Source organism: Momordica charantia (genome assembly GCF_013281855.1).
Source record: "Momordica charantia cultivar OHB3-1 chromosome 1 unlocalized genomic scaffold, Mcharantia_2.0 BLBB01000001.1, whole genome shotgun sequence".
Classification (NCBI taxonomy): domain Eukaryota; kingdom Viridiplantae; phylum Streptophyta; class Magnoliopsida; order Cucurbitales; family Cucurbitaceae; genus Momordica; species Momordica charantia.
The window spans coordinates 107328-179416 of record NW_028275157.1 but is presented as its reverse complement, the minus strand read 5'-3'; the positions used below and the strand labels follow the sequence as shown (position 1 = coordinate 179416).

The window sequence follows — 72089 nt, the reverse complement described above, 5'->3', positions numbered from 1 at the left end:
TTGAGAACTTTTTTTTTCTAGAATGGAGTTTAGTATCCGACAAATTTATTGTGAAGCAGATTCTTGTACAAATTGGCTTGCTAATCAAACAGTATTTCTTTCCTTACGTTTACATATTTGTGAAGAGCTTCCTAATAGTCTCTTTTGCCCTATAGATTGCATACGTAATGGGGTCTACATGCTCCGTCTTGTCATTTTTTCTTAGTTTGGTGGGCTTTAGTCCCGTTCCCTTCACAAGAAATTAAAAATTTAAATCTAGAGAAATTTTGTGATTGATTTATTATGGGGTTTCCATGAAGATCTAAATTTAATTAAATATTTTTTTTTCAAGAGAAGTATATTTATTATTAATTTGTATAGAACATGTATGGTATATATTATTTTATATTTTCAAGTAAATTTATAAGTAAAAACTAATAAATAGATAATAATATTATATTATAGTATATATACTAATATATGAAAAATGTGAGGCCTTTTAAGATTTTGGGCCTGAGGCGATCGCCTTACTCGCGGGCCCTGATTGCATGTACATTTTCCTCAAAACATTACTAATCTCCCTAATCTTTTGTAATTTACTCCAAAAAAAAAAAGGATGAAAAAAATCAATTTTGCCTTTATTAAACTGTGAGTAAACAAAAGCAAAAGATCAGGAAGGATATAACGCATGTGAAGGAGAATAATTTAACATTAAAAAAAAAGAGAGAGAGATTTTAAATGGACAAAATGGGTAATAATCTAGCTAGTTTATTGTAGCACAAATATGGAAAAGAAAATCATAAATAATAAAACAAAATATAATTCTAAATAAATAATTTGAAAGATTGTGATTTATTTAAACAAATAAGGAACGAATCCAATCAAATCAAGAGAGGAAAATTTTTAAAATCAAACATTGCAAATCAAATCATACCATTACGGAAAAATATTTCTCTCTCTCTCTTTTTTTTTGTGTAGTTTTTGTTGAGTGCGTGCTTATATTTATTTTCTACACCACCACATAGTTATGGTTTTAGGTCCTCAAACACAAACTAAACAGCATTGAAGAATGTCAGAATATTATTCTAATTCAAGTGAGGACGAGAGATCATCAGACACAGAGTACAGAGTGGAGTCTGAGAGTGAATCGGATTCGGAAGACGAACAGCGTCGCCGAAGAAGAAGAAGAAGGCACACGAAACCGAAAACAAAGAAAAAGAAAGCTGCATTATCATTCAAATGGCGGGAAGAGGATGAAGTGTTTGTGTTGAAACAACTGTATGAATTCTCAGGGAAGAACGCGACGTATTCGGAGGAGTTCTATGAATTTGTGAAGAAGAAATTAGGCGGCCAAGTTTCGATGCATCAGATGAGGAACAAAATACGTGGGTTGAGAAGGAAATATTTGGAGAATGATGAGTGCAATGGCCTCAAATTCTGTGGGTCTGGGTCTCAACAGCACCAACGGAAGGTGCTTGCATGGTCGAAGAGAATATGGGGAGCAGCCGAGAACGAGAACGAGAACAAAAACAAGAACGGAGGAGGCACACGCAGCGTGGAGCAATATGAAAGAGGATTTGTGGAGTCTCTTGAGGAGATGGAGATTGAGATGGATTGTTTGAAGCCTTCATGTTTGGAATTTCTTTACAAGGACTGGGAAATTCAAACACTTATGCACGTTCAGCTTTTGTCCAACAAGTGCAAGTTGGATGCCAAGCTCACGGAATTGTGTATCCAATTTCTAAACACCCCGACCAATACTAAATAAATCTTCAAATCTATGCGTTAGTTGTTTTGGTGTTAAATCTTTATGTAATGGACCAAAGAAACAAAAAAAAAAAGCTGCATTCTTTTTTTTTTTTTTTTTGTCACCTCAATCTCTAATATTGCTTTCAAGTATCTTTCTCTTCGGCACTCTCATCTTTGGAAGGTAAGTAAATAAAAAAATGTTTCTTCAACAAAGTGATATGCGGCCCGATTGGGTCAAGTCAAAAGTTGGCCGGTTCGAAGGACTCGGTAGCGTCTCAAACGTGGGAATACATGTACAAGGATAGTAGATACTCCAAAGTTCTATAAGTTAAATGAGAGGCCAAACTAGAATAGGATACTTGTTTTTTTTTATTACCCAGGAGTCGGTGGTGACCCTTTGGCCTTTATGCCAATATTTATTACTGGGGTGTGGTCCCTAGATAGTTGGGGGCATGGGTACACCTAATCGTTGGTGGCACGCAAACATAGTCAGAGAGCTTCCGACCACATCGGTCATTCCTTTCCGACATTCTGAATCAGAGATGCGGAAGTCAGTTCACTCCCCTGCCCTGCTACAAAAATTTATTTAAGAATGATTTTTAAAAAATGTGCCAAAAATGAAAAAGAATAAAATGAAAATAAAAAAAAACAGAAAAAAAAACAATAATAAAGAGGCACTTAGAAAGAAAAAAAAAAAAACAAAGTGGAAGCGCAACTCTAATTCCAACGTGAGACCTGTGACTCAAGGTTGGAACTCAGATTTAGGTGGAAGGCAAAACCACTCAGAAAAACAACATTTTGTTTATTACATGACATACTATACTATATTTAACTAAAATCTAAGGGGCACGTGTCCCACCTGGTACCAACGTGGATCCACTCCTAGTCCACTTGTCACTACTACGTGTCCCACCTGGTACCAACGTGGATCCACTCCTAGTCCACTTGTCACTACTTGAGGTTGGAAAGAATCATGGAGCCACTACTCCACTAAATCTCCACTAAATCTTCTAAGGTTCGTCTCACTTGCAAAGGATGCAAATGTTTTGAAGTTTTAACTACGACCTTCCAACTCTTAGGCGATACAAAGAAAGAAAAGGAGAGCATCACGAAGAGGAAAAGTAAAACACAACGAAGTAAATAAAGCAAGATTTTATTTATTTGGAATGTGGGTTACAAATGATTAAGTAGGAAATCTGATGAATCTCCTTCAGCAGAGGGATTCTGGAAAATGGCAGTCTTCGCCCGAAGCGCCTCAGTCTCACTCTCCAGTCCACGACCTCCCCAGCGAGACCGATACCCTTCCACGTGGTCGGGAAAAACTTGTCTAAGTAGCGGTACGCCTTCCAGACCAATGTGGCGCATCACCTTTCGCGTGGGCAAAGGGGGAACGAATAGCCCCATCTTCGAAGAGTCTGGCCCTGAAGGTTTAGGGTATGGTGGAAGTTCGATTTACTCGACGAACCCTGGGTCGAAGCCTGTCGGTTCGAATGCTGGAGCTAGCGTAGAGTCGACCTCCCCTTCAAGGTCAGCGAGTGATATACTGCATAGGCTGGACCATCACCTTCCACAGACATCCTTGTTAAGTGAGGAGGAGGAAAGAATAACGCCACCCTTAAAAAGGCTAATGTAGGAAGATGAAGCGTCAACTTACTACAAGAATCAAACCGACAATATGCGAGGAACAGATGCATGGCCCTTAAAGCCGAACAACCATTAAACCGACCGGCTGCATATCGACGCCATATTTAATGAGATATTTCTCTAATGACGACCACTGTCGATTCGGTCAAGCAATTGGTCACAGAAGATCTCAATTGGCGCACACATTGAATAGGGTGTAAGTTGGAACAAAATATCTCTAAGCATGACAGCCAACTGATTTGGAGTCAGAAAAAGAGATTGATTTGGGCAACGAGTTTTGAACTACGATAGCTGTTAAGCGCGACAAGTCGAAAGAAGAAACCCCTCCCCCCTTGTGGTAAAAATCACAAGAGGCCGATTTTCAAATAGTGTGTCTGAATAATGGGCACCGATCTAAAGTGGTCACACGATAACAACTGCCCTCTAAGTAAACTTAAGATCAAGGCCCAACTGCACCAAAAAAAAAAACTTCAAAAAAACGCTGAAACGGAAGGAGAAGTGTAAAATAAGTGTTGGAAAAGAGAGATTTTTATTATATTCAAGGTGACCCTTTGGTATATATGCCTCAAGTCGATACAGAACTCTAAAAATGCTTAAGGGCTAAAGTGTGAATGGTGCCTACGTTGACACTACGGAGTGTTCGCACGCCTCAGGGCCATCTCTAGACCTGTGTCCGTCACCCTCAACATCTCACGCAGCCTCAGATTCTCACTAGTTAGCACCCCTATTTACTCAGCAAAATCCTTGTTTTGAGCGATTAGCTCGGTGTTACTTACGGTGAGGCCAACTATATGTTCCTTGAGCTTGGCCTTCTGAGTCTCGAGCCTCCCAGCACGAAGGTCTGCCTCAACGTATTGGACGATGGTGTCTAAGAGTCTCTTCTTGACGTGGTGCGCCTTGCAAAGCAACCACCGTATGAAATGACGCATAAGAGGAGATCTTGGAGGACCGTTCACTTCTCTGTCAGAACCCTTAGAATCAGCTGAACAAGGAGGCATGTTGAAGTGGAATTCGAAGCTGCCGGCTTAGCAGTAGCTGCACCAGATGAACTAATGAGATCGACGGGGGCGGAGCCACAACAGGAGGAGCGACCCCCTCCTCGTCCGAAGACGTGAGGATGGAGGCAAGGTGACTGCCTTCCTGTGACATACTGACTAGTGTTTCAATAAAAAAGTGCAGTCTACATTGAATATCTCTTTCCTTAAATAGGTCGAAAAGAAATCGTTCAAGGGAAGATTCCCAAATATTAACAAGGGGCGCAACCCAAACAGCCCATGTGTCCTCTTTAAATCAGCCTTCCTAGATTTGAGGTAAAAATTAACCACTGCCAATTGGAAGAATCAAATCACAAATCATGAGTCAAATATTGCGCAAAAGAAAATCATGAATGCCTTAATCATTGCTAGATAGTCGAGTACAAGCAAGAACAGCATTGAAGCCGATCAATTACACAAGATTAGTAACATGAAAAGAAAAATGGCGAAAGCAAAAGCGAAATGAAAGCGTGGTCATATCCACTAGGATGATCTTGAGGCAGGACAACGTTAGGATAGAAGAGAGCAGCGTTATCCAGCCTCGCGGCGGGAGTAGAGCGGATGTCTCACTTCAAAACATATGCATGGATAAAGGTCGAAACGTCAGCCTGCACGAAAACTCTCTCCCTCAGCCAATTTACCGTGACATCGAAGCCCTCAGCTGACATCTAACGAGCGAAATGGTTGGATTCACGATATCGACAGAACGCATTCAGGAGATGCTGGGGTCAGATAAAATGGAAGCTTTCTCCTTAAAAGCTGTCTTGACCACCCTCTGAAGTATTCTTCGCCAGAGCCTCCCGACCACCTGGAGTTCCGAGGTCAGACATTCGACCTCCATTTTAGCGGCGAGTAGGTCAAATATTCGGCGTCATGGGCTGCCACCTGAAATCTCTCGATCCGCTCCCCGGACTCTCGATCCATAATTCGCAGTTGTTCAACTTCCCTCAGATTCTGAGTACTGAAATAAAGTTGTTCAATCTCCATTCGCAAGCTGGTGACCAATTCCTCCGAGATCTTGAGCTTAGCCTCAAGCTACCTAACTTACTTCAAGGCTTCCTCCACTTTGGCCGTGAGATCCTCGCCTTCACCAGCACGACCAGCCTCCCGCTAACGACGTCTATCTAGCCTTCCCACCTCAGAACTGGCGGCTCCCACGCTACAGAAGTTGAAACAAGCAACTACAAAAGCAAGATAAGGAATTAAATATGGAGAACGCAAACAACGTCGGATGGGAACAGATCTTACCTTAGCCATCAAATCCAAATACGGGTGAAGACATCTGCTATGAGAAGCCACGATCTAGGACGAGACTCGTTTTTGCACATCGCCAATGACAGTGTTCAAGATGCAATGAGCTGCAAAAAACACCTCATCCGCACGAACAGGGAGTGAGAATGGCAGATGCACTTTAACCTCCTCCGATTGGGGATCCAACTTGCCTCAGCATTCAGCAGGCGATTCCGTCTGAGGAATAGATAACTAATGCAAGAGAGACACGTCATGGTCTTCAGGATGAGCGGAGGAGGAAATGATCTACACTACCTCGGGTAGACCAAGGCAGGTCACTCAAGAGATGGATTGTGTAGAATAGCGGCATGCAAAGTCGTAACCCTCGATGAAGAGGTAGGAACCTCCGCGTAGACTCGTGACCGTGAACCAATATGAGTAATCGCGTGCTCGTGCCATGAGTCCAAGTAACCTTCTTTGGAGGCAAACTAGGACCTGCCTCGAGCTATGAACTACCTAGGGGGTTTTATAGAGCTTCATTTCTCCATACTGCTTCATGAAATTAGGTCGTGGAGACATCCCTATGAAAGAAAGATATACGCGTTGGCGACAACAACGTGGCGAGGAAAAGTGTGTAAGTGACCTCTACCTTTGTCAACGGCTGGAAAAGCGAGACCGCAGTCCTTAAAATTCAGAGGAGTTAGGAGCAAGTATATTTGTCGATCAATCCTAACGATGCGCGACACACCAGCAAAGATAAACGGAGTCTCTTGGTTGATCGGGGGAACCTCACCCGATTGATCTACTAGAGGAAAGAACAGCAGTTCAGCCAAAGGGTACAATGAGGATGGAAAGATGAGGATACTACCCATGACGCTAAAGCTTGTACAGATATCATAAATTGGGCCACCTTCCCCGTTCAGGGATAACCACTTGCTTGAGACGAAAATCCATTTGTCTCGCCAATCCTTTGCAGGGATAGAATCCCACAGTTGAATCGAATGAATGCTTGGTTCGATTTTCTTTTAATATTGAAAAATATAGAAAAATAGTAAAGTATAGAGAATGAGTTTTTGTTACCTTTGAAGAACTTCTTCCCTGTAAAACCAAATGACACCACCACGAGAGTCTTTCTTGCTACAACTCCGTGAGGATCTTTGGTGGGAACCGAAACTTCTTCACAATGCAGAAAAAAATGGAAGTTTTTTAGAAAGAGAGTTTTCTGTAAAAACCAGCAGAGGGGGACTAAAGTGCAGAACAATTTCTGCCTTCTTAACGATATCTCACGTCACAACAACCCCTACCCCTAGAGTTATGCGGGAGTTTAATTTAATTAATAATTAAAAAACTAATTAATTTATTAATTTATTAATTAATTAATTAAATCTCAATATTAATTAAATTAAATTAATAATTAACAATTAATTATTTAATTTTTAATGAAATATCACATATTTAATTAAAATAATATTAAAATGTATTTATCTTGTATAACCTATCGTTTTAATATGAATTCAATTCATATTAATTATTTAAATCTTATTCAAATATTTTTCTCATAACATATAGTTTAATTTTGAATCTTTATTCAAACTAAACTTTATATAATGTATCATATATACCTTATATACACTCTCTTATAATTTGAACATTTCAAATTTTTTCTAATTCTTGATCCTTGTTTTATCTGTTGTGAACTAGCAAGGAGAGAAGCTTCAACGATATGAAATTAATTGATTAAACTCATTAATCAACATTTGTTAATTGTTGGTCACTCCACTAAAGACCCACAGTTACACTCTTCTCACTGTCAAATATTTTATGTCCACGAAAATTGACCATTGACGGCAAGTCAATCCTTCATGAGTGTTTGTAACTTCAGCTGAGTCAAATGACCATTTTGCCCCTAAGTTAAATCTTGTAACTCAAGTACCGCTGCTTCTCTAGTGAACAACCGATTTATGGTCCGACCATTAAACAAAGGTCCATCTTGGGCCAGTGAGAGGGTAGAGCCCCTTGTTCAAGTCCTAGAGTCAGCATTTAAGGGAACCATCTACTTACCCTAAAGTCGGAAGGAGTGAATTTTCATCTTGCGTAGTTATGTTCCGAGTTCTCATCCCAAAATGGTCCACTCTCACCCATACAAATCAAATGACGATTCCTTATAGGCAGGAGTCTATAACTTACTCAAGATTAAGATCGAGTTACCTGGTCATGCTATGAAATATCAATCTATTGGCTAATGGTGTTAGAGCTGATAATTATTAATAATTTTGCGGTTCGGTCTTATATAAACTCATTGTATAGGAAACCCCCATTCGCATTTCTCCACATGAATGACCTGGATAAAGTTGTTTCTAACTATTACAAAGCGGGTCATATCCATAGTGTTACCAGGATAATGTATCCAACCTTATCCATGTATTATAAACCATTTAGGTTATTACTGAAACATTATCCACTTGTATATCGAATATATACTGACATTTATTATATACTAGATATCAAATATATACATTGTATATTAAATATATACCGTATATCAGTTATATACTATTACAGTTACATTAAATAAACTTGGATCTTAGTTTATTGGAATATGAGTAATGCAAATAAATAACTTTTTGTTGAATAAATAATTTGTTCATTAAATACAAACACACGAGCTTAGGACATAAAACCCAACATCCTTGATGGACAAGGGCCCATTCACAACAATGTTGTAGCCCCACTTTTTCGGGGCCATTAACCAAAGTACCAACTCTTGGGCGGGAGGGCAAATAAAAGAAATCCTCATATTTCGACATCTTCTTCACTTGATGAGTAGCGAGCATCTATTCGATAGTAATAGTGTCAGACTCCTTGCTTCGACTGAAATGCCACTAGAGGTATAAGAAACTTAGCAAGGTGCCCCATCCATTCGGTCCCAATTGTGCAAGAGCAAGATTGCACTCACTCAAGAACTACTAGACAAAAGGGTGGAGGGGCAGCCTGACACCAAAATCAAGCATCTTGGCATAAAACCCTACATGCTCTAGAGAGGGATTGTTAATCGTCTCTTCTCACGAGGTAACACTACAAGAATTTTTTTGTTTTCCCAACGAAATTATTCCCAACATTAAAATGTCGTCGGGAGAAGTCAATTTTTCTCGACGAAAATAAAATCGTGGGGACAATTATAAGTTCAACCGACATTTCTACAAATGTTAGGAAAAAGTCTATATTTGCCGACATTTTCTACAGAATGTCGGGAAATATTCTATTTCTTCCGACGTTTTACAAAAAACGTTGGGAATATGGGCGGATAAATTCAAACGCACCAAAGTTACGTACTAAATATTCCTATGTTTTAATAAAAACGTGGGGGCAAAGATCCATTCTCCCGAAATTTAAAAAAAAATTGGGAGAAGATCACCCATCCCCACGTTTTTTGAAAAACGTTGGCAGATGGAAACTTCTACCAACGTTTTCATAACTTTGACAACTCTACCAACGTTTCTCTAAAACGTTGGCAGAAGTTTCCATATGCCAACGTTTCTTTAAAACGTTGGTAGATCTGCCGACGTTTAGGAAACGTTGGTAGAAAGTCAGCTCTATCAACGTTTTTTAAAGGTTGACAAAAGTATTGTTCTTCCAATGTTTTTTAAAAAAACGTTGGCAATGTGCTTTCCCAACGCACTTCTGCCAACTTTTTTGCCGACAAATATTTATCGTTGGGAGAAACTACTCCCAACGTTTTTTTGGTCTTTTCCCAATGTTTTATAGGTTGGGAAAATTTAAAATTCTTTTAGTGTAAACGCATACTGACATTCTTTGGAATGTCGTACTTGTATCTAAGTTGGGTGAGGTGCAACTCTATAGAGGTGGAGTCAACTTCTGACGAACCTTTTGCAGAAGACGAAGTGGCCCCACCCGATGGATCGTCACCAAGAGAAGAAATGTCGGTGACTCTAATCCTTGCCATCTTATAGGGCGGAGAAAGCTAAAAGAGTTAAAGAGGTGCTGTAAATGAAGATGCGACTAACCTGGTAAGGAAAGAGCACCCATAGTGATAGTTAAGGCAGAGGTCTTCTCCAGAATAAGACGGGAAGGGATCTAACTCTCAAGCGAGAACAAGGAAGCAGGTGGTGTTGTCCACATAAAAAGGTGATGAATGGCGGCCGAGATCAAGACATTCGGATCCTACACGACGCCTATCTGACGGCTCGACAGACAACCTAGATTCTAGGAAAGCAACTGTCACGCCTTCCTAACTGCCATGTGGTAGATAGGCAAGAGTCCTTTTGTAGAGCTGAGAGGAGCATTCCCAAGCTCACAAAGTGGCTAATGTTACGAGGGAGAAAGCTAGCCTACCACATGTCGAACAACCAAGGAACGTGCAGAAGTGGATTGATTGAGCACAGTCAGCTCCACAGCAAGACTAGCCCTTTCCATGATTCAAGGTTAGGATCTCGGATTTCGACCTTCTTACCAAACTGATTCGCCTCTGATCACCTATATAGCAAGGTAGCCCATCTAACGGCGGATTGTGGTGGTACCTACGCTAACATCAACAATTATCATGATTGTTAGATTTCTGTGTGCAAGACCACCCGGAGCTTGAAGACGAAGGTGTATGTGGCACCTACGCTAACGCTTCTCCAAAAATTAACATCAACAATTATCATTCAATTAATTATGTCAATTTTGGAGGTTTTATTTGTTCTTATACAAAATTGATAATGTTAAACATTCTGAAGATTTACAATAATAAATTATAATGTTGAAGTAAATAAGGAGGGGAGACAATTTCATTAACCAAAATGGAAGTACAGAACTCAATACAACTTCATCATAACTAAAAAGTAATTTTATTTTTTTTTCTTTTCTGAAATGTTGATGATTATATTACATGTTGTTTTGAGTGCATCTTATGTGGGAGATTTGAAGGAGTAAGTTGGCATTCTTCAATTCATATTCATCTTGTGCCATCTTCATTTGCTCCCAATCTTTCCTGATGTCTTTCAAAACGTTAGGTGGTATGCAACTGATGTCCACCTTCACATTCTCTATAACGCGTTCAAACATTTCTTCACACAACCGATTCACTGCTTCAGCCTTCCACTGATTCCCTCCACTTTGGGTATTTTGGGTATTGGAATTGGAACCCCAAATGTTGTTTGACATCTCGTACAACTTCTCCAGCTGGTTGCCCTTTGAAAATTTCATCCTTATTTTTCCCTTGCATTCATCTTTCAAGAATCTCTTCCTCAACCGATACACTTTATCTGAGAGTTGAGAATTAGAGACATCCACACTCAACTTGTTCTTCACAAAATGGTAAAAATCCTTGGAGTAACTCCCGTTTTTACCTGCAAATTCATAAAAGTTCTTCAAGATTACACATTCATCGCTCCAACTCCAATGAAAACCCATCTTCTTTGATTTCTTTGATTCTTCCTTTGAGTTTGGACTGCTGCATTTCTCCTCGTCTTTCTCTCTTCCACGTTTTAAGGATGACATTTTTCGGGAACCCTCGTCTTCGGTTTCCGACCCTGTTTTACTGTTCGTCCCCGAATCATCGCCTTCGATCTCATAACGATTTGTTGCCATCAACCAAGATGATGAACTATCCACACCTATGAAAAAGAGCGTGTATTCGGTACTGATTTTGGTCTGCAATTTCGATAGGACGATGATTTTAAAAAAATCATTTATACTTAAATTTCCTTCTCATAACCATTAATTCTGCCATCAATCTCAAACGCACAACAAAATTTGAAACAAGATGGTATAAAAATAAAATACAACGGTGATTATTAAAGCATGAGCAAAATAGACGCAAAATCCAATAAAAATACAACCCAGAGCATATAAGAAAGGCAATAAACCAGCACAAGTGATTGTTTGTACATACTCACTCACTCAGCGAGATTTGGAAAAGGAAAAAAAAAAAAAAAAGACGTTTCTTTTAGTTAATATTTAATTAATAAAACCTAACTTGGAAGAGAAAAAAGAAAAAAGAAAATAAGAAATTAGGATAATGATACCGATGTTTGAATTTGAAACTGGTTTCAGCCTCACAGCAGAGAGCAGCAATGCCAATGCCAATAGTTGCGTTTTTGTTATCTATTATTTTTGAATGAACCTTTTCCATCTAATTTCGGCCCATATATATAATAGACCATTTACCACTATTTCTACTAATTAATTCTATCCATATATATCTAATTCCCTTTTTATTTTTTTAATTCCTCCAAAATATTGAGTTGCCGAGATTATAGTCACCATTAACCTTTTAATTCTGTTTCCAAATTTATAATTTTTATTATTTCAATTTTATTTCCGGATTTAATTAAATTGCAACACTTTTACTTATTCATAATCGAAAAAAAAGGAACAAATCATGTTAAATTAAAATCAAAATCGGAACTATATTTGAAAAAAAAAATCAAATCGGAACAAAAAAGTGGTTACGTATTGTGCTTTCCTTGATTAATTTTGTAGATTTGGAATTAGGATAAAGAATTATATATTCCATATTTAAAAAGATAAGGAATGAATCAAGCTAAACAAAAATGGAAAATTTTTCAAATCAAATCTGTGACAAATACGTTCTTCATCCATGATATATTTTTTAATTAAAAATTCAAGAATATTTGGTTGTTAATTTGGGATTTGTTTATTTAGTAAAGATTCTTTTAAAACATAATATTTATTTGCTTAAAAAAAGCATTATTAAGAATAATGTTAATTAAATAAAAATATTCCTAAGTATGATATATGAAGGAACTATGATAAAGGTAGGATAATGTTTGTTGAGTCATAATTGGAAATAACATTAAAACGTTTTTCTCCCACAGATATATTATCGCAGAGAAAAAATAATAAAAAAGAAAAAGGGAAGTTTTTTTCAGTAGAACACAGGATCATTTGATCAGATATTTGTGCCTTAACAGTTGAACTATGCTCATCAATCTCAACAGTAATTGACATAGATCTCGAGATTGTAAGTTTTATCCCCTAGATGAACTATGTTTAGATTGTTAAAAGAAAAAATACAATGTAATTTTTTTTGAGAACTTTAACGTGCCATTGTATTTTTATAGATGGAAACGGTTTATAATAATAACCACACTGCAATAAGATAATAGTGATTTAAAAAATATAAATATATATGAAAAACACAAACTAAGGGCATAAAATCTTGGGAGGCTAATAATGGGGAAAAAGGATTTATATAATACATACTGACCGTGAGACTAAAAAGTAAAAATGTAAAATTTTTAGATTATGGAAAAAATTGATATTATTATTAGATGCTATTTAATACAATTTATGTTTCCATCAAATCCTGCCCCTTTAATTAATCCCATCCATATATATCCAATTCCTATCCTTAGAAATTCCTAAAATTAAATTTCTCTACTTCCTATTTCTATTTCTTTGATTTGGACAAATCACATTCATTCAATTCGATATCCTATTTGACTCTTCTCTTCTCATCACAATGGAAACTCAAAATTGATACTTATTTTATTTACAACATTTATACTAAGATAAGGAAACTAAACCTTACTAAACTAAAAAATAAAAAAGGAGAAGATTATATATTGATTCATTCCATATAATAATAATAATTAATAATTAAACACTCTATTTTCTTTAATTCTCTCCACTAATGTACCAAACCACACACACCTTCATCTCTTCTCCCCTGAAAAAACTTTCCGACACACACAATTGGGAATTGAAATCAGAATCAAAATCGGTATCATTCTAACTTTTACCTCTTTTTTTTTTTACTAGTTTCTTACCCCTTTAATCTATAAAATTTGAGTAGTACTATTAATCTTCAAGAATTTTGGATGGTTGAATTTATGATAGTGTTTTGACCTTTGTGCTCCTATGTTTGAAGTATGAGCACTGTTCCACGTACGTAAGGATATTCTTTGAAACGTATATTGTTTGAAGTTCCAAGTCATGTGAACTATCAATTAGCTAGGAGCATTATTGTTATAATGATAATATGATTACTCTTCTTTTATAAATATTGGAGTGATATATAGTTTTGAATCATACAGCTAGGTAAGGTATTTCATAACCATGGCAAGAGAAAACATTAGATCTCATCAGAAGCAAGAAGAAGAAGGCAGTAATGTAGCACCCACGTGTGGTGAATTGAGGAGGATCCGCAAGCATTGGAACCAATGGAAGTGGAGCAAACGGGATGAAATAATAGTCCTCCACAAACTGTTTCAATATTCAGGCCAAAACGCAATTTACACAAGAGAGTTCTACAACTTTGTCAAGAATATGCTAAGTGTTGAGCTCTCTGAGAATCAGCTGTCCTACCTCATATATGCTTTAAGAAAGCAATATTCAGAGCTGCGCCGCCGGGAACCGAAAGATCTGGATTCCCATTCCCTCGAGATTTTGAAGTTGTCAGAGAAAATATGGGGAGTTGGCGACGAGGGGTGGCCGAAGACAAAAGTGCTGAGGGATCAGTACTATAAGAAATCCCTTCAAGAGTATGTGGTTCAAGAGTTAGGGTTTCAGGTGGATTGCTTGACGTCTTCGGTTGTGCAAGAAATTAAGAAAGATTGGGAAGATTTTATGTTTGCTCAAAATGAGTATCGAATGATGCAACAGAGATTCCATTTGCAGCTCTGTGAATTGAGGTACGACATGCATAACACCCAATTCCACCAAGGGCAGACATTATAATTTTCATAATTCCTTCAGCAACTTTTTTTTTTTTTTTTTTTAACGAGTTGGAATTCGAATGTTTGACATTTAGAGAAGATACATATAATGTCGAACTATTATTCTTTTTCTTTGAATGTCACAATTTATCTCCGGAACTCGACTAATTTAAGTCATTCCGATCATTTTTGTTTTTAATTGTAATGTATAGCTAACTATGTGCATTCCCTTACTTATGAATAGTATATATATTTTATTGTATCTTTTTAATTTCAAAACTTTTTCATGGAAAAGGATCAAAAGAAAAAAAAAATTGAAAATATATTATTTGCATTATATAAATAATATCAAATATTTCAACAATGCTCTTAATTTATCTCAAAAATTAATAGTTATATCTATGGAACAAATCTGATTAGCTAAGTTAAAAATTACTTGTTTGCTATCTTAAATAGGATATCTCGATTTGTAAATGCTACAATATAAATGGTTATCTCGATTTGTAAATCAAATTTTTATTACGATAATTTTAAAAAATTTAATAAATTTCAAAGCTATTTTTTCTTCAATTCACATTTCACCCATCTGTAGAAACATAAGGCAGTATTTTAATTTTCCAAAAAAGTTAATAATTACTATTTTCACATTAAATTTTATTTAGTAATTTGAATCCATGTTATTGGTTTTTATCTCGACGTATATGTTGATGGCGAGTTTCAGAGAGGTTCACGTATTCTTCAGAACGGAGTGTGTCGTAGGACAAATGAGCCTACAACACTATCTCCAATACTGGTGTGGTGCCCTCGCCTAATAGACTTTGATGCTCAAGTTAGTAATCGAAGTAAGAAATAGCAAATAGTACCTTAAGAAATTAGTGACAGATTTTTTACTTACTTGGTGGTGGTGGTGGCTCTTCCCTTTTATAGGTGTTCTTGGTCGACCAGGGAAGACATTTCATACGTGGCACAGTGGGGCTCCCCGGCATACGAGATTCTCATGGGCAGACAAGGACATTCCTAGAGCGTGGTGGTCGCACCGTCATCTGATAGTTTGTCCTTCCTACAGATGACCAACCACACGTCTCTAGTAATGCATAGTCCATATGCAACCCTTGTCGTCTCGTAATCGTACGTTCCATGCCATCCGTGGTCCCCTATTCTAATTATCCCCCATCAAACCTGACACACCAGCTGCACAGATCTTACCCTCAACAGTTAGCCCTCTTTCGAGTCGGGTTGACCCGAGCCGAGTGAACTAAACCCAAAAACCTTGACACAAGTTGGAGGGGAAAGCGACGTGGAAGCCATTCGATCGTATCATCTCATTAATGGGAAGGGACACGTGCCTTCTATCGTCTCGCGGGCCGTCGCGTCCTCTTGCATGGATGGGAGCAGTGGCAAATAACGGTGGTTGTGATTCCTGCTAGTCGTAGGGATCCAAAGCATATCGTCGCCGGAGACATCTTAAATTTTGCACATCTTAAATTCCAAGTGTTTTGAAAAGATGCCAAAAAAAAATTGTCAAAGGAATTACGCAAATTAAAATGTGTGTCAGTGGAATTGGGTGTTATGCATGTTGCATCTCAATTCATTCTTTCAATAAAAAATAAAATACCCTTAAACTTTACCATTTATTTAAAAAAATACTTTCATTCTTTCAATTATCTCTTCTCCATGCTTTCAGTGAGATTATATCAAAACTATTGCTTTCTCTCTTAGTCTACAAAATTGATTTCTCTGCAATGCTTTCACTCAGCCTCCTATATATTGAATATTTTTTAGCTACTTTTTGAATGAAGGGTATGTTTCAAACACAAGGAAAAAAACATTCTTTCAAAAGTTTCAAATGACATTTCATAAACATTTAAAAAATAATACCATTTGAGCAAACGACAATTAACATCCAAATTTATTGCCCTAAAAGTTTTTTAACGTTTTTCAGAATTTTTTTTTTCTATTATGTATCCAATTTTTACCTAATCCTCCTTTTAAAAACTATACCTCTCAGCTTATTGATGTGGAAGAGAAGGTGAGGGATTATGAGTATCGTACGTGAATTATTCTTAATGAATGGAACAAAACTATTGATCTTGCATGCCTTTTTTTTAGCGAGAGTTTAATAAATAATGAACACAATGATTACACCAAGAAAATTTAGATTCAAATATCTAGACTTTAAAATGTAACAGCTGGAACATATAATACATAACCCAACTTGAAAAACAAGATTCTACAGTTAATGATCATTGTAAACATACAAAATATTAGGCACTAAGATGCAAAATTATTTGAAATTTGATTGAAGAAACTTGTCCCAAGCCTTCTTATAATGATCATACTTGAGCTTTTGCAACTTCCTGATTAGCTTTGCATCTTTGTATTCAAATCTGCTTCTACAAAGCTCCACTTCTCCAAATTTTGTCTTCAAATCTGTTATTGTTTCATCATCCAACAAATCTATATCTACTCCTTGTTGGTAAAGGAAGTCAACAAATTCTGCATCGAGAAGCTTGTTGGACAAATCAAACTTCACACCATTATTAATGGATGATGATGGAGATGGACATATATCATTGTTACAATAATCCTTACCATCAATACCAATGCCCCAAATTTTGGCTGACAAATCCAATAGCTTTTCAAGGTGAGGATCCTTATTGGTTTTGGATCCTAATTTTGATGAACGTTTTTCATATTTTCCTTTCTTTTCTCCATATTCATAGTATCCACTTACCAAACTAATCTCATCTTCTTCACTCCATGGCTTTACAGTTTTGGTACTGATCTTTGTTTCTTTAATTTCTGCCTCTTTTATCTTTGAATACTGCTGCTCATCGGGACACTCCTCCATATCTAATTGCTTCTTCTCCTATTTCTTTTTAAACAGAGCAAAGAACAAACCAATCTCACTACAACCATATTAATGAAATTTTGACAAGGAATAACAAGTGGTATGAAAAAATTACATCTTTAGATGAATAAAAATAGTGAAGCAATGCATAAAATTAAATTGTTCGAGAAAAGTTGGAGATACCTGTGTTTGTGTTGGGTGAGTTGTGTGTTTCTTCTGTCGGTAGGAAAAAGAGTGTCTCGCGAGAGGGCATAGGGAAGCAAAGGAAAATTACTTTTAATTTTTTTTTTCCTTCTTTCTCTCACTAATTAATGTATTTCCATATATTTTTAGAATGAGAATAATTAAGGAGAGAGAGAATGCTTTAATCCTTATAAATCTAAATTGAAATGGAAAGAATTTTAAATGAAATCATGCCTGATTACAGAAAAAATGTCAAAAGTAAATGAAATCATTGAAATTATAATTGTAAATATTTGATTTTTCTGCCCAATACTTGTATAAAAATTTTCTTCCGTGATATATTTTTTAAGTACTAATTCGACAACATTTGGTTGTTATGTTTGGGATTTTGAATTTAATTAAATTGTAAGCATTTTTACTTTATTCATTATTAAAAGAGAGAGCAAATCCTTGTAAAAAAAAAAAAGAAAAGAAAAAGATATTGAGCAAATTATATGCAATTAAAAATCAAATAAACTAAAAAACTTACTTATTTCTTCGTACCATGTCATTAAAGACTTCCGATCCTTTCTTATTTTTGTTGAATCTTAATCATATTAAAGAATTAGCTTGTCTTTTTAAATAGACGAGTGGTGAGATATGTGTTTGATATTGGGAAATATGGGTTTGATAATTATTTGTTTTTCTTTTCTTTTTTTTATTATTAAGAACGATTTTCACAATTTAAACAAATTTTGAAGAAGAAAAAAATCTACTTTTGGTATACTAATGAGAATGAGCCTGACAATGTAATTTGTTTCTCTTGTCCATGCCTCCGCCCTTCACAAATTTATAGATGTGGCTACGATTTCTTTTTTCTTTTATATATATATATATATATATAAGTGAATTGGTTGAGATTATATATATAGTATAAATGAAAAGAAATACAGAAAGGGAAAAGAGTTAAAAGATCAAGATGAGTGGGAATGATGGCGAGTGTGAAGTTGGTGGTATTTGAGTTGGGCAAGCTGTGCGTCCAAGTTTGCTTTGATTAAGCAGTGGTGGCTTTGAAGACGCTGCACTTCGTCCATCGCCTTCTTGCTTTGCTCCACAAAGGATGGCGTCAACACATCTAGTTGGAGGCCATGGGATTCAGCAAACTCCTCAAAAACTGAGATCACCACTGCTGCTCCTTCAGATTCAGTTTGAGTTTGAGTTTGAGTAGTCCAAAGCTGAAAAGCCTCATGATCCAAATATTGCATTTTGAGATGCTGAATCCTGTCGAATATTCGAGTCTTGGAGATGTTCGCTAGCACTGACCCGTCTCTCAGAAACGGATACAATTGGTCATCGGGAATGTTTTGTGTATGGAACTCAACCAACTTTCTCAATAGAATCATATCCACTCCCTCACTCCATTCAAACTCACTCTTCCCGCCCTTTTTCTTCCTCTTTTTTCTCTCATCTCTTCCTCCTCCTCCTCCTTTCATTGCCCTAGCCACGCCACACCCACTTTCACACCATTTATTCAAACCATATATATAAATAACAAGTAAGAACACAAAATCATGACAGATTTTATTTCCTGCATTCTCTATATTTTACATATCTCTTCAATTTGGAATTTTAATTAACTGCCATAATCAATTTTTCCTACACACAGCTTGTTAAATACTAGGATAATAGATTTTGGAAGATAGTGAATTGGGTCACACAAGGATAACAGCCAACCATGGTTAACCTTTGATTAAGGCTTCAAAAATTACATTTTTCCAATTATGTCAATTATATTTTTATATTTGGATTTAATTAAATTGTAACATTTTTACTTCTTAACTATGTTCAAGTTAACATTTTTTGAAAATGAAGGACAAATCATGTTAAATTAAAATTCAATCGGAACTATATTTTCAAAAAAATCTAATCGGAAAGGAAAAAAAACTTACTTAGTTCTTGTGTCATTGTAACCTCCCTTTCTTCTTTTCGTGCATTTTTAATTAGATTAAAGAATTGTATTTATATTTAAAAAGATGAGCGGGTGAGATCGAAATAATGTTTTCATTTTTTTTCTTATTTCAATTTTTTAAAAAATATATGTATTGATAATTGTCTTTATGTTTTCCATTTTTTATTATTAAGGAACATTTTCGCAATTGTATATAAATTAAAAATATATATATACTTTTAACATACTAATTACTACAATTTTAAAATCCTTGAATTTGAATTAAAGACCAATGATTGAGATTTATTTAACCCTAAAGTAAACCATAATTCTACATAAATAATTAAAAATCTAGATTTATTTAAAACAAATAGATTAGGCGAAATGAATCAAATCTAAATCAAAATGGAAAAAAATTTAAAACCAAACATTGCCAATCAAATCATGAGCAATTAAAAAAGGATAAACAAAAAATCGAATGGTGTAATTGTAAATAGTTGATTCTGCCAAATACTTCTATAAATATTTTATTAATCTTCCATGGTATATATTCTTAATTACTAATTAGAATATTTAGTTGTTATTTTTGGATTCTTTTTCTTAGTAATGCCTAAGTGAGGAAATTTAAGAAATAATGTATTTAAAAAAAATTCTTCAAGTAGATAGCTTCTTAAAATCAATATTAATAATAATGTTAATTAAATAAAAATATTCGTAAGTGAAGAAACTATTGATAAAAGTAAGGGTAATATTTGTAATTAGGTGAAAATTCGTATCCATATTAGGTGGATTTGTCAATGTGAAAGAATCATAACTATATCATGTACATAAAATTGACAATAATGACTTTAGTTTTAATTTCAAAATCATTGAGATTTTTTTTGCATTAAATTTCTCTAAATTATTTGTTTTTCAATTGTATATCTTCTTTCCTGATCTCACGTTATTTTGTTCCTATCTTTATTTTATTTCATCTTTTTGCTGCACTAATTCATTCTTTAAAAAAGGAATAGTAATTTAAATTATAAATGATATTTTGTTATTTTTTTCCTTATTTGCCGCTGTAGAAGCTATTCACATTGGAATCTGGATATGATTTTTTTCTTAATATTTGCTAACGCAGGGTTTTAATTTCGAAAAAAAAAAACATTTCACCTCCTTTTTCTGTTTTGTGTTTCTCTTTTTTTCTTTTTCTGTTTTAGTTCAACAAATCAATAATTATTCCTACAAATTGATATAGCTCGATAATTGACATATGTTTCTAATCAACAAATCATGTGTTTGAGTCATTGAATCCGCTATCCTTCTTTTTGTACTAAAAAAATTCTATATAAAAACAAATAATAGAGAAGCACAAGGATTAAAAGGTGAAGCATTGTTTGAGAATCTGAGCACTGCACAAAAACAGTACGGCTAGGAATTTCTCTTCTTGGTAACATGTACCAATATCAATTTCTTTTGTGTACTAGATACATCTATGCAGCTATTCCTTCCATTTACTATCACTTTAATTACTTTTTGTTAATTTTTCTGCGGTTGCTAACTTTTTTATTTTATTTATTTATTTAGGTGTTTGATATATATCCTGCAGCTATGGAGGAAGAATTATGTAATGTTAATATTGAAGACCTTGTGATTCCAGATTCGTACGACGATGGAGAAGAATTTGAAGAATGTTGTTATTCCAACTCTAAATCTCCTAAGAGAAGTCTATTGAGATCCTGCCCAAGAAACTGGAATTATAACATTATTATTAACCATGAAGAAGAAGAAACAAGATGCAATATTGAGAATAATAATACTGAGGGTGACCAAGAGAAAAAGAAAGAAGAAGAAGATCGTATTCCCATTCCTAGTTTAGAAGAAGAGAATGAAGAAGAAGCTGCTTCTGATAAGCCCAAGTTGTACAAGGCATGGTTTGATGCATTTCTGGCTGAACATGGCCTCCATGAGAACTACTTGGACAAATCTTCCATTGAAGAGCTACACAAAACTTGGGTCGAAGCACAACTTATTGGCAGCGAGTTGAGTTTGAAGGAGGCTGAATTTGATTTGAACTTCATCAAATTCAGATATGCTATTTGCAAACATTGGATTTCGTCTTTGTGACTCTTTTAAATATGTATTTTCATAAAGGTTTTAATATTTGAGACTCAATACAAGTACTAAATTAATATTAAAAAAAATTTGGCGCAAGTTGATTTTTGGATTTATCCCTATTTTGAGTTATGATACTTGAGGGGTTCCATTCGTGTTCAAGTACGACAGGTCGAGCAAAACGACCTCACTGGAACAGGTCGGTATGTGGTAGTTTATCCTCCAACAGTGGTATAAGTAAGAAATAGACCATTGTAGAAAACATTTTACATTGTTGGTATTCAAGTTAAAAAAAAAAAGAAAAAAGAAGTAAAGCATACTTTGTATCAAAGTATCTATTCAATATGAGTTTTGATGAATAATTTTAAATCGTTCTAACAAAATGTCGAGATAGAGGTTAATTTTTTTTAGTACAATAAATTAGGAGTATAGAGATTAAACTTCAAAACCGACAAGTAGATAGTAAGTAGTGCTGACCTATACTCATGCCCAATTTCGATTAGAGATTAAGTAATTGTACTTGTTTGACAACATCAAATATACTAACTTACTATTATTTATTTTACTAACTAAATTACGAAGTGTTTCTAAGAGGAAAAAAATGGGTGACATTTTCCTATTAATATTCATGAGATTTTTTCATATATAACCACGTTTATTATAAAATCATGATAAGGTCTATTATCTCTTTTGATTTATTAATCTTAACCGAATCTCATTATCAATAGTTAGTTTTAACCTTTTATAGGATTGCATCTCAAAATTAAATCAATTAATAACAAAAGGAGTAGCTCATATTTAACATCAACAATTTTCTCTCCTTTAGAACGTGGGATCGATACTTGACATTTCATCCCTCTTTCTTCCCCCTGGTCTCATTCCTCTTTCATTTTTCCCGTCCGACGAACCACGCTGCCGTCGCCTTCCGTCTCTCGCCGGTCGTCGTCGCCTCCTGTCTTCAAGAGAACGAAACCCGCTCCAAAGGTTGCTCAAAAATCTGGAATGGCTAACAGATTTGGACCTCTTGAAGCGGGCCGTTCCTCAGGTGCTTCACCCTGCTATTCTCCACATTTCTTCTTTCTCTCGATTTTAGTTCCTATTCAGCTAAATTTTTTGATCCGTTTGGCTTTCTTCTGCGATTTCTCCCCCCGAATCCTGCAATCCAAGCTCCTCTCTTGTTTTGTTTTTTGTTTATTTGTTTTTTTGTAATCTAGGACGTCTTCTACATTAAGTAATTTGCTCGATCTGGCTCGTGATTTGCCATAATTTATCCTCTTACGAACTATGTTTTTTCGGATTAAGAGTTTTTGACGTCTCTGTGCGGTGTTAGGGCTATCACAACGCTTGAAGAAGCAGGATTTTTGTACCTTTAGGTTTTTTTATTTTTTATTATTGTTTCTTTATTTCGAATCCTTGATGAAAAAGTATGAGATACGCTTGGTGCTGCTACTGGTTAAATTGCTTTTTTAATTTTTTTTTCCTGTTATTTATTTGGAAATAATCTTTTGCAGTAGCAATTTCCAATTTCCTGTGCATTAGGACAATGCACATTTTCTCGTAGGTCGCAGTTAGTCATACTCTTCTTTTGAGTAGCAGGCAATTAGAGTTGCAGATGAAAAGCCCAACTTCTGGAGAATGTGTGGAAATTTGAATTTAGACACTGGGCAAGATGGACTATGGATCATGATTCTGATGCGGGTGTACGAAATTTGAATTTAGAGATGGTAGGCGATGAATGCTTGGTTCGTTGTAGGGGAAGAGCCGAAGAGGGAAAGAGGGAGGAGATGAGAGGGAAGAAGAGGGAGGGAGAATGCCACCTCATCATCTAGTCACCAGAAAAATAATATTAAGTTAATATATTTGGCCTAGTTAGCAAGTATAATCATCAACTAAACCTCCACATCAACTTTTTGTGAATCAACTAATGGTCGGTGGACATTTGCAACCATCTCTTAAACCTCATGACCAAAAATGTCTCTTTTGAAACTTCAGGACCAAATAGACATCAACTTCAAAATCAAATGTGTATTTTGTCAAAAAAAAAAGAAAAAAGAAAAATCTATGAAAGCGACAGAGTTCCACTTCCTTATTTTTTTAGGCTTCATGTGTCTCACATTGCCCTATTTCTATAAATAGTTTGAAACGTACCTGAGTTTTCCAATTCTTTTAAAAACCATCTTACTTTACTTTTTCAAAAAGTCCCTTTTCGTCCCCTCAAATGCCAATGCCAATGCCACTCCATTATTGTTTACAACTTGAGGGGCACCTAAGTTCCATTACTCCACTCTCCCTCACGAATTCACAGTCACTTCATCCACTCCATATAGAGTTAGCATCAACACTTGTCTCTTTTAGTACCCTCAATTCTTCCATTTCCAAATGATTCCCTTTAAATTCTCAGTATCCCATTACGGATTTCATTCAACTCTTTTACAATGTGATCAAATACAATTATTTGCAGCCTAACAAAAGTAATAGGCCTAATGGCATTGCAACGAGTTAGATTTCTATCATTGTTTCTCTCGAACCAAAATTTTTGTTGCTAAAGAAATATTTGGAAACCTTGATATGCTAAAAGCCCAAAACATAGGCCTATCTTTTATTGTAGCTTCCCATTAATTGAGTCTAGCAACGAATGACGTAATCTTGCGATTTTCCATGTTCCTTGTGGCACCCGTTCACTTTACACAACTTTAGTTAACCTAAGTCTCAAAGTTGAGTTGAAATCCATTTGTGTGCCTTTTTGAGTTGATAATTGAAGTTTCTTGTACTAATATGCTGTCTTCATACCTTTCCTTCACATTCTTGCTATTGAGAGTGTATTTACCTCTCGTCTCTATTTTTGTTTCCTTTTTTTGTCAAATTCCATCAAACAATTAACACTGGTTATCAGTCATCAATTAAAGTAGTCTATGATTAGAAATTGCTCATTATTTCCAAACCTTGTTTGTTTTTTGTAAGATTATTTCCAAACCTTGTTAGGAGCTCAAAATGAGTCAAGCTAAATAAAAGCTTGATGTGAAGCACTGGGGTTAGCAAACTCAATTTGTATGTTATGTTTATGTAATTAGAAGCCATTTACTTTGCTTTGTCAGATCGAAGTTACAAGGATACCTTTTTTTTGAATGATTCCATCTTTTTTGGGAAATTCTGTTATAGGTTCGGGATTTTCTTATAGGCTCATGATTTTGTTAGCACGCCATATGTTTGTGAGATATTTTCTACTGTAGAGAAGAAAATTGAGAATTCTATTCTCACATCTAAAGTCTTTTGTTATCGTCAGATTAGGGATCTTATTAATATATTAGCTGCAAAGTAATCCTTGCCATCTTTCTCTATTCTTAACTAGGATCCAAGATCTAATATACGGCTAGCGAATGTGATTTGGAGCTCAAGATTTTTTCTTTCAGATAAGATTATTTGTTTCAAACACCTAAAAAGTCTCTTTCACAACTATAGCTTTTCCGCCCTTTTATGCAGCTGGAAAAGCTTCTTTTAATCCCTCTTATGGAATTTTTTTGTAATCCCACTTATGGGCCACTTTTGTAATTTCACTCATTAATGAAATTGTTTCTTTACCAAAAAAAAAAAAAAAAAACAAAAAAGACACCTAAAAAGTGTACAAAGTATCAATGTGAATTGGTTTATTTTATAATGCAATTAGAAAATACTGAGCTTCTGTTTCCACTGCTATCTTCAACAATGTCATGTTTTGCTAGAGTTGGACTAAGCCCCAAATAATTTATTTTCTGGTGAGGAGTGGCAACTAAGTACTAATGGAGCTAGATTTTTGCACATATATTTATTTATTTGTAAGCTTATGCTTAGTCAACTATCATGTTTTACTTGGGTTTTTGTATTATGTCTGCTTAAAGACGTTGTTGTTGATAGAATTTGATGCTTTTTTCTTAGATTGAAGGACATAACCTTGGTGAAGTACATGTTCTATAAGATGGTCCATGATGCATTGGCTGATGAACTTCACTTTGGATTGCATGAACTTTATATCAAGGAATTGACTCCCAAGAAACTGAAGGAAAATGTTCCTTCAGATTTGACTACGAGTATGCATTTTCAGTTATCCTTTGCTATCATTTGAAGGATTTAAGCATTTGGACTCCAATTTGAGTGGTCAAAATTTTTTTTAATAATTATTTTTGGGTTAAAAATAGTCTAAATAATGCATTATATTTAGGTTTTGAAGAAGCTTAGAGAAGAAAATAAAATAAATTTGGGTTTTTAATAGATTTAAGAATTTTTAATTTCAACAAAAAAAGTCAGTTTGAGCTCATGATTTTTTCTTAGTTTAAGAAGGCTTCCAATTGTTTGGTTTGAGTTTAAAGCTTTTGCTTTATTCAAATTTGATGATTGATAATTTATACTAAAGATATCAAGGAAAAAAAAGGCTGATGAGAATTATATTTTCAAAAGGAAATTGCTATATGCTATGAGTTGAACAGCTTAGGAACACTGTGAACTCTCTTTCCTAAATGATATAAATTAGCAATAGTCTTGTCTTAGTTCACACTCAACTTATGAAGGTGTGAGAAGAGATGGTGGATTTTCTAATTTTTCCTAATAGATATTATGTGAATGGTGACATGGATTGTAAGTGTTTCTTTCTTGAAGTTGCAGATTTAGAAACTATTTGAATCTGGTCAATTTGTTACACGGACTGCCCATGTAGAAAGTTCACTTTTTTCAATACTAACTTTTGCAAATTTGATTGACAGCTCGATGGAACATTGTGTTATAATCAAACCTGATTTTTGTAGTGTTGAGAACTTGAGAGTACTGGTGAAGGTACAAGTGAAGGAAGATATCAATTCTCAAAATGTACGTACAGTCATTGCTTCACTATTGCAATTTTTGCATCTCACATGGATTTATTTTTAGTTATTTGAGGTTTAGCGTTACTTGATTTTTGAGTAAGGATTATTATGATTCTTAGTTTATGGTTGCCATGAGATTTTCTTTTTCTTACTCGTTCCTATTTTTGTATTGTTTGATCTGTTTCTGTGGATGTTTTGATTTCTTATATCCCTGTCAAGGACTCTTTTGTGGGTTTTTTCCAATGAGAAAATAAATTAGAGGCATATTTATCTTGTAATACTAGTCTAATTGGTAAAGTGACATGTTGGGATTCAACTTATCTTGGGTTTGAGTTCCCTCTCTACTTGTAACTTTACAATGAAAACAATGTAGTGTTATTATGTTAATTTTGCTAAAAATATAAAAAAATGAATGTGAAAATTAAGAATTATTAGAGCATAAGTACAATGAAATTACCTTTCTATGTCAGAAAAGAAAAGTCATAGTAATATTGTAATAATAGTAAAAGCATGACAGAAATATTCTCATGACAAAGAAATTCAAGCTATAATTAGTTCCTCGATTAAAAGGTTTCGTGATTGTCACTATTAGCTGTATAAGAGAAGAGAGACACAAAGACTCAAACTTACATTAATATTCCTATGACAAAGAAATTCAAGCTATAATTAGTTCCTCAATTAAAAGGTTTCTTGATTGTCACTATTAGCTGTATAAGAGAAGAGAGACACAAAGACTCAAACTTGCAATGAAATGTATCTTCTTCTCTAGGATCTAGATCTACCAATATGTTATTTCTGAAAATAAACTTTGAATTGAGGTTATGTTTAGTTGAAGGAGAAGCATTCACCTCTGAACTTGAAGTTCTACTTGGCGAGTGATAGCTACACTCTAATGGCATTACAATCATATTTCTTGAAATTTTGCAACCACATGATGCCAAGTCATAGGATTCAAGCAATTTGTCATAGTTTTCCTCCCTTTGTTTTTCATCAAATGAGTGATTGCTGATTCCATCGACAAATAATTTTCTCACTGCTGTTAGAAGATTCACGGACAATGACATAACAGTGTCATGCAAACTTTCTGCTGACCAATAAAATCTTTTAGATGCAAATTCATGCATAAAAACCTTCTTTATCATGACGTGTAGGATATTGAGACAATCAGGGCAACAGTTAATCAAGCACATACTTGTAGGAAGACTAGAGGGACCAATTTTGGCTGAGGACAAGCTAAAATTTGGAGAATCCTGCTTTGAGCTGAAAAGAATTGGATTATTATTTAATACATATATGTCGTTAGGATGGAAATGAATTTAGTAAGTGAGAATTGAATAGTAGTAGTACCTTTGTAGTTCGTAAGCCCAGGCATAAACAGTATCTTCTAGAGATGCCACCTGAGATAAAATGGGTGCATATTGGAGTCCGTTTTTGCCAGCATTTACTTTTGCATTGATCTTTTCAACGAAGAGGCTAAGAACGACTCGAACATCAGAGCACACTTGTTGTAGTGATGTATAAACACCTCTGGTTGCCATCAAACCAATAGAAACCAAGCCTTTTACCATACCATAATTTTCTTCAGTTTCAACGGTATCCATAGAGCTAGTTTGATGGAGTACACAAGGGTTGAATTGCCAACCCTCCCAATGAGATTTACTTATGTTTGCTGATGGGCCTTCTTTCAACTTTGATGTTGCATGACAGAGCTCTGAATATGTAGAATTTTGTAGAATTTGATCTCCAAATTTAGATATTTCTTTGTCTTTTTGGTAATTAGATGAACGAGTCTTCTCTGAATGCACCTCATTCGCATTGACATGATATTTTTGATGAATCAATAAAGCAAGTAATTTCACCATGTCTTTGGATAGTGTTGCTGCAGATCGATCGATCACGAGATCATGGTTGAAAGTCTCATCTATCTGAATGGAAAATCGAGGTATTTTGTGCTTTGATGCAACTAACCTCTTACAATCTGTTAAATCATTTAGAAAGAAAAGCCTTATTTCTTGAGGGAGTAGCAAAAATGGAACTTCAGATGTAGCCTACACAAGGAAAATAATAACCAAAATGATTATAGGAAAAAAAAAATTTAACAACAAAGAGCAAACATTTATATAGGTAGTTCACTTACCCTTGAGTTGTGTTCATAACAGCTAGAAACATATATGAAAGAATGTATAAAAGTAGGTAAATTAAAAAGTGATGAGCAGAGAAGAGAGAATGACGGGTCATTAGTTAAATACCAGAAATATAAAGGGTGTACAAAGAGAGAGAGACTCCACTTGGTAAATAAATAAAGTCCAAGCACTTGAGGCTCTGTGGACTATAGCCTTTCTGATACATTGTTCATCTGTTGGATGAGTATTATCATGCTCCAAGGTTTGATCTTCATGCGTCTCAAGAGCCCATAAATCGATTCTTGGCATGAATATTAAGCATGGCCCCCTACTTAAACAATTAGCTGTCATGTAAGTAAAGGAAACTATCAACAATTTAATTATTTCAATATTAAAAAAACCAATATGATCTTTCCAATCGTCTCTCTTCATATTCCCCTAGTATAATTTGTATGAATTGAGAGGCTTTTTTATCTCCTTTGTAGCTTTGTAGTTTTGTTCTCTGTTCTACATTTTATTTATTGTTTTTCTCTTTCACTCCTTTAGGAGTTTGTATCTTTGAAGTTTGAACAATTTTGTTCCTTTTCATCTATCAAGTTCGTATCTTGTTAAAAAAAAAAAATATGATAATGATATAATAGAGATGGGGCATACCTAAGGTGTGTGATATGCCTTGCTCTAAATTGTTATATCCTTGGGAAGTTGTAGCCATATCAACTTTTCTTATTTCAACATGTCCAACAAAGCAGTTAAGTATGCATGAAGCAAGATGCCTTTGCCCCAAACTTGGATTTCCAGCAATCATAATGCGAAATCCTTGACTATTTCCCAAGTCAAATGATGTGTACTTTGCATTGTCTTCTGGGATAGATTCGTATGAATTAGCCAAGCATGAATGTTCTAGTATATTGGTTCTACAATCTTGCCATTTTCTCTCAATTTCATCCGCAATATCATCTTCTTGAATAAAATCATCAACATGGGACCACCACTTATTGCTGTTCACTGTCTTTCTTTCCAGGGCAGAAAGCATCACATTTTCAATTATGGCAGCGGCTTTGGAAAGAGTTTGAGGCAAGCATATGCATTTTTCCAAATAAAGTGAAACAAGTAGGATTGAGAGTGGTCGAATGAGACAGGGGATAAGGTGGGAAGGAAGAGGAGACGATACCACATCATTTGCCGCCATTGTTGCTTCTCTACGGGAGCATGGAGGTGGACAACTTGATAAAGCCTCTAACCAATCTCTCTCCTCTACTATAACGGGTGAACTACCTATTTCTTTTCAAAGCAATGATGGCTGTTTGAGTACATAGAGCCTGAAGATCAGCACCTGCAAAGCCTAAAGTTTTTCTTGCAATCCATTGGAGCAGAGGTCCATTGGACTCGAGTGTTTTTGGCCACTTGTGGGTGTAAAGTTTGAGAATCGAAATCCTATCCTCAAGTGATGGGAGAGGAAAATATATTTCTCGATCAAATCTTCCTGGCCTCCTTAAAGCAGGATCAATAGCATCTGGACGATTTGTTGCGCCTATCACCACCGCAGAACCACGAGATTTCAGACCGTCTAATAAAGCAAGTAATGTTGAAACAACAGAAGTATGGGTTTGGTCTTGTTTCCTTGTTCGACAAGGTGCCAGTCCATCTATCTCATCGAAGAATATGATGGAAGGCTGACAATCCTGTGCAACTTGAAATAGACGTCTTAGTAGTTGCTCTGAGTCGCCAACATACTTTCCTAAACAATCAGCTCCTTTACGTGAAAAGTATGCAATTCTCTTGTTGCCACGAGCACAAGAACCAACCAAGGCTCGCACGACATGTGTTTTACCCGTTCCAGGATATCCATGGAGGAGAACACCTCTAGGTGGCACAATACCAAGGCCTTCAAAGAACTCAGGGTACAACAAAGGTAACACTACAACTTCCTTCATGCATTCAATCACATGTTGAAGGCCAGCAACAGATTCCCAACCTGCTGACATATGTGACTCCTCTTTCTCACCTTCCCCACCAATGTATGTTGGTGTAATTTTTCGGAATTCTTGATTAGATTTTTTGCTGTTCTGCTTTGAAAACTCTTCATTTCCCCCTCCATCATCTGTCTGAGTATCCTCATGACGAGCATGGTTTGATGTTTCTAACTTTTCTTTTCTGGCTCTCAACTTGATCTTATCAGAATTCGAATCATCACGAGGGTGGTGGAAGATATGAAGATGATCCGGGCAGGCGATGAGAAATTGTTTGTGATAAAATTTGCAACCATTAGAACGTGCACAAGCCTACAGAAAAAGATCCTAATGAGATCAGATAATGGTAAGAAGTTTATTATTATTGAATATAGGTAGTTAAAAGTATACCAAATGGTATGTTTTTTGACATTCTTTAATTCGACATCCAAGCGTTGCACCACGCCTCTTACAATGGCTACATTTGAGGGATTTACCTCTGTTTAGAGCAGCCTTCACATCTCGTAGGCGTCCTGTTTCATCGACGTAAACCTGCATTGCATGTAAAAGTAAAACAGTAAAATTAAAAGTAAGAGTGAAATAAGTATTAAGTAGTGATATGGTAAGGAAAATGATTACCTCTGGACTCCAAATTATGCATTGATAATGGACCCATAGCCTTGGAATGGAATTAGAATCAGTGAAAGGGCCTAAAAGACGACCAAGCCATCCGTCTTCATCGCCAAATCCATCATTATCATTATCATCATGATCATGATTATGATTATGATGGGAATTAGCAGCTAATTTTGCTTTTCCCCCACACAAAACGCAATGTCTCCAACTGCTCTCTTCTGCTTCAACTTCTTCATTTTGTTCCTTTTCTGATCTTTTAGTTTTCATTTTGCGTTTGGAACCCAATTTCAGTGCTCCCCTGCTCTCCTCTCTATCATCACTTTTATGTTTCCGCTTCATTCTACACCAATCACTCCTTTTTTTTCCTCAAATATATTAACAGTTATCGTATATTAACTAATTGAGATATGTTGCTGCATGGATTAATTCTAGTTATCAATAATTTCCTGATCTTAACTTGGTTGGTTAAGGTATTTATTTCCAACTAAGAGGTCGTGAGTTCAAATTCTCATTCTAAATGTTGTACTAAAAGAAAAAAACCGGTAGTTTTAATAATTTCTTTTAAACTATAGTTTCATAAACTTATTGGAAATTTGGCCGCCAAAAATATGTTTTCTAATTCTGCACATATGGACCGTAATGCAACTAAAATTTTCTATGAATGAGTTTTCATGTCATTGTACAAACAACTGAATGAAAATGACTGTCTTAAAAAAAGAATGAAAATAACAAGTCTTAATTGTTTAGGAAAAGAGAACTAACCGTAACACAATTGTTATTCGTTAACACAAGTTGAAGGCAAGAATGAAACCCTAATAACAGAATGGTATGCTCTGCAATTTAAAAGTTATGTATTAATAGGTTTCATGAGGGACTCTTTCAATGAATATAAGGAAAGAAAAATTAAAGCTTAGATTTCATATACCAAAATCTGAGTACAGAACTACGAAAGGAAAAAAAAATGAGATTCTATAATGTTTACACAAATATACGTCTCCAAAACCAAAAGCTCCAAAGTAATATTTGTGGAAAGAAGGGAAGACTAGGGGAAAGTTTTGTAAAATTGGAAATAAAGCCATCCAAGTTTAATTCAATTGCATTAGAAAAAGAAAATGATTCTTGATACTATTAAGTAGAAATTTGGGGAATACTAATATTGTTACAATTGACAAATCAATTTAGTTGATTTGAATTAGTTTGGATGTTCGTTTTACAAAAAAAGGATAAAATGTGAGTAAAATTTAATCAAAATTACACCATACACAACATGAATATAATTCAACGGTAATTGACATCTATTTGTTGGAACTCCATATCCCCAATTTATAGTATTAAAAAAAAAATTATGTAATATATAACTTTGCAAACGATAAAGATTTTGTTAGACAATATCCCAATCTTAAAAAACAATAAAATTATAATAAATGCAAAACATTTGAGTCATAATGATACATATAAATTAGCAAGAAAATCTAAGTAACCATATATAACCAAATCTTTAAGATGCGTCTTTGGAGATTTAGGTATATTTTCCATTGCCGTTTTTTATTTTTTAAAATAAAAATTTAGTGAAACATGTAAGAATTTTAACATTTTTTTAGAAGTTCGTGTGTTTGTTTTTTTTTCCCTTTTCTTTTAACTGCACTCTTACCGGCCATTTTTCTAATAAATGATATTATCATTTCTTAATATTTATAAAACATTTGATTGTAATTAAAGTAACTACGGCATACATTTTTAAATCAACGATAAAAAACCAGATTTTTTTTTTTTAGAATACCTAAAACCTATATGAATGATTAAGGTCTTCCATTTTGTGTTTTGTTTTGTTTTTAAAATTAAGCCTATAAACTCGTATAGTATTTCTTTATTTTAATTATAATATTTACTTTTTAAAAATATAAGGCAAGCTTTAAAAACTAAAAAAATAATTTTTTAAAAAGAATTCATTACATAGATAATTTTTTTGACTAAGAATTCAATCGAAAGATTGAAAAAGACACAAACATAAAACTAACAAAAAAAAAAGAAAAAAAAAAGAAGAAAGGCTTATCAAAGTACGGATAGAATTAAAGAGCTGAACAAAAATGGTGGCTCCAAATAAAAAGTCATTGCAGAAATCTGCAGATGAATGGGTAAAAATCAAGAATGGCGAAAATACTCTTAAAAGATCTGCAATATATATAATAAGATAAATATGAGAAGTGGGGTGAAATAGAAAGTAGAAAACATTATGAAATAAATAAATAAATATATAAAGTAGAGTGTAGAGATGAGAAATATTTGATACCTGTTTCGACAAAACTCAGAGAAAAAGAGAAGAAGCCGACAGAGAGAGTTCTTTTTTCTTTTCTTTTTTAGTTTCAAAGAACAAAGTTTGCTAACATTTTAAGAATTTCATGAGTTCATATGGAAACTTCTTTTTTTCTTTCTTTCTTTTTTGAAACACCAAACTTTCCTTATTAGAATATCTTATTGCATTTGCATGTTAATAAATACATATTTCAACTCAATTACATCTCTAAATAGTAAATTCTAGATTTAATTGTATTATTTTGTGCATTATTATTAAAAATTACGTAATACAACTTTTTCTTAAGTTACGTACGTATATATATATATATTTTAAGTTATGTAATATAATAAATTTATTGTAACTAATATATTAATAACAATCATTAATTTTTCTACGACCTTTAATTTATTGAGAATGTGGTCAAACTTATCTCTAAAAACAAAATAAAAAAATAAAATAAAAACAAAAACAAAAAAATATAATCGACCCTTTTTTCTTCTTCAAATACGAAAACATGTTAGACTAGAGATTCGAATTTACACGCTTTTAATTAGAAATAAATGTACTATTGAATTAGGCTAGAGGTCGAGAATGTTAGTTGAATTTATGTCACTACAAAGTACACCGACTTATTACGTGTACTTTTTTAACATAAAATAATATGTAGATTTTTTGGCATAAAAATTATTATGTAGATTGCATATTTGTAAGAATACAATAAATATTTTTAGTTCTTGTGTAAACAAGTAATATATCAGTTTTAAATTATACTTTTTCTAGAACTTAATTCCAACCCTATTATAATGAGAAACACAAAATTAAAGATGTTCAAAAAATTTGATCAATCTATATTTCGATTGGGTTTGGTTTAAATTTATGAACTGAGTTGGTTCAAGAGTTTATTGGGATCACTACTAGAGTTATTGGTTTTCGTGACGCTCATGAACAATATTTTACTATTGACCATTATAAAATAACGTCACGAAAGGTAAAAAACACTTTTTTAGAGGAAAAAAATGGAGATTTCTGGATTTTTTACCTTCCGTGACGTTTTTTAACCGTCACTAAAAGATTGTCAAAAAGTTGGTTTTTTGTGACGTTTAAAAAACGTCACGAAAGGTTGAGGCGCGTTTTTGGCGGAAAACGACGGAGTGTTCCGAATTGTTGACTTTTCGTGATGTTTTTCTAACCGTCACAAAAAATGCGAAAGTAAATACGTTTTTCGTAACGTTTAATAAACGTCACGAAATGAAGAGGCACGTTTTTTGTGCGAAAAGACTTAGTTCTTCGGATTGCCGGCTTTTCGATGATGTGTAAAAAATTTTGCAAAAAGTAATTTTTGGTGATGTTTTTTACATGCCTTGAAATGACAGGACCTTTTTTTTGGTGGGAAAACCGGATCTTTGGCTTTTCGTAACGTTTAAAATACATCACGAAAATATGAAAATTTAAACTTATGGTTGAAACTTAAAACACGTCAAGAAAAATTGAGTTTTCTATAAGTGGGAAAACTATATTTTTATTGATGTTTAAAAACGTCATGAAATGGTGGAGCGATATTCTTTATAAGAAAACATGACGACTCACGAATTTGCCGCCATTTGTGATATTTTTTAAACTTCATGAGATTTTGAGCCGTGTTATTTTGCAAGAAAATGTGTCGAAAATTTGTGCTCACAATTTTTTTTGTTAATTTAGATTAACAAAAAGATCGTGAGTACAAACTTTCATGACGTGTGTTATTTAGCTATGTTATTTCTCGTGACGTATGTTATTTTAATTTTCATAACAAAAAAATTAAAATATAATCATCAATTGATGATTAAATTGACATTTTTTTAAAAATTTACGACAGCAAAACCAAAGACGAAAAAGAGAAATCACTATTAGAGGACCCTTAAATTTATAGATTTATAAAATAGATTTAAATCAAAATATTATTTAAATATTAACTCCCAAACAATTTTATATTTTATATTTTACTTTTCATTTTACTTATGTATAAAATTGTTCATAGATTTTTTTCTTCCATCCAAAAATTTAATTAATGTTACCATTTCAATACCAAGATTGCAATTTGGAGTTGCAAATCTTCGAAAAAAAAATACCATTTATTTTTTGAAATTTGTAAATTACAAAACATTGATAAAAAATAGAAAAAAAAAGAAATTAGTTAACAGTAATTTAATTGCAATTCTTTTAAACTAATTTGTTTAAATATTGAGACCCAAATAATTACAATTTAATTTTTTTTACATCTTCATCCTACCTATATATTTTAATATCAAAATTTTTCATAGATTTTTTGGATTTCCTTCCATCCAACTGAAGTTAATGAATGCTCATAGATTACAAATATTGGAAAAAAGAAAATAAAAATCTTTGTTGAAATATGTAAATTAAATTGAAATTAACTTAAAAATCTTTTAAGTGAAATTATTGGAATTTGAGCTAAGTAAATTGTGCATCATTAAAAATAAATATTATTTTATTATTCTATTCTGTATTCTCTAAAAATCTTTTACCCCTTTGAAAAAAATCTCCTTTACCCCATTAACCCTAAATCTCTAACCATCCCTTTGTCTTCTCCACACTGACCACCACGACGCCGCAATCCCTAACCATCCCTTTGTCTTCTCGCACGCTGACCACCATGACGCCGCAGACCATCGCAAATCCTTTTCGAATCGCACGTTGTCGGAGGTTGAATCGAATGCATCAGTTCAATGCAACACTAGTGAGGGTCGAATTGACGCTTCAACTGACAACGACGTCCGGACGATTTCAAAACCCCGACCACTGCTGACCCCAACGACCACTGCTTACCATCGCGAACACGGTTGAACACCTCGAACGCTGCTGATTACCGTGACCACCGCTGACCATCGCTGCTGTTCGTCAATCTTCGGGTACTACCCCTTCCTATTTTTCATTTTTCATTCTTATTCAGGTCAATCTTGTGAGGTTATACAATTTGAAGGTTGATGATTTTGTTAATCTTGCAATATTTTGGTAATTGATGTTTTCAACATTGAGATGAAATGTGTTTGGGGAAAAGAATACCCTGGACACGTGGAGGACCCCTATTGGTGCTCCAAGATGACTCATGAGTCATGCCCAGCTCGGACCGCCGAGATCACCACCACTAGCGTTGACAAATGCTAAGTATGAGGGCGAGGTGAACCTGGCCGAGGTCCGACCTACCGGGAAGCTCAGTAGGGGCCGATGTGAGCTACTGTCAACGGCGCGATTATCGGGTGCAACCGTCGATCCCGAGATTACCGGGTGTAACCGACGGTCCCGAGATTACCGGGTGTAATCGTCGCGAGATTAGCGGGACTACCACCCATAAGTAGAGGACCTCACTCCACGATCAGGTACGATGATTTCTGACCTCGAACTAAACTGGGAATCCGACCTATACTGACTTGATCGTCGGAGTGCTCACCTTTTTGTGCAGGTCCGCCCAAGTATTCAGATCGGTCCGGAGGTCGAGTTCGAGCTGCGACCTGAAATACACTGCTGTGCATATCCTTGCATAAACATTTGGCGCCGTCTGTGGGAACGACAATCTAAGTCATCCCAATCCTTTTAAACCAATACGCGAGCGAAAATGGTTCAACCAACAAACTCGACCAATACGGCAGATCGAAGGACTCTAGCTGCCAGCGATGCCCACCAGAGGGATGTCGGAGCAGCAGTGGTAGAGGGGCAAGGTCACGACGGCCTAGCAACAGAACCCCTCCGCAGGTCAGCACGAATCACCGCGCCTGTCCTACCACCTGCGCACCCAAGGACATCCAAGGCCACCCGTGGCCGAGGTGGGACCTCTAAGAAGGGCGCCCGGGGTCCAGCCCCGGCTCCACCAAGTGAGAACTTTGACGCACTCCAGAGAGAAATGGAGCCAATGCGCACACAAATGCGGTCCATGGAGGAAATGTATAACGAGATGATACTAGCTGCAGGCGCAGGGTCCCGATCTGAAAATCGAATGACGCGCATTGACATACGCGAGCAAAGGGGTTCCCACCTCGGCCCAGTCGAGGAGGAACATCCCGAAGACAACGAGAGCGAGGGACACACTCGCCAGAGAGGAGACCTCCGTGAACACCTCAACAGAAACAGAGGCTCATCTCTCCGAAAAGGACAGTCACCATCCCGCTCACACAGGAGCTCCAACCAGCAGGCTGAATCCTCTCGCAACCCAGTAACTCCTGCAGGAGTGATTATAAGGGAGGAGTTCGACCAGCTGAGGGGCCAGCTCGACGCTCAGGTGGAGGCCTTAAAGGCCAAATTTGAGTAGAAAGAAGGTCCACTGAACGATGGTGACTTGGGAGAATCGCCCTTCACCTCGGACGTTTTGGAAGCACCGATCCCTCCGAAGTTCAAAGCTCCTACCGTGAAACCTTATGATGGGTCGAAAGACCCCAAGAATTATGTTGAGGTCTTTGAAGGCCTCATGGATTTCCAAGCGGCATCAGACGCAATCAAATGCCGCGCCTTTCAGATCGCGCTTACTGGCAGGTCGATCTCGACCTACTCTCAGCTGAGAAGGGAGTTCCTTGCCCAGTTCTCTTCTCGGCATTATGACAAAAAGACAGCGACCCATCTCGCCACCATCAGACAGAAGGAGGGTGAGACATTGCGAGAATATGTCACTAGATTCCAGGAGGAGCAGTTGAAGGTCGCACACTGCTCCGATGACTCGGCCATGTGCTATTTTCTCACCGGTCTAGCCGACGAGGCCCTCACGGTGAAACTTGGAGAGGAGGCCCCGACCACCTTCGCCGAGGTGCTTCAGAAGGCGAAGAAAGTCATCGATGGACAGGAGCTCCTCCGAACCAAAACCGGCCGACCAGAACGAAAGATCGACCGGGGCAGAAGTGGAAAAGATATAGAAAAGGCAGATCCCAAGTCCAAGGACAAGGGATCCTTTTCCAGCGGCCGAGCTGAGTATCGAAGGGCGGAGAACGGACCTACCAGGAGCCGACCTTACGAACGCTTCACTCTGACCACGATTCCAATTTCCGAGATCCTAACGAACATCGAGGAATCTGGAATGGAAAAACTACTCAAGCGTCCTGAGAAGCTTCGGGGAGCCCCGGAGAGGCGCAGCAAGGACAAGTATTGCCGCTTCCATCGGGAGCACGGCCATAACACATCAGACTGCTGGGAGTTGAAGTGCCAAATTGAGGATCTAATTCAAGATGGCTACTTCAAGAAATTTGTGGGAAAGCCCAGGACCAGCTCGGTAGAGAAAAAAGAAGAGCGGAAGCGTTCCAGGACGCCGCCCCGGCGCACTGACCGACCTGCGGTCATCAATACCATTTTCGGAGGGCCAAGCGGGGGTCAGTCCGGACATAAAAGAAAGGAGTTAGCTCGTGCAGCCAGGCGCGAGGTGTGCATCATCAGGGAGCAGAGGCCGACCTGCTCAATCACCTTCGACGGTGCAGACTTGAAGGAGGTCCACCTGCCCCACAATGATGCACTTGTGATCGCTCCCTTGATTGATCATGTGGTGGTCAGGAGGGTGCTGGTAGACGGAGGCGCATCTGCTAACATCCTGTCCTTACCGACCTACCTCGCCCTGGGATGGACGAGGTCGCAATTGAAGAAAAGCCCGACACCGCTGGTTGGGTTCTCTGGAGAATCGGTCATCCCAGAGGGTTGCATCGACTTGCCGGCCACGCTTGGGCAGGACCAAACTCGGGTCACCCAAATGGCCGAGTTCGTGGTGATTGACGGTAGATCGGCCTATAACGCCATCTTTGGGAGACCCATCATCCACTCATTTCGGGCCATTCCCTCGACACTTCATCAAGTTTTGAAGTATTCCACCCCCAATGGCGTGGGCACGGTCCGAGGAGAACAGACCGCTTCAAGGGAGTGCTATGCCTCCGCACTCAAAGGCTCATCGGTCTGGGCCCTTGAAACTCTCGCCAGTAGGGATGGGATGCTCGAGTTCAAGGCCGACCTGCCGAGGAGGGAGTTTGCCGCACCCACTGAGGAGCTCGAGCTTGTTCCTCTGCTTAGTCCCGAGAAGCAAGTAAGCATAGGAACCAAGCTGGGGGCCACCGACAGAGAGAAGCTAATCCACTTCCTCAGATCCAACTCCGATGTCTTTGCGTGGTCCCATGAGGACATGCCTGGCATTGACCCGAAAATTATGACGCATCGCCTCAGCATAGATCCGTCATTCCGACCTGTAAAGCAAAAAAGAAGACCTATAAACAAGGAGCGGAGTGATGTAATTGTTGAGGAAGTTAGCAAACTTTTGAAAGCTGAATACATAAGAGAAATTTCGTATCCCGAGTGGCTCTCCAATGCTGTATTAGTTAAAAAATCTAACGGAAAGTGGAGAATGTGCGTAGATTTTACGAACTTAAATAAGGCATGCCCGAAAGATTGCTTCCCACTGCCGAGGATTGATCAGCTCGTGGACGCCACAGCCGGGCACGAACTGCTCACCTTCATGGACGCCTACTCTGGGTACAACCAAATCAAGATGCATGTCCTAGATCAAGGTCATACCGCATTCATAACAGACCAAGGTCTGTACTGTTACAAGGTCATGCCCTTCGGGTTAAAGAACGCAGGAGCGATCTACCAGAGAATGGTGAACAAAATTTTCGCCAAGCAGATCGGCCGAAATATGGAAGTGTATGTGGACGACATGCTTGTCAAGAGCAAGCAGTCTAAGTCGCATCTCTCCGATCTGACCGAAGCCTTCGAGGTTCTGAGGACATATCAAATGAAGCTCAACCCAGCTAAATGTGCCTTTGGAGTCTTTTCGGGAAAATTCCTTGGCTTCGTGGTGAACAACCGGGGAATCGAGGCCATTCCCGAAAAGATTAAAGCCGTGCTCGAGATGGAGGCACCTAAGACGCTGAAGCAGCTTCAGTGCCTCAATGGCAGGGTTGCGGCCCTGAACCGGTTTGTTTCAAGATCGACAGATAAGTGCCTTCCTTTCATCAAAGTCCTACGGAGGAAAGGGCCGTTTGAATGGACAGCGGAGTGCGAGCAAGCATTTCAGCAGTTGAAAAGCTACCTCTGTTCGGCACCTTTGTTCGCCAAGCCCATGCCGGGGGACAAGCTCCAATTGTACTTAGCAGTGTCTGACAGCGCCGTCAGCTCGGCCCTAATCAGGTAAGAGGAAGCGCGGCAAAACCCGATCTACTACACAAGCAAGGCTATGACCGAAGCCGAGACCAGATACCCTCAAATGGAAAAGTTGGCTCTTGCTTTAGTCACCTTGGCTCGACGGCTTAGACCATACTTCCAAGCCCATACTGTGGTGGTGCTCACTAACTTGCCCCTAAAAAACATCTTCCATAAGCCAGAAGCTTCTGGACGCCTGATGAAGTGGGCAATGGAGCTAAGTGAGTACGACATCCAGTTCGAACCCAGAACTGCGTTGAAAGGACAAGCAACGGCAGATTTCATAGCCGAGCTCACACCACCTTCCGAGCTGAGCGAGTCCGACCTACCGTGGACAATCTATGTCGACGGATCCTCCAACGAGAAGGGGTGCGGGGCCGGGGTCCTCTTGCTCGGACCAGGAGGCGAGCGATTTGAGTATGCCTTGCGGTTCGGCTTCCGGACTTCCAACAACGAGGCTGAGTATGAAGCATTTATTGCCGGCCTGCGAATCGCTAGAGCATTGGGGGCCTCTTGTGTTAAGGTCTTCAGCGACTCCCAACTGGTTGTGAGCCAGATCAAGGAAGAGTACCAAGCCAAAGACTCCCGAATGGAGAAGTATTTGGGCAAGGTCAGATCGTACCTCGCCCAGTTTCGAACTTACGAAGTAAGCCGGGTTCCCCGAGCAGAAAATTGTAATGCTGACACCTTGGCCAAGTTAGCATCGGCGTACGAGACCGACCTGGCCAGGTCGGTCCCCGTCGAGATCTTAGATAATCCCTCGATCTCAGAGCCAGATCTGATGGAGATCGGCGCTCCAGAGTCCTCATGGATGGACTCGATTGCGGACTTCATTAGGGGCAACTCACCACAAGACCCCAAGGAGCGCAGAAAGTTGGCAAGGGGAGCAGCTCGGTTCGTGGTCCGAGGTGGATCATTGTACCGACGCGGCTTTTCCCTGCCTCTATTGAGATGCCTAACCCCTGAAGAGGGCCTGTACGTCCTCTGAGAAATCCACGAAGGAGTGTGCGGCAATCACTCAGGCGCCCGGTCGCTGTCAGCCAAAGTGATCCGACAAGGATACTATTGGCCGACCCTCAGCCAGGACGCCAAGAAGTTCGTTAGAACTTGCGACAATTGCCAACGCTACGGAACCATAATCCACCAATCTCCCGAGCTGCTCACCCCCATCTCGGCCCCGTGGCCATTCGCGCAGTGGGGGGTAGATATCATTGGTCCTTTCCCTTTGGGCAAGGGCCAGACCAAGTTCGCTGTGGTTGCTGTGGATTACTTCACGAAGTGGGCCGAGGCCGAGACGCTCTCCCACATAACGGAATCCAGAGTCACGTCCTTCGTATGGACAAATATCATATGTCGCTTTGGTATACCGCAGGCCATTGTGACAGACAATGGGAAGCAGTTTGACAACGCCAAGTTCAAAGACTTTTGCAGCAAGCTTGACATAAGTCACCTTAGCTCGTCCCCCGCACATCCGCAAGCAAATGGGCAGGTGGAGGCAGTCAACAAGTTCATCAAGCGAGGCATCAAACTTAGACTGGACTCCAAGAAAGGCAGGTGGGCCGAGGAGCTACCAGAGGTTCTATGGTCGTACCAGACCACCCAAAGAGAATCGACGGGTGAGACCCCGTTCTCCCTGGCCTTCGGCTCCGAAGCTGTAGTCCCGGTTGAGATCGGCATGCCATCTGACAAAGTAGAGCATTACGAGCCTACGGCAAATGAGGAAGAGCTGCTCCTCAACCTCGACTTGTTGGAAGAAAGAAGAGCAATGGCCCAGCTACGCCTGGCGGAATATCAGGGCAGAATGGCCAGACATTACAACGCCCGCGTTCGACCTCGGACCTTTCAGGTCGGAAATCTGGTCTTAAGGAGGGTCCAAACCCATGTGGGTGCCCTTGATCCGACCTGAGAGGGCCCGTTTGAGGTCAAGGGCATAGTCCGACCTGGGACGTACGTATTGGCCGATCTGAAAGGAGACGTCCTCGCGCATCCGTGGAACGCGGAGCACCTGAAGCGTTATTATCCTTGAAATGCCAAAAGGATTTTCAATGGATCTGTACAAACTGTTTCAAAAGAATTATGATCGGAATAAATGTGATGATTTAATTTCATGATTCCGAGTTCGACCAGAAATTAAATGGGGGCCACGGACTCCCACGCGATCACATTCCAGCAGTCGGTTAAAATTCAATCCTCCAAAACCTAAGGATACGAGGTGCGATGGCAAAACCACTGATGAACTTAAAATTCAAACCTTCAAGGTAAAGGAACGATGTGAAAAGTTCAAAATGATCAAGCCTCTGAACCTGAGGGTACGATGTACGATATGAAGAACAGCTACGGACTTAGGATTTTAGCCTTTTAACGTTTTTAAAGTTAAGGGTGCGATGTTAAAAAATCCAGAGTTGGTGCAATGCATTGAATGCTAGACAGAGATTCAAATTCAAACTTTCAAATTATTTTAATTGAAGGTGCGACCTCAAAAGTAAGAGGTGCGAGGTGACATTGGCTGCAGTTCAAAGAAAAAGCAAAGAAAGGAAAGGTGTTGCCAACAACAAAGTAAAAACAAATGGGAGCTTCTTTATTGAATGGAGAGCAGAGCCAAGGCTTATAGACCTTGCAGCTCTGCCCTGACACTTACAAACAAAGAAGAAGAGAAGAAAGACAGAGAAAGGCCTCATGAAGGATGATCGCCTAAGAGCCTGCCTGAGGAGCGCCCTCCTGAGTGGTGCCGACCTGGTCCTCTTCGAGATCGGAGTAGTCAGAGTCCAGATCTCTGACATACTTATCCACCAACGCTTGGGGACTAGGGGTGCCGCCAGGCCCAGACGCCCACTGCTCGGCATACCTCTTTTTCAGACCACTGAGATCGATCTGAAGGTCAGACATGTCGGAAGCAATGCCCTTCATGAGGAACTTGAAGCCCGCGTCAGAGAAGTCCTTGGCAAATCCATCGAAGTCAGAATGTTGCCTAAACGATTCCTCCAATAGGACTCCATTGCTGAGACGCTCCTTCGCCGTCTCCAGCTCAACAGTCGCATGCTTCAGCTCCTTATCCTTCGCTTCAAGTGCCTGGAGCATGTCGTCCTTCTCCTTCAGGAGTTGGAACTTCTCCTTCTCCAAGCCCCTGGTGATAGCATGGGCAGCTCGGAGCTGGGCCTTGCGTCTGTCCTCTTCTTTCTTCAGCAGCTCGGCCTTGGTCTCCACCTCGGCCTTCAAAATTTCCACCTCAGAGTGAGCCTTCAGCAGCTCATCCTTCATGGTGGAGGAAGCAGCCTCCAAGGTAGCAGAGAACTCCTCTTTCTCCCTCGCTGCCAGAACTTCCCTCCCATCCAGCTCGGCCTTTACAGCCAGAGCCGATTGAATGGAAGCAACAAACGCCTGAGAAAAGGTACAAAGAAGAAAATTAGACCGAACTACCTGTTAGGTAAATTAAGCAAAAATGGAGACATTAGTCTTACCTCAGCGGCGTAGTCGATGGTCCTCTGCAGAACGGACCCTGGGTCGCTCACAAATTTGGACGCCCTCTTTAGGTAGCGGTCCAAACTTGCGGCCGAGATGCGGGACACCTGGTCCCTCACCCCAGAACTTGACGGCTCAACTCTGAACCGTGCCGTCACATCGGACGTCCCGCCCATCCTGGCCTCAGGATCGTCCACCCGATCTGCGAAGCTCGCAGGCAAGACCCCACGAGCTCCGACCTCCAAGGGGGAGGTCGTCTTCTTCTTCTTCCTCCTTCGCTTTAGAGGGACTTCCTCCCTCACCTCCTCGCCCAAGGGCAAGGCGTCCACCGCCTCGGTCTGATCCCTGGGGCGCTTCTCCCTCGAAGGACCCCCAGAAGACTCCAACTCGATCACTGGAGCTGGATCTTCCGAGGCAGGCCCTACCACAGTAGGAGTGGCAGGTTTCGAACTCTGGGCGGCCTCAAGAGCATGGGCTCGGCCCTTGGACTTGCGTTTCACGTTACTCGCAAACCCGCAAACCATGGCTGAAAAACAAAGGAAAGAAATCAGCACAAAGTTAGAGGAAAAGGAAGGGGTAGCAAGCTCGGCATACCTAATTCGGAGTTCGGCCTTGAGGATTCAATGGGACGAACTGCAGGGTTGTAATCTAGCAGCCCGGACTCAAGCAGCAGCTTGTCGGTCACCAAGGTTCCGACCTTCCTACCCCTCGAAAAACGCTCCTTGTAATATTTCAGCGTGTCGAAGGAGGCTTGCGTAAGCTCGGGGACTGGTCGGATTGAAACTGCACAAAGACAAAATTTGAGTCAGACCTGAATAACAAGAAAGAAAGTTATCACAAGAAGTAAGAACTACTCCGTACCTAGGTTCCCAAACCTAGTGGGAACGTCAAAGAAGAAACGACCTGACTCGTCATTTGCAAGCCATTCCCCAGAAGCGTAGAACCACTTCCTCACCCATCCCTTGATGGAGGTCGGCCCCTTAACTATACCGCCTGCGCCTTTCCTTGCGCACATATAGAACCGACCAGGCTTCTTAGCTATCCTTTTCGCTTCGAAGCACGCGAGGAGCTGGTCTACGTCTAACAGCTCGGCCTCTTCACTATCCCGAGCTCGTAGCCAAAAAAGGATAGTCAAAGCGAAAATGACACCCCACCCATTGGGGGCCACTTGAGCCGGAGCCAGCTCAGTTCGGAAAAGAAACTCTTGGACGAAAGGGTGAAGGGGAAGTCTGAGGCCGTACTCAAACATTTTGAAGTAGAGAGTGACCCATCCCTCTGGAGGATTGTCAGCTCTCTCCCCCTCCTCCGGAATCCTAAGGAGGATGTTCTCAGGGATAGCGAACCCCCTACGAAGGGATCCGAGGTAGTGCTCAGGTATCCTGGAAGGGTATTCCAAACCCTGACCCGAGGTGGAGGCATCACTATCCTCCCCGTCATCGGAGAACCTAAAGTTTTCTATCTCCTCGAGCTCAGACTCTAACCTACGAGCTAAATCCTCATCGGATCCTAAGTTGCTGCTAAAAGAGGATGACATGGCAACTACGTTCGAAAGAGAAAGTGAGGGAAGAGACCAACCTACCAAGGGTTCGAGCTACCTTCAGATCGAACTCCAAGAATTCAGGGAACGTAAGGTATGACCTGAAGGATTGGGGGTATTTATAGCTCATCGGAAAAATTTCCCCACCGTACATGTGTAATCAACGAGTGGCTAGGATCCTCTCTAAGATCCGAAGCATCGGAATATTTGAATATTCCGACGATAAATCTACCGCAACAGTTATATTTTCCCACGAATAGGAAGTCGCCACGCGTCCAAAGCAAGTCGAATGAACTTCTCTGCCAGGTCGAGATCGGACCAGACAGAGAGGGGGCCAATGTTTGGGGAAGAGAATACCCTGGACACGTGGAAGACCCCTATTGGTGCTCCAAGATGACTCATGAGTCATGCCCAGCTCGGACCGCCGAGATCACCACCACTAGCGTTGACAGATGCTAAGTATGAGGGCGAGGTGAACCTGGCCGAGGTCCGACCTACCGGGAAGCTCGGTAGGGGCCGATGTGAGCTACTGTCAGCGGCGCGATTATCGGGTGCAACCGTCGGTCCCGAGATTACCGGGTGTAACCGACGGTCTCGAGATTACCGGGTGTAACCGTCGCGAGATTAGCGGGACTACCACCCATAAGTAGAGGACCTCACTCCACGATCAGGTACGATGATTTCTGACCTCGAACTAAATTGGGAATCCGACCTATACTGACTTGATCGTCAGAGTGCTCACCTTTTTGTGCAGGTCCGCCCAAGTATTCAGATCGGTCCGGAGGCCGAGTTCGAGCTGCGACCTGAAATACACTGCTGTGCATATCCTTGCATAAACAAAATGTATTAGCTAATATGCCAATCAAACGTTGTTTTAGGTTCATTCTATCTAAAATGATTTATGATGCCTTAATTCTCCAATTTTTCAGTTTATGGATGGGATTGCCGAGTTGGTTTTGTGTAACTTGAATAAACTGAGATAGAATAGGTAAGGAAGTTTGTTTATTAGGTTCCATGCAGTTCCTCCTCATGAGAAATTCATATTTCATTTGTTTCTATTCTTACTTTTTAGTTATTAAGGATTGATTTTGTCAGTCAACACCATGTCCTACTCTATATTATATGGTATAACTAGTGATATTATACATTGCATTGTTTTGACGGGAGAGTTTCAGTTTATATTGCCAATTAAGTAATATCTTAATATTGGACTCCCTTATGCTGGAATCTCATCAATTATATTGACTACTTGTAATATTTAATTGTTTTGATGTGGCATATGGGAAAAATCATGGATGAATTATCTTATTGTTTGCCTTCAAAATCCCAATGCATGATTTATCTAATTTTGATGAAGGCAATCAGAGTTGTTGAACTTAATTTGAGAGGCACAACTATCAACAATGAATGAAACCTATTAATTCCGTATATTCTATGACTTCTCAAATCTCCTTGATGATGCATTCTAGTGTGTTGGATTTTGAAATAAACTAAAATTTCTTAGTGCTAATTCAAGGTTTATAGCTAACTTCATTTGAAGTAGACTAAAGAAAGCTCCTTCTTTGGAATATCACTTAGACTTTACATATTAGTTGAGTGAGAAATCCACTCACAATGGGATTTGCTCTGTTATATCCATAGTAGGGGAAATTTTACCATGCTTGATTTCTTGATTTTTTGATCTCTCAATCTCAACTTGGATTATATTCATAGGAGGAAAAAAAGTATCATATGTTTGTAATAAATAGACCATTTTATTCCGAAATAATTTACCATAGGGTTGTGTCAACCATAATGCCTCCTGAACAAATGATGTCTATGAAAGAAATGAATTTGTCTAAAGATTGGATTTTTGTTGTTAAATGATTGGAGCACAGTATTATATTGCAAGTTTCTCTCTATAACATAATCAATGTTTTCTTTCCTTCTCTTCTATGCTTCAACATCTTCTTGAGTTTATGCTTATTGGTGTTGTAATACTTATCTCTCCTTTGCAAAGTTTCTTAGTTGAGGTTATATAGTTCCTTGCATTTGGTTTCCTACAATTGTGGTATTATTCATATTGGTATTCTATCTCTTGCTTCTCTATCATTTTCTCTCTCTAACCTCTTGGAGTTGAGAAGATATTTCATGTGGCATTGTTGATTGTATGTATTTGAAAGTTTATTTGCTACAAAATTTTTGGATTATTTAGGTTGATTTATGGTCATGTTTTTTTGTCATTCCCTTAATGAGCCTGTGCCTATACTACTGAGAAATTGTAGTTAATCAATTGTTGCTCTGTTTGCCTTTAGCATTATGTGAGTGATAGCGTGGGAACAAAGTTGAAGACTCTGCTCGTGTTTATGGGTTTTCCATCGTTTTCCATGGTGCAAGTGTTCTTTGTTATAGTTCCCTCATTTCATATTGACATACTAACATTTATTTGGTTGTCATTAAGTCATCTCAAGTTCAACTCTCTTATGCCATGATATTAGTTCATAGATTGTTTAAATTCTTATTTTCTCTATATATGAAGGTTCCCATGTACAAATTTAGCATTATATCAATCAAATTTAACATTGACATTTGAATGGTCAACATGCAGAATTTTTAAATTGTATGATATTCAAGAAGGGGACATCGAAATTGATCAGTCGTGAGTGGAAGCACAACCATCTTCACTTTAAATGCAACTACTTGTCTTTGAGTTGCTAAAAGCATGTATCTACCACTATTGCTTCATTTGGTCCATATGTTTGAAGAGTTTCTTTTAATTTATAATTTGTGGTTGTTACATTGATTATGATTGTTTTATATTGGTACAAAATTCTTTATTATTGTTTAATCGATTTACTTGCTCTTTTATCCAATAATGAAGCCAACTTTTTAAATATAGCTATTTTTTCTTTTTTCATTCCTTGCAACCCTATGGGCACTGACTATGAACCTAATAATCTCCATATGTTTTTCGTCATTCATTCATACCATAACATTTGAATCTTAAATCTTTCTGAATCGGCCTTGTTATATACTATAACTATAGCTAATTTAGCACATTTATCAGATTATTAAGTTCACAAGGCAGACTGAATACTGATTATAGATAGTGTTGTTAGACGAGGAATGTACGTTTTCAATCCTTCTGATATACTAGCTGATTTGTGTTATACTGGTTAAGTATATTTTCTGCTATGTTGCTGAAGTGTAAGGTTCTTTTGTTATTTTAACTGCTTCTGTTCTGTTTGAAACTTTTTTTGGTCATTTTGTTGGTTATTGTATCATATTATTGTGTAAGTATATAAGAGTTTTATGAATACTAATTATTGATACATTCATTACAAGATGATTGTACGTTTACAAACCTTATGATTGTACTGATATTTTGTGCTATGTAATTTAAGAATGTAAAAGAAGCGTAGGCATGTCGTTTATTTTAATCGTGCTTGTTCTGTTGGGATCTTTCTTTGGTCGTTATGTTGGTTGTTTTATCTGATTATTGAGTAAAAAGATAAGGAAGATTATTGTACGTTTTCAATCATTGTGATGTTTGTTTAATTATGATATTTTATCCTATATTACTAAAGGATATAGAAGAAGTGTACGTAGGTTGGTTTTTGTTTAATCAATTTTGTTGTGTTGGAATTTGTATTTGCAAAGATTACTATTGTGATAGGCTCCTAGTGTGTTTATTTAATAATGTTTTTGTGTTGGAATCTGTATATACTTTTATTATGGGATGATTGTACGTTTACAAACCTTATGATTGTACTGTATTTTGTGCTATGTAATTTAAGGATGTAGAAAAAGTGTAGGCATGTCGTTTATTTTAATTGCGCTTGCTCTGTTCGGATCTTTGTTTGGTTGTTATGTTGGTTGTTTTATCAGATTATTGAGTAAGTTGATAAGGAAGACTGTGAATGTTGATTATTTGTAGTGTTGTAGAAGATTAATGTACGTTTTCAATCATTGTGATACTTGTTTAATTATGATATTTTATGATATATTACTAAAGGATGTAGAAGAAGTGTACAAGGTTGGTTTTTGTCTAATCAATTTTGTTCTATTAGAATCTGTATTTGCAAAGATTACTATTGTGATAGGCTCCTAGTGCGTTTATTTAAGAATGTTAATTGAATTTTTCTTGTACAATGTGGATATATAGTTATCTTCACGATCTTTTGCACTTTTTAATAGATAGACTCGTTCTTATAGAAGTAATTTTCTTTCCTTATCTATCTTTGGTTATTCATTTATCTAACTTCGGTATTGTTTTTTTCATTAGGTCTTTCACGAACCCAAAAAAGTCGACAATTAGGGATGCAACTAATTGATGGATGAGCTTTCTTGTTGGGGTTGGTGTGTGATTTGTGTTTGTACGAATTTGAACATGTTTAATATAATGTACTAGCAAGTCCGAGAATATTTCGAGAATATTATATATATTTCAATTTTGTTATCTAAATTAATGTATTTGCAATTTCGATTGACAATTTAATTATATGAGATTTAAATATTACGCGACGTTTGCAATCAAAATTAAATACATATTCAGTGACCCTCTTTTTATCGTCACAAAATAAAATCATTAGTGACGTTTTTAAAACGTCATCAAAATATTTTTAGGACGATTATCAAACGTCACGGAATAAACTTTTCATGACGTTTAAACACCGTCACGAAATACACTTTTCGTGACGTTTAAACACCGTCACGAAAGGATGTCACGTGACCTCTCCTCCCATCACTACAACAAATTCGCCTTTTTATGACGGGCATTGCCCGACATTAACAAGTAACCATGTCGGTCAGTGACCGACATCTATTCGAGTGTCCTTGTTTCTTTTTCATGACAGATAGTTTTAATGTCGGGCATTACCCGTTATGTAAATCTTCTTTTCCATGATGGGCATGCCCGTCATGGAAAGATAACAATGACGGGCAGTGACCGACATCTTTACGAGTGTCCTTGTTTCGTTTAATTTTGCATGGCGGTTTTTACCCGTCATTGTATGTGCGACATTGTTTGTACGTCATTGTTTGTGTGTCATTGTTTGTACGTCATCATTTGAGCGTCATTTTTTGTACGTCATTGTATCTACGTCTCGTATGTGCGTCGTGGAATGACTATATTTCATGATAGACATTGACCGTCATTATTTCGTAAATAATTTAATTAAAAAAATAGTTGGTTGCCGAGACGTGGCTAACCAACTATATTTCCTTAAGACCTATGATAATATTTCAATATTGCAATTAAAATTAGCTAATTAATATGCAACTAAAACTCTTAACACGTTCATATCAAATGCAATATCTATTCTAAATCTTAACTCAGAAACTAGCCTTAGACTCAAAACACACAAATAATAAAAAGTACAAATTTCAACATGACCTCTCTATTTTAGAATATATAACTCAAAACTAACCAACCATATATCTCCTTCCAACCTAGTCGCACAAAGTAATATCTCAATATTATTGCAACTCAAAAATTAATATGTAACTAAAACTAACTATTTCAACATCATGATCTATTTGAAAAACTTAACTAAAAAACTAACCTTTAGATTCAAAACACAAACAATAAAAAAAATACAAATTTCAACATGACCTCCCCCACTCTAAAATAGAACTCAAAACTAACCAACCAATATATCTCCTTCGCAGTTATTGACACAAAATAATATCTCAATATTATTGAAACTCTCAAAACATATGCAACTAAAACTAACTTCAACACCATGATCTATTCTAAAAGTACTTAACTCAAAAACTAACCTTAAACTTAAAACACAATTATTTAAGAGTTGATCAAACAAGTACAAATTTCAACATGACATCTCTACTTTAGAATAACTCAAAATTAACTTGGAAAACAATAATATACTACATTCAGCAACAATCAAACACTTCTATATTAACACCCTTCTACACATAAACAAATGGGACCGCCCGTCCCTCAAACAAAACTACATTCAGCATAACAATCCAAACTTCTATATATTATAAACAAGACCAAGTATTTCAAATCTGCTAAGTACTACTACAGAAAGTAACCCGAACCAAATACTTACATCAAATAAACAAAAGTAATGAATCCATCGGTACTACACAAATCGTCCAACAAATGATGTCCATTCTATTCGAACTTCGTCGATTTCTTCTTGTTTGTAGGCTTTTTTTGTATTAAACTACAAAAAAAGAAAGATAATACTGATTAATATAAGGATAAAGCATATATAAACACATAAAGATATATGATAATACGTACAAGTTCAGTTATGGGAGTATTAGGATTCCGCACTATTTCTCGTATATACTTTTGCAAATAGTACCCACACTCAATAGAACCTAGTTGCCGAGGACACTACATATAGAAAATTTGAAAAATAACATAGTTATGAGTTAACAAAGGATTTCAATGCAAATTTGAGCATATTTAAAATGTAATCAAATGCAAGTTTACCTTCACATGTTTCCAAATTGTAGTATTGCGACAATGTTAAATAGAGTGTTGAGCTTGCCACATTTTCAATGATCTAAATAACTTGAAACATTAGAATGGCATAATTATAAAAATTATAACTATAAGAGTTCAAGGCACCTACATGTTTATGATTCTCTTATAATTTTCTTCAATCTTACTTCTTAGAGAGTCCAATACATAAACACAATTCTCTTGAAGATGTATAACAAACAACTTCCAGTGAAAACTATTAATAACCAACATGATAATATTACATTTATGGATGGATAAAAGAAACTATAAATAAGTAAAATCAAGTTAAATTGCTAGCTTACCCGCCGTTACGTGGGATGAGTACTATTTATTCCAAGTTACTCATGTCTAACCTGTTGGCTAGATCTAGAACAAGTTTCTTGAGACATCATTTGTGGTACAATGTTGTCCGGATCAACCACCAAGAACTTATTATGTGTCTTCTCCTCACATTCATTCCAAAGATACCTAAACATATAATTGTAAAACATTAAACTTCATAGTTAGTGAAGTTAAGATATGAAATAGATTTAATATACTTACGCGATGTACGTGAGCACACACATATATCCTATTTCAATCATCTCGTAGTATTGCATGATGTCATCATGTGTTAAACTAATGATCTTCTCCCTTCCAAATATGTAATCATCGATATTGAATTCAATTATATCCTTATTGTTCATTGAACGCACGACATATTGATTTAGGAGTTTAATAGTCATGTGGACATCAATATGTTCAGATGATTGTGTTCTTGGCTTGGATGTTCGAGGAGAAGAAACCATTGACAAACAAAATTACAAACAACATTTAACAAACGAAAAGTTAAAACTTCACTCAAACAAGACATACCTTTTTCTCCTCATTTAAAATTACTAGTTGACGAGGCCATGCCACGAAGCTACCAATGGCACTATGAATTGTTGGACTTTGAACGTCATCATCAAATACTGTGCCAACTGCAACAATGTTCTCCATTGATCCAATATCCAGATGACACGGTTTTCCCTTAGAAAATTTAAAAGCAAAATGCTAAATGTTATGAACAAAAAGGCTAAGTGTCGTGTCCAAAAACAGTAAGTGTCAAAACTAAGACAAATTAGTTACCATTGTTGGTTGTTCATCCGGGATAAAAACTTTAGTAGGTGCATTGACAACTTCCTTCCCTTTCTCCCTTTTCTTTGAGACATTACTGACTTTAGTTGTGGATTTTTTTGGTTGTAAGCTCTGAGTCTTTAATTCGGATTGGTCTTGAGGTTGCAATCCCAAATTTTACTTCCTTTTGGCAACATTAAAATATAGGAATGGTGAAACAAACTCACCTAATCCCCTCACACGACCTCTATGTTTGGGGGTGCCTAATGCTTCAGTTAAAACATCTTCGCCCTTGTGTATTGTAGCCAACTCATCCTATCACAAATATTTATCATCATATTATCATCTAAACATCCCACTTTCTAAATCTCATTGAAATAAAAAACATAGAAACTTATAATTCGAGCGGCACATTCTTTAGTGGCAACATCAAAGTCTTTTTTGTCATCCACGACTTATCCAGTACTAAATTTATGTAAGTTTAATCTACAAAAAAAAAAAACACAATGGTTAAGCTTGTGTACTTTGTCGGATTCTTAAGAAGCAAGATAGAAATGCTTGAGAAACAAAGGATTGATAAGGTGGGGTGTTTAAAGTGGTACCTAGTAAACATGGAAGGTTATGAAAGAAACAGAGTGTATCAAATTAATTAAATTAGTGAAAAGTTAGGTGAGCATGATGCTTTAACAAAATTCATAAGTTCTCCAACTCTCTCATAGTTACACTCACAATAGTTTTGAGTTTGCTAGCTTACAGTTATTTCCCCGAAAAAAAAAACATTTCTCTCTTCTTTTTCTTCCATTGGACTTGCTGCCTGTTCTTTCGGTTATTATACATTTCACACCCACAGCCACACTTCAAAAATATGTTGGAGGTTGCCAATTCATTCTTTGAATGATGGGAGTAAAGAAAAGTTTTAATCAGATGAGAATAGAGAATACATTTCACACATTCTTCTTTTTCTTTTTTATTTAACAACAGCAGCCGTCATGTTACGAGAACCCAAATTTTACTAGTGCACACCCTATCCTTAATACCCTTCTTTCAAAATCCATCTATAACTCTCTCTCTCATTTTTGGAGACGAGGGCAGGGACGGGAAAAATTAAAATCTTGAGAAAAATCCTAAAATTTCTCTTTCCCCCGCCTTATACATCTACCAGCTTCCTCCTTTCTCATTTTCTTATTGGTGAGTTCACAGCAAAACTAAACCTAACACACAGAAGGAGAGAGACAGTAAAAGAACCATCTTTTCTTATACAACTTTCCCACTTTAGCCAAATCTAAAAGTTTTTTTCTCTCCGTTACCAACAAACAAACAAGATTATTGGAATGTGTGTGAAATGAGTCTTCTTCTCCCTCCAACAAACAAGATTATCTCATTCCCTTTCCTTCTCTTCCCTTCTCATCTAAACTCAATCCATTTTTTTTTTCATTCGTGAAACAGGGCACAACAGAGAAAGAGAAAAAAACTAGAAGTTATAGATAAAATAACTCAAACTCAAACCAGAAGAAAATGAGAAGTTACCAAACTAGAAGGAGACGAAAATGAGCAAATACTAGGGAAGAGAAGAGAAGGAAGAACAGAACCTTCGATGTTGTTGCCACTGCCTAATATATTCGCTCGTCATCGCCGTCTACCGCCGAATCGTAGCTCACCACTGACGGCAAATCGCTCCTCACCGTTGGACCGTCGCTCGCGCTGCCGTACGTGGTTCTTCGTTGGCCTTCCCACAGCAATAGAGCTGGGTTCACAACGATGGTAGAGAGAGTTTCACGTGCGGCAAAGGGAGGTGGGAGGCAAAAAAATATCGAGTGTAAAATTTTGCGTGAAATTTTGAAGTTAGGGTTAAAATCACACATTATCCATGTCGGGCCTGGCCCGCCATTAAAACTAAACTTACAATGGCGGGCTAGGCTCGACATGGATACTTTAAAAAATAATAATAAAAAAATTGGCGAATTTTTTACCTTGTCCGACATGGTTTCCTCCGTGTTTTTTTTGTCCGACGTCATTTCCTCCGTGTTTTTTTTGTCCGACATTAAAACCAAGATTTCTTGTAGTGCATGTTCAAGGCCTTTCCGTGACATTCTATAACCGTCACAAAATCATTTTTCATGACGGTTTATGAACGTCGTGGAAGTCCATGTCTTTCATGACGCTAATAAACCGTCACGTATGCTTATTTTTGTGATGTTTTTTAAACGTCTCGTATACCTTTCGTGATGGGCGTATACGTGACAGCGTTAAAAATGTCACGAAAGCTTTTTGTGACGTCAAAAAAACGTCACGATAGACCGAATTTCTACTACTGGATCAACCAAACAAACCCAAACTTATTATTATTATTATTATTATTATTATTATTATTTATTAGAATTTATATGAATATATTTCTTTTGATTTTATTTCATCTAATAATCCTATATGGATTATTTATTATCCAACAACTTTCACTAATATAAATAATCATTGACTTACAGATGAGTCAGGAATTTACACCGTAAATCCAGTGGTTTGTAAAGTTTTCTATTATTTATGAATAAAACAATTATTTAATTTTCACTTTGTTAGATACAAATATATATCCATTTTTGTGAAAATCCAACGTTATAAATCCCTATCTATTTTCTCATACGGTTGTAGAACAATTATGCATTCTTAACCAAGGATGACATGGGTCTACCAACTTCCAACTCCCTTGCAATTTTGCAGGGGAGTTTTAATTAAATTAATTATAGTATTAATATTAATAATAATTATATATATATTAAATAAATAATAACGCTTAATTATTTATTATCAAAATAGAATCATATTCTAAAGCATTTCTCTCATATAACCTATAGTTGTAATGTACATCTTATAAGGGGCGGCTCAAGATAATATAGGACGTTAGGCAAAACTTTGATAGGGAGGCCTTAATATAGAAAATATCATATAAAATTTATTTTTCTTATTTTTTGAGATGCAAAATTATGGATTAAATTGTGATAATCTAAGTTCATTAATATATCTCTTTCAATTGACAATATAGCCAATCTATTTAATCTTTCTTGTGCATAGTTGACCTTAAATACGATTGGTTTAATTTTATTTTTGAAAAACTTCTTTCTGCGGAAGCTACGATTATCAGTATTGTTAATAATATTCTATAAGCAATATATGCATTTGGAAAAACGTTTACCATTTTTATATAATTTAATATTTTAATAGGACAATCCATTTCATTTTTCAAGACTTCACTTAATATTTTTAATTCAAAAAATAAATCTAAACCGTTAATGTCAGAAAATGTATCACGTTTTAATGTATTTTCAAGATTAATACAATATCTTTTCAGATTATATCATCTAATGACTTTAAAAAATTCATGTCAAATAAGAAATTAAAGATGTTTTCATATACTTGTAATTGTTCAAATCTATTTTTAAGAGAAGAAATTGCTTGATCTCTAGTATAGTAAAAGTAATCAATTCTAAAAGAATCTTCAGGTGATCGTGTTTTTTCAATATTAGTATTCTCATCAAATTGTTTTTTTCTTCGAATCATTCTTTTTTCACGAAATATAGGTTGTATTTCCATATCATTTTCAATTTCTTTAGCTGAAATCATAGCAGTTGTGAATCTATTTTCTCTATATTTTTCTAAAAATAAAATTAAACCTTTCAAGTGATCTAAAGCAATGTTAACATGCATATCTTTATGTTGTAAGACTTTGCTCACAGAATTTACAGCAAATGAGATATCATACCATATAGTCATGCCTAACCAGAATTCAAAATTTTCAAATTCATAAGAAGCTAAACAATTAGCTTCACTTTTTACTTTAGGATCTTCACTAGTTTCTCCTAATTTCAATAAAGCATCCCTTATTTGAGGGGCTTGAAATCTTATTGCTTTAACACTTTCAATTCGACTTTCTCATCGTGTTTGTGACAATGGTTTGATAGTCAAATTTGGTTATGTGATCTAGCAAGAGTTTCCATCGTTTTGTAGATGAAGAAAATAAAGAATAAATACGTTGCAGAATTCCAAAAAATGTCATAGCTATATGACATGAGCTAGCCACATCAAAAATACTAGATTGAGATTATGACAACCGCAAGGTGTATAAAATGCCCTAGGATTTATTTCTAATAATCTTTTTTGTACACCTTGTTGTTTTCCTTTCATATTAGATCTATTGTCATATCCTTGTCCTCTTATATTAGATATGTCAAGTTTAAGATCCTTAATTGCATTTATAAGCACATCAAATAAAACTTTTCCAGTAGTATCTTCAACTTTTAAAAATTCTAAAAAATATTCTTGTATAGTTATTGGACTTGTAGCAATATCAACGCACCTCAATACAGGAGACATTTGTTCTTGATGACTTACATCAGGTGTGTAATCTATTATAACTGAAAAATATTTTGATTCTTTAATTTTTCAATAACAGTATTTTTTATTTCAAGTCCTAAAAGTTGTATGAGTTCATTTTGTATATTATGTCCAAGATAATGATAATGAATTTCATTATTTTGAATACGACAAACATGTTCGTGCATTATTGGATCAAATTCTGCAATCATTTTAATTCAGCTTAAAAAATTTCCTTTATTTTCTTGATAAATTTTTTTCATTACTTCCTCGAAACGCTAAATTATTTTTAGCAAGATTTTTAACAACAGCGATAATTCGTGTTAATACTTTATTCCAATGATATTTTTCTTTATTAATTAATATCTGAATATCTTTGTCAATTGTTTTATTTTTTAACAATCTAATTTTGAGATCAACCCAAGCATTCATATTAAATATGTGTTCATTACTAGATTAATGACTTTTAAGCCGAGAACTAAGAATTTTCCAATCTTTAACTCCTTCATTTCCTAATTAAACTGTATTCGATTTAGTAGCAAATAACTTACAACAAAAATAATAAACTTTATCAAAATCCTTTGAGTAAACTAGTCAATTTCTATCATGTTTTTCGCCAGTAGATAATTTTTTAGTATAATGAATATCAAAAAAATGTCTAGAATTTTCATCTTTCGGAAAAATTAAATTACTTTCTCTAATGGGACATTTTTCTACCACTAAATCAATTAACTTAGAATCAATGTTGTCCCATCTTCCTAGATCATATATATTATATTCATAATGCATCATACCTGTCTCATTATCAATACTAATATCATCAGTTTTTTTTTTCACTTTCCTCATCGCTCTCTAGTTTTTTTTTTCATGATTAAATACTTCATTTTCAACAATCATATCATCGTATACAATTCTCGTTTCATCTATTGATTTGTCTACACCTATTGTTTTTTTCTATTATTTCATCATTTTTATTTCTTTTACTTCCAATAAAAAATTTATCGAGAGCACCTTTTTGTGATTCAATTAGTTTTTCTATTCTTCTTTTCTTTTTAAGCTTTTCATATCCAGATTCATATTTTCTTGTAGACATATTGATATGATAAGTAAGCAAATTTAAACAAATATATTAAGGTACTGAGAAATCTACAATAATATCAAATAATTTATAAAAAAAGAATTTGAACGAAAAACCTGGAACTTTGAAGCCACTAGGTTAAATTGAGGAAATAAGAAGCTTCGATTTTTGTTCTAGAAATTGATAATCTCGTGAGACCACAAAGAAGAACAAGTTGAAAATTTGAGATTTGAGAGAGATTGGGAGTGAGAGGGGGAGAGTAGTGAGATTGAGAGAGAGGGGGAGATCAGTATTTAGATTTAGTGAGTACTAGGTAAATATATTTATGAAATATTTTAGAGAAGTTAAAAAATTTTGGTTATTAAAAACAAAATAAAAATATAAAGAAATATGGAAGGTCTCCCACCCTCCGAACGTAAACTTGGGAGAATTTTGAGGAGACTACATTAATGGGTTTATATTTTTAAGAAAATTTAAAAGAAATATGAAAATAAAAATAATGTTAACCCATTTGAAATGTAATTCAATTAAAATTGAAAATTTAATGAGTCTGTTAATTATTACGGATTTTTTTAGTAGTCTGAATTTTTAATATTATAAGAAAATTTTTATGAAAAGTAATATGTATATTCTTTTATATTTTAATTTTAATTTATAATTAGAAATTAAATTAAATCAATATCATTATTCTATATTATATGAAAAATATGAGGCCTTCCTAGAACGGGGGCCTTAGGCGATCGCCTCGCTCGCCTATAGCTTAAGTCGGCCCTGCATCTTATGCACATTATTTTTAACCTATAGTTTTAATATGAATCATATTCATATTAATTTTTATTTGAATCTCATTCAAATAATATCTCTCATAATATATAGTTTTAATTTAGAATTTGTTGGGTTTGTTGCCCTAAACTTGTAGTTCATATTTATGTAAAAGCAAAATTATATTCAAAGAAGTTTTATTCAATCAATTTGTTGTTGAATTCATAGCAATGCATTGTCCAAATCCAATAAACTAAACATGCAAGGTTATTATCATGTAACCGGAACAGTATATATACTGGGTATATATTTGATATACCCCTGATATACAAGTGGATAATATCCCGAGAATAACCTAAATGGTCTATAGTATATGGATAAGGTTGGGTACCTCATTCTGGCAACACTATGGATACGGTCCGCTTTGTAAATGTTACAGACGACCCGATCTAGGTTGTTCGTGTAGAGACGTTCAAGTGGGGGTATCCTATCAATGAGTTTATATAAGACTGGACCGCGAAATAGCCGATCTTTAGATGTAACACCATTGACTAACAGATTTCTATTTCATAGGATGACAAGACAATTCATTCTCAATCTTGAGTGAGTTATGGACTCCTGCCCATGGGGGCTCGTTCTTTGATCTGTATGGGTGAGAGTGGCCCGAGTCACCGACTCGACATTCCCACCATTTTAGGGACGAGACTGAGTGGGGAGCTGAAAACATAACTACACAAGATGAAATTCACTCCTCCTCGACTTTAACGGAGTAGATGAGTTTTCTCTTTAGTGTTGACTCCGGGACTTGAACAAGAGGCCCCACCCTCTCACTAGCCTGAGAGGGACTTCCGGTTATTGGTCGGACCTTAACCGGGTTGTTTAGAGGATCAGCGGTACTTAATGTACAAGATGTAACACAAGGGTAAAATGGTAATTTGACCCATCTGTGGTTACGAACACTTGTGAAGGATTGACTTGCCGTTAATGGTCGATATCCGTAGACACATAAATATTATATAGTAAAAAGAGTTCAGTTGCAGGTTTTTAGTGGAGTAACCCGTAGTTAACGTATATTGATTAAGGTGGTTAATAGGTTTGACCAATTAATCTCGTAACGTTGGAGCTTCTGATCTATAGATCTATTAGGTCTCCTTGCTAGCTCGTAATGAAGGACATTAATTCTTTGAAGGAATTTGAATTGTTCAAATTTAATTAAAGAGATTTGAGTTAATTGTGTAGGACACAATTTAATATAATGTATGATGATACATTATAAAACTATATATTATGAGAAAATAATATGAATTGGATTCATATTAAAACTATAGGTTAAAAATTTAATGTGCATCGGAGTCATATTAAATACTATAGGTTATGAGGGATATGTATATTTGAATATGGTTCAAATATTAATTAATTTAATTAAATGTGATTTAATTAAATTATGTTTATTTAATTAATTAATTAAATGATATTTAATTAGTTATTAATTAAATTAAAATAGTTTTAATTTAATTAATTATTTAGTTAAATATATTTTATTAAATTAAAATAGTGTTAATTTAATGATTTATTTAATTAATTGAATATTGGTTAGTGTGTTAATTATGTTAATTCACCACTTCCTAGCATTTTTGTTGGGAGGTTACTCCATCCCCTCCGTTCTCCCTCATTTCTTTAAAAAAACACAAGGATTGCAGTGTTTTTGGTTGGTTGATTTCTCCCAAGAAAATCACATCTCTCTCTCATAAACTAAAGTTCAATTCTCTTAGTTTTTTCTCTCCAAGAACCTTGATCCCACAATCCGTTCTTGATCCTTGAGGATAGCAAGGTTGCTAAGTGGTAGTGTCCAACTTTTGGGTTCGTGTATTCGGGAACGCTTGTTCGTGCTGTCACAAGATTCATGCTCGGGGAAAACCATTTGCCAACGGTATTCAAACGTGAGTTTTTCTCTTCCCCAAGAGGCTTAACCTCATTATTAATAGAAACGTTTTGTTTTGTTAAAACCGGTATTGTTCCTTTTCTATTTCAAGTTGAATCACAAGCAATCAACCGCTTCCGCTTGGGATTAGAGCCCTTCAAATTGGTATCAGAGCCAGGTTGTGAATCACTTTCGTTTAGGACAAAACGGTATTTGTTTTTGGTGGGTTTGTATTATGCATTTGATGTATGTTGGATTGCTAGTAGGCGATTTCGATTTTTGGCATTTAGATTTACAATTAATGTTGATTCGATCAATTTAAGGGCTCGATGTTTTGGGCATTTTGTTGTAATCGAGTCTATACAGTCCGGGTCATTCGTGGAAAAGAGTTATTGCAAAGGAGGGCCGAATTTCTATCATTTTGGACCATTTTTGCTGTTGGAATAGAGAGCAGAGAAACAGTCTCGCAACGGTTGCACCATGACGCTATACAGTAGCGCCATGGCACTAAAAAAAAAAACAGCAAGCGTCGGTGCTGCAGCTATTGGTTTTATGTTGCAGTAGCACTGCAACGCTGTCCCTCGTGTTTTTTTAGGCTTCCGTTCGTGTGTTCAAGGCTCTATAGGCGTTTTTTACTTTTTTAAATGGATATAAATTAGTTTATATTAATTTAATTGTTACATAGGATGCCAAAAACCGATCTACTTAGCTATTTATTTTATTGCATTATGAATGTAATTATTTTATGAATTATATGTTGCATAAAGTATGCCATATAGTTTTAAAATCCCACCATAGGTTAAGCATGATCATGCATCATATGTATATAATAGTTATAATGTACGATAGCATGTTTTTATTTTCATAGTTGATTAATATAAATGTTGTATTAATTAGATGAAAATAAAGTTGCATTGAGCATGACATTACTTTAGTTAATATAATTGTTATATTAATGTATGTAGTCAATGCAAGTTTATAGTTTTAATTTCTTGAATTTTATAAGAGTTATAAAATTTTGGTAGATAGAAATTAAAATCTATAATAAATAATTGCATGCAAACATAGAGTCTAAGTTAATTAATTTTAAAGGGGTTTAAAATTAATTAGACATTAGGTTATATCTTCTAATATGATTAAGGGGTAGTCTTTTATTTTGTTTTAACTAGGTTTAAAATGAAATAATAAAAGACTAAATATAAAATATTGCCTATAAGGGAACCCTGTCTAAGGAAAGTTCTGACTAGGTTGAAGTATTTAAGATGACCGTAAGGGAACACCTCTACTTGAGAACCGACCCGAGGGTTTAATTAGTCAATATTTTGTGCATGCAATAATGTCATTAGTTTATTAAAACGTTTGATAAACTAAAACATTATTGTACAACTTCCGATAGAAATAGTTAGCTAGGATTTAACTAAGTAATATACCCTAGTCTTAGAATACTAAGTGGAAGCAAAAGTGAATGTATTATATACCACGTATATTTTTGATATACAAGGTATATATGACATAGTTTTTTCTCTCATGTTTCTCCTTAATGTTCACACTGTGAGTTCCATGCTTGGCCTCGTGTCGTCTTGGCGCAGGCTCCCTATGGAAGGTGTTTGCATGATTCAATATCGAGGTGAACGAAGATAGTATTCATAGTAAGTGGGAGAAGGATGTGTGACAACATGTCCTACAGTCTCCACCATTGGTTTGCACCATAAGATTTCATTCATGACCTGCATGTCGTCTACCGTCCCTACGGAGGGTTTATTGTATGGCATCGAAAAAGACAAACTCCAGAAATGGATAAGGGTTTATGAGGTTTTGCTTCAATATTTTCCTTCCCTACGGTGAGATTATTGGAGCGAACCTCTGAGATCCAAAAATGGTGGGTCACACTTATAGGAAGTTGTTAAGCTAGTTAGCAATTCCCTGACCGAATAAACGATAACTAAAGGTTATAGGAATAAGAGTTATTCTGGTGTAAGATTTAGTTGAGAACGTCTCAATTTAGTGAATGGGTAGCTGTTTGCCATACGGTAGCTGTTGCTCTAATTCACTGAAGCATCATTGCCAAACAATTTTGTTAGGGTGCTTAATTACTTTTTCTAAAATTTGATTGGGTTTAAAGGATAATGCATGAAATTAATATAGGTTTGTTTTTATTTTCAGTAAGTCTACTTCTACTATTTCCTTGTTACCCGCGGAAAAACTCAATAACAAAAACTACAAACAATGGAAATCAAACCTAAACACTATACTAGTGATAGATGATCTTAGGTTCGTCTTGCAAGAGGATTGTCCTCAAGCTCCTGCACCTAACGCCATTGTGGCGGTGGGCAACTTCTATGACCAATGGATCAAGGCCAATGACAAGGCAAATGTCTACATCTTGGCGAGCATATTTGATGTGTTTGCTAAGAAGCACGAGGACACGGTCACCGCTAAGAAGATTATGGACTCACTGCGGAGCATGTTTGGACAACCGTCCTCACAGACTCGACATGAAGCCCTTAAGTTCATTTACAACTCCTACATGAAGGAGGGCTCTTTAGTGCGAGAACACGTTCTCAACCTGATGGTCAACTTCAATGTGGCAGAGTCGAATGGGGCCGTCATAGACGAGCAGAGTCAGGTTAGTTTCATTCTAGAATCTCTTCCGAAGAGTTTCCTGCCATTCCGCTGTAATGCGGTTATGAATAAGTTGAAGTACACTCCTACCACGCTCTTAAACGAGCTGTAGAGCTACCAGTCTCTTATGAAAAATAAGGGACAAAAAATGGAGGCAAACGTTGCCACCTCAAAAAGGTTCCACCGAGGTTCGTCCTCTAGAATCAAGTCTGCACCCTTTTCTTCTGGAAGTAAGACTTTCAAAAAGAAGAAGGCTGCTAGTAAGGGGTCTAAACCTAACTCCGCTGCTGCCGCTGCCAAGAAAGGCAAGCCAAGACTGCAGACAAAGGAAAATGTTTCTACTGCAACGAAGACGGGCATTGGAAACGCAATTGCTCGAAATACCTGGCCTAGAAGAAGAAAGTCAACGAAGGTAAATATGATTTACTTGTTTTGGAAATATGTTGAGTGGAGAATGATGACTCCGCCTGGATATTAGATGCAAGAGCCACTAATCACGTTTGTTCTTCATTTCAGAGAATTAGTTCCTTGAGGCAGCTTGAAGTCGGAAAGATGACTCTCAAGGTCGGAACGAGAGAGTTCGTCTCAGCCAAGGTTCAAAATGTCGATGTCGATGGAAATGTCGAGGTCTCGATTTTACGGACATGTTGATGGACATGTCGATGTCAATGAATATTTCGGGAAAAATTACGAAAATAGTGGATATTGATGAAATTTTTTTAATAATAATTAGTTAAATTGATTTTCTTTTATTAGTTTGTTTTAAGATTTGGTTAGTTAAATTTAGTTTAAAATTTATTTTTCTTTTAAATCAGTTACTTGAAGATTTTGTTAGATTTTTTAATTAAATTTAATTTTTTTTAAAATCGATTATCTGTTTGTTTAAGATTTTGTTAGATTTTTTATAGTTAAATTTAGTTTAACATCATTTGTTTGTTTGTTTTTTTATTTTTTGAATCAAATGATAAGAATTAAACTTTTCTAAAATTTAAATATTTAATAATAATTAGTTAAATTGATATTAATTATTTGTTTGTTTTAAAATTTTGTCAGTTAAATTTAATTTAAAATTTGTTTTTCTTTTAAATCAATTACTTTAAGATTTTGTTAGATTTGTTAGTTAAATTTAATTTAAATTAAGTTTTGTATAAATCCGTCGTTTATAATCTATTTCTTTAAGATTTTGTTAACAAATCAATTACTTTAAGATTTTGTTAGATTTTGTAGTTAAATTTATTTAAAATTAAGTTTTGTATAAATCGATTGTTTATAATCTATTTCTTTAAGATTTTGTTAGATTTTTATAGTTAAATTTAATTTGACGTTTGTTTGTTTGTTTTTTTTTGAACCAAAATGATAAGAATTTAACTTTAATATCTTTAAAAGAAAAATAAAAAACGTCATCGTATAAATTTTTTGCTATTATTTTCGACTTTTCTGTTTGTTCTTTCACAAGCTTTGAATTTATACAAAACTGAAAAGACATTTTGAACAGAAATCCTTACTTTTTTATGGTTTGGATTCAGAATTTTTGATCTAGATTTTTTCTTAAAAAACAACGGATCTTCCTCTAAGTCTCAACAAACTCGAAGGCCACCATGGATCCAGCTTTTCTCAATTATTTAGAGATTCAATACAAAAAATAAAATAAAATAAAATCGACATTTGGTCAACATGTCGACATGTCGACAACATTGGGGGAAAAACAATTTTCTCCCCCCATGTCGATGTCGAGACCGTTGACGCGTCGACATGTCGACGTGTCTAGCGAAATTTTGAACCCTAGTCTCAACTGTGGTTGTAGGGGAGCTCAAGTTGTTTTTGAACAAGAATTTGTATGTATTATTAGATAATGTGTACGTAGTTCCAAAAATCAAGAGGAACTTAATTTCATTTTCTTATTTGTTAGAACATTTGTATTCCATTTCATTTCAATTAAATGAAGGATTCATTTCTAGAAATGGTGTAAATATTTGTTCCGCTAAGCTTGAAAACAACTGGTATGTGTTAAGACCAACCATAACTAAAGCAGTTTTAAATACCGAGTTGTTTAAAAATGCTAAAACTCAAAATAAAAGGCAAAAAGTTTCTCGTGAAGAAAATACCTATCTTTGGCACTTAAGATTAGGTCACATTAATCTCAATAGGATTGGGAGGTTGGTTAAGAATGGTCTTCTAAGCGAGTTAGAAGACAACTCTTTACCACTTTGTGAGTCTTGTCTTGAAGGCAAGATGACTAAAACACCTTTTACTGGAAAAGGTTATAAAGTCAAAGAACCCTTAGAACTTATACATTCAGACCTTTGTGGTTCAATGAATGTTAAAGCTCGAGGAGGGTATGAATACTTCATCTCTTTTATAGATGATTATTCAAGGTATGGTTTATCTATACCTACTGCAACACAAACCCTTGAAAAGTTCAAGGAGTACAAGACCAAAGTTAAAAATCAATTAGGTAAAACCATTAAAACACTTCGATCTGATCGAGGTGGAGAGTATATATGGACTTGAGGTTCCAGGACTATATGATAGAACATGGAATCACATCCCAACTCTCAACCCCTGGTACACCACAACATAATGGTGTATCAGAAAGGAGAAACCAAATCATGTTAGACATCGTTGCTCAATGATGAATTATGCTCAATTGCCTAACTCGTTTTGGGGTTATGCAGTGGAGACTGCAGTTTATATTTTGAACGACGTTCTATAGAAGAGTGTTTCTGACATACCCTTTGAACTATGGAAGGGTTGCAAAGCTAGTTTACGTCACTTCCGTATTTGGGGATGTCCGACACAAGTGCTCGTGACTAACCCAAAGAAATTAGAACCTCGTTCAAAAGTATGCCTATTCGTAGGTTACCGTAAAGAGACGAGAGGTGGTCTCTTCTTCGATCCTCAAGATAACAGAATGTTTGTATCGACAAACGCCACCTTCTTGGAAGAAGACCACGTTCGAGATCATAAACCACGAAGTAAGGTAGTGATAAACGAGATTTTCGAAGAGGCTACAATTATGTCAACAAGAGTTGTTGATCAAGCTGGCACTTCGACAAGAGTTGTTGATGAAGCCAGCACGTCACGTCAGTCACATCCACCTCAAGAATTGAGGGTGCCTCGACGTAGTGGGAGAATTGTGTCATAACCTGACCGCTCTGTGGGTTTAACAGAAACCCAAGTTGTCATACCTGATGACGGCGTCGAGGATCCATTGACCTACAAACAGGAAATGGAAGATGTGGACAATCACAAATGGGTCAAAGCCATTGACCTGGAAATGGAGTCTATGTACTTCAATTCTGTTTGGGAACTTGTAGACCAACCTGATGGGATAAGACCCATTGGAGGCAAATGGATCTACAAGAGAAAATAAGACGCCGAAGGAAAGTTACAGATCTACAAGGCGAAACTTGTGGTGAAAGGCTACACACAAAGAGAAAGGGTGGACTGTGAAGAAACTTTCTCCTCTGTAGCTATGCTCAAGTCCATAAGAATACTTTTGTCCATTGCCAAATATTATGACTATGAAATTTGGCAAATGGACGTCAAGATTGCCTTTCTGAATGGCAATATTAAAGAAAGTATTTATATGTCTCAACCCGAGGGGTTCATAATTCAAGGTCAATAGCAAAAGGTTTGCAAGCTTAAACGGTCTATATGCAGATTTAAACAAGCATATCGATCTTGGAACATAAGTTTGATACTGCGATAAAATCTTATGGTTTTGACCAAAATGTTGATGACCTTATGTATACAAGAAACAATAACCTTCTTAGTATTGTATGTGGATGATATCCTACTTATTCGAAATGATGTAGGATACCTCACTGACATAAAGAAATGGCTAGATACTGAGTTCCAAATGAAAGATTTGGGAGAAGCTCAATATGCTTTTTGTTGAGTGTGTTGCCTTAAACTCGTAGTTTGTAGTTATGTAAAAACAAATTTATATTCAATAAAGTTATATAAAATCAATTTGTTGTTGAATTCATTGCAATTATCTAATCCAATAAACTAAACATCCAAGGTTATTGTTATGTAACCGGGACAGTATATATACCAGGTATATATTTGATATACTCTTAATATACAAGTGGATAATGTCTTGGAAATAACCTAAAGGGTCTATAGTATATGGATAGGGCTGGGTACCTTATCCTCACAACACTATGGATACGATCCACTTTGTAAATGTTACAGACGACATGATCCAGGTCGTTCGTGTGGAGACATGCGAGTGAGAGTATCATATAAAATGAGTTTGTATAAAACCGGACCATGAAATAGCTGATCTTTAGATGTAACACCGTTGACTAACAGATTGTTATTTCATAGGATGACCGGGCAACTCATTCTCAATCCTGAGTGAGCTATGGACTCCTGCCTGTGAGAGCTCATTGTTTGATATGTATGGGTGAGAGTGGCCTGAGTCGCCGACTCAACATTCCCACCATTTTGTAGACGAGACGAAGTGGGGAGCTGAGAACATAACTACACAAGATGAGTGTGTAGATGAGTGTTCACTTTAGTGCTAACTTCGAGACTTGAACAAGTGACCCCACCCTCTCCCTGGCCCGAGAGGGACTTCCAATTATTGGTTGGACCTTAACTGGGTTGTTCATTAGAGGATCAGCGGTACTTAAGGTATAAGATGTAACATAGGGGTAAAATGGTAATTTGACCCATCTGTAGTTATGAACACTCGTGAAAGATTGACTTGTCATTAATGGTCAATATCTGTGGACACAGAAATACTCTATAGTGAGAAGAGTTCTGCTGCAGGTTCATAGTGGAGTAACCCGTAGTTAACGTATGTTGATCAAGGTGGTTAATGAGTTTAACCGAATAATCTAGTAAAATTGGAGCTTCTAATCTATAGGTCCATTAGGTCCCCTTGCTAGCTCGTAAAGGGTATTTAAGAACATTAAGTCTTGGAATGAATTTGAATTATTCAAATTTAATTAAAGGGAATTGAGTTAATTGTGTATGACACAATTTAATACAATGTATGATGATACATTATAAAACTATATATCATGAGAGAATAATGTGAATTGAATTCATATTACAACTATAGGTTAAAGTTTAATGTGAATTAGATTCATATTAAATACAATAGATTACGAGGGATAAGTATATTTGAATATGATTCAAATATTAATTGATTTAATTAAATGTTTATTTATTTAATTAATTAAATGTTTATTTATTTAATTAATTAAATTAAAATAGGTTTTAATTTAATTAATTATTTTATTTATTTATTAAATAAATAAATAAAAATACATACATACATACATATGTTTTTGTTTGTTAATTATGGTAATTACCCCACCACTCCCCAGCAAGATTGTTGGGAAATGGTGAGGTGGAGAGTGGGAGGTTACTCCCACCGTCTCTCTTCCCTCATGCTTTCAAAACATAGAGATATTCTTTGTGTTTTGCCTTGGATGTTGGTTGATTTCTTCCAAGAAAGTGACATCTCTCTTTGACAATCTCAAATTCAATTCTCTTTGTTTTTTCTCTCCAAGAAAATGATCTCACAATCCCGTTCTTGATCCTAGAGATATAGTGAGGTAACCACGTGGTATTGTCCAATACTTGGTTCATCATTTGAGTTCATTTGTTCGTGCTATCACAAGATTCGTGCTCAGAGAAGAACATTTGCCAATGGTCTTCAAATGTAAGTCTTGTTCTTCCCCAAGAGGCTTAACCTTTACATTTAAATAGAACGGTTCTATTTTTTTTTTCAAAAATCGGTAACGTTTAATTTCTAATTCGAGTTGAATCACAAGCGATAAACCGCTTCCGTTAGGGATTCAATCCCTTCACCTTTGGCATCCAAATTCTAAGGGATCGCAAGAACAAAACGTTAGCCCCATTTCAAGCAACTTATATTGACAAGATGATTGTTCGATATTCGATGCAGAATTCCAAGAAGGGCTTATTGCTTTTCAGGCATGGAATTCATCTGTCTAAGAAGTAATGTCCTAAGACATCTCAAGAAGTTGAGGATATAAGATGCATGCCCTATGCTTCAGCAGTGGGCAGCCTGATGTACGCTATGCTGTGCACTAGGCCTGACATTTGCTACGCTGTAGGGATGGTCAGTAGGTATTAATCAAACCCAAGACATGATCACTGGACCGCTGTTAAGGGAATCCACAAGTATCTTAGGAGAACGAGGGACTACAAGCTCGTGTATGGTTCTGAGGATTTGATCCCTACAGGATACACTGACTTTGACTTCCAAACAGATAAGGATTCAAGGAAATCTACGTCGGGGTCAGTATTCACTCTTAACGGAGGAGCGATAGTTTGGCGAAGCATCAAACAAGGATGCATAGTGTCACAATCGCACCTTTTCAATGCAGCTCGAGCGATTGTGCTGTACTTGCTCTAGCTCAAATGAACAAGTCAGCCGAGAAAAACTATAAGTTGCGGGCAATCTCGGTCTGGGTCTAGCCTCCGTTCACGTTTCAAGAGAAAATTGGTTTTAGAAAATGCGAGAGAGAAAAACAGTTGAAAACGTCTTTAAAACAAGCATTGTAGACATTGGATGCAAGAAAGCTTTGATTGCAAGAAAGTATACAACACTTGGTCGGGGGGAGGTTTGATGACTACTTGGTCCCCCCTAAGGTATATTATAAGGCATTTTTGGTGTAGCAGGTGTAGACGTCCTAAGTGGCGAGGAGTCACTCGGTGCCCTACAGGGCTCGTGTGACCTCCGATTGGCTTGAAATTTGGCGTGCTTACATATCTTACCAATACACACCTAGTTCCAAAGCCGCTTGGCCAAATTCCACCTACAACCCAAAAAAATCGATACAAGAAAGCTACACTAGAAAGCTTTAAAGACATGAAAGAATTGTTTCACATAGTCCCGAATTTTTCCAGTGTGTCAGAGTTCACGTAGCTTCCTTCTAGCCATGAACTCGACATTGTCGGGGAAGAACTGACCCGTCAATTCTTTCTTAAGATCATCCCAGCTGTTGATCGTGCATCGACCATTATGAATGTCGTTGACTTTAGATCTCCACCACAGCTTTGCATCATCAGTAAGATGCATGGTGGCCAAAGTCACTTTCATCTCTTCTGACGTTGTCCCAGTAGCCTTGAAGTATTGTTCTACATCGAACATGAAGTTCTTGAGATCTTTTGTGTCTCTATCGCCATTAAATGGTTTGGGCTCTGGGACCTTCAGCTTGTTGAACCCCATGTTTGCTTGGTTGGGAGCCTGATTTCCCACGGCTCGCATGGTTAGGTTCACTCTAGTGCTTATTTCAGTCATCTCAGCTCGGAGGGTGTCGATTGTTACTTTGAAGTCCTCTGTCATTTTGTTAAACAATTGCATCATTGTCGATTGCGAATTGTTTAACTCACCCATACGTACTTCTATCTGTGTGTTTGGGTTGTGGAACTGTCTCCACGTTTGAAGCTACCAGAACGCGTAGCTTTGCTTTCTAGGGCCTCAACCCTCGTGGCTATATCTTGTATCGGCAACTCGTCTACACGGGCCTTCATTGCGCTATTTCTCCAAACTTCTCGGAGAACTCATCAACTCGCGCCTCCAGTAGACGGAGGGTATCTCAGACTTAGGTAGAGAAGTTGTTCTTCTATCTCTACCAGTCGGTCGACGTGCGACTTGCTCAATTGTTTTGTATCCGATATGGTTTCGGACTTTCTCGGGTCGAGGAGCTAACTAAGCTCTGATACCACTTGTCACAATCGCACCTTTTTAATGCAGCTCGAACGATTGTGCGACACTTGCTCTAGCTCAAACGAGCAAGTCAGCCGAGAAAAACTGTAAGTTGCGGGCAATCTCGGTCGTGGGTCTAGCCTCTGCTCACGTTTTACGAGAAAATTGGTTTTAGAAAACGTGAGAGAGAAAAATAGTTGAAAACATCTTTAAAACAAGCATTATAGACATTGGAAGCAAGAAAACTTTGATTGCAAGAAAGTATACAACATTTGGTCGGGGGGAGGTTTGATGACTACTTGGTCCCCCCTAAGGTACATTATAAGGCATTTTTGGTGTGGCAGGTGTAGACGTCTTAAATGGCGAGGAGTCACTCGGTGGCCTACAGGGCCCGTGTGAACTCCGATTGGCTTAAAATTTGGCGTGCTTACATATCTTACCAATACACACCTAGTTCCAAAGCGGCTTGGCCAAATTCCACCTACAACCCCAAAACCCGATACAAGAAAGCTACACTAGAAAGCTTTAAAGACATGAAAGAAAAGCGAGTGGTGAGGATGGTTTGGACATACGACCATGGGTAACACACCCTGGACAAGCATGCCCACAACACATAGCAGACTCCACGATGGAGGCTGAGTATGTTGCAGCTTGTGAAGCAGCAAAAGAAGTAGTTTGGCTTAGGAAGTTCTTGA

At 36.6% G+C, this 72089-nt stretch overlaps 4 protein-coding genes, 1 long non-coding RNA gene and 1 pseudogene across 9 annotated transcripts; 1 reads left to right on the top strand and 5 right to left on the bottom strand.

The window, feature by feature from the left end:
* Positions 1-10414: 10414 nt before the first annotated feature.
* Positions 10415-11734, bottom strand: LOC111025442 (putative transcription factor At4g00390). Its single transcript, XM_022303306.2, has 2 exons — positions 11666-11734; positions 10415-11254 (listed from the first exon to the last, which is right to left on the bottom strand). Exon 2 carries the CDS (start codon positions 11226-11228, stop codon positions 10524-10526), a length of 705 nt encoding a protein of 234 aa, XP_022158998.2. The 5' UTR covers positions 11229-11254; positions 11666-11734; the 3' UTR covers positions 10415-10523.
* Positions 11735-16459: 4725 nt separating this feature from the next.
* Positions 16460-17493, bottom strand: LOC148213041 (uncharacterized). The gene is made up of 2 exons (XR_015792127.1): positions 17355-17493; positions 16460-17195 (listed from the first exon to the last, which is right to left on the bottom strand). It is a non-coding gene; the product is annotated as an uncharacterized LOC148213041 (long non-coding RNA).
* Positions 17494-27502: 10009 nt separating this feature from the next.
* LOC111023817 (uncharacterized) lies at positions 27503-31257 on the bottom strand. Its single transcript, XM_088119823.1, is given in 6 exon segments — positions 27503-28258; positions 28460-28677; positions 28988-29610; positions 29612-30615; positions 30694-30834; positions 30922-31257. Coding segments are annotated over 6 exon segments (3054 nt in total). The 3' UTR covers positions 27503-27526.
* Positions 31258-35771: 4514 nt separating this feature from the next.
* On the top strand, positions 35772-48963 carry LOC148213039 (uncharacterized). Of its 5 annotated transcripts, none has more exons than XM_088121643.1 (3): positions 35772-36591; positions 36675-46039; positions 46123-48963. In XM_088121643.1, the coding sequence occupies exon 2, from the start codon at positions 37674-37676 to the stop codon at positions 40362-40364; it is 2691 nt and encodes an 896-aa protein (XP_087977769.1). In that variant the 5' UTR covers positions 35772-36591; positions 36675-37673; the 3' UTR covers positions 40365-46039; positions 46123-48963. The 5 variants fall into 5 exon arrangements, with proteins under 5 accessions (XP_087977769.1, XP_087977772.1, XP_087977781.1 ...); XM_088121646.1 differs by having other exon boundaries at positions 35772-46039; positions 46123-46211; positions 46298-48963; XM_088121655.1 differs by having other exon boundaries at positions 35772-46039; positions 46123-46356; positions 47956-48963.
* LOC148213040 (uncharacterized) lies at positions 43786-44519 on the bottom strand. The gene is made up of 2 exons (XM_088121660.1): positions 44426-44519; positions 43786-44357 (listed from the first exon to the last, which is right to left on the bottom strand). The coding sequence occupies exon 2, from the start codon at positions 44353-44355 to the stop codon at positions 43786-43788; it is 570 nt and encodes a 189-aa protein (XP_087977786.1). The 5' UTR covers positions 44356-44357; positions 44426-44519.
* Positions 48964-51457: 2494 nt separating the features above from the next.
* LOC148213038 (uncharacterized) lies at positions 51458-58158 on the bottom strand (annotated as a pseudogene).
* Positions 58159-72089: the final 13931 nt, after the last annotated feature.

Bases quoted from the DNA above. Each gene is read 5' to 3' on its own strand.
- LOC148213039 (XM_088121643.1), top strand. From the start codon at position 37,674: ATGGATTTCCAAGCGGCATCAGACGCAATCAAATGCCGCGCCTTTCAG.
- LOC111025442 (XM_022303306.2), bottom strand. From the start codon at position 11,228: ATGGCAACAAATCGTTATGAGATCGAAGGCGATGATTCGGGGACGAAC.
- LOC148213040 (XM_088121660.1), bottom strand. From the start codon at position 44,355: ATGGTTTGCGGGTTTGCGAGTAACGTGAAACGCAAGTCCAAGGGCCGA.